This window comes from Mugil cephalus, chromosome 6, assembly GCF_022458985.1.
Source record: "Mugil cephalus isolate CIBA_MC_2020 chromosome 6, CIBA_Mcephalus_1.1, whole genome shotgun sequence".
NCBI lineage: Eukaryota > Metazoa > Chordata > Actinopteri > Mugiliformes > Mugilidae > Mugil > Mugil cephalus.
In genome coordinates, this window is record NC_061775.1 from 7480020 (window position 1) to 7534680 (window position 54661).

Below are 54661 nucleotides of genomic sequence, written 5' to 3' on the forward strand. Positions count from 1 at the left end.
CATATTTTCAAAATGACCAAACAGTGAGTGGTTTTCACTATAAATAATTAATAACAGAGTGGACATGCTATGCTTTACTAAAAAGCAGTACTTTGCTTCTTGTATTTGATTTTCCCTCCAAAAATGTAAGTCAATTCCTGTGTGGCTAGATGAAGAATCGGGGCCATGTTCAGAGGTATTTGCAATGATCTGGTAGTCGACAATGGACGACATACAGTCAGTGCAATGGACACAACATGTTTTAAATGTTTTAAGCAGTAAACATTTATAGAAGGTATGCACGTGACGTCACAGCAAGCGAAGTCTCCATGGTTACGGCTACTGAGTGGCGAAAAGTGTCGGTTGTACATCGCGATTAGCAGCATTAGTTCGAGTCATCGGCTTTAATACTAACTTTAAAATGGTGAAGAGCTGCTGTGCGTTTGACTGTACCAACAGATCTGAAAATCAGTCATGGATATATTTTCTTCTCCTACTGCCAAAGAAAAGAGGAGTAAATGGGTCGCTGCATCACGAAGAAACAACCGGAATCTAGGCACCGAAACTTGGTGTTGTGGTTCTCATTTAGTGTCAGGTATATTAATTGATGTTGTATTTTTTGAAGAAGTCACACCTTAAGTTCTGGAGGGCTGTCGGATAAGTTTGTGGATGTTGTTGTTTGGCGTAGTTATAGTCGACAGCAACTATTTCAGTCTGATCGGACGCTACAGTATTGTATAGCTAACGTGAAGCTCTTAGCGTCAGCATCTTTTATGTAGCTACATTTATCGTAACTGAAATGACCTAAAAATAACTTAAACTAACTGAAACTGAGCCTAATTCACTTTTCCAAATCCTTAGTAGTTCGTAAGGATCACTGATGATTCCAACTGTCCCTAATTTGATCTGGTAATCCACATTTTTCGCTATATTTGCTTCTACTTTTCACCATGTTTTTGCCACTCAGGGGGGCGGGGCCCGGGCGGCAGTGACGTCGTGCGCAAACGCTGTATTGATAACAAAAAATAACATTTGGTGAGGAATATTAGACATGAGGCTATACAACAGTAATGAAACATGTTTAATTCATTTTAATTCATTTCTATTACTCATATTTGTAACTTTATTTGAGCAAACATAATTTGAGACATGTCAGTCTTTGAAACAAAACACTGACAGTGAATGACACTAAATTTTTGAGCTTCATCAGTGGTGATATTGCCTCCTGTTTGCAAAAGTGACACATTGTAGTAATCAGCCATTGTATGAGGTGTCAGTTAAATGAAACAAGTTCCAACTGAGTCATTACATCCTTGCGTTTAAGATGCAGTCTTACCGGGAATGTGTTTAATTTCCAGTTGTGAATATAGTCTGGCGATGTCATCTATAGGTGCTATCTGGATATGAGTCACAGTGTCTCCATCTGTCACTCTGTGTGTGAAGGCTCCATCCTCCCTCATCTGCTATGATTTTGCAACCTTAGCTTTACGTAAGCAAATTATGACACATTCTCAGCTCGAGTATGCAGCAGCTGTGATAGAAAACATAATAACTGTTAAGTTTTCTCAAAAAAAAAAAACAAATATATCATTCTTATGCTCACACTGTAAAATGACAGTCGGCTGGAAAAAGTCTGCTCATAAAATGCTTCGGTTTTTGTTATTTTGTCATTACACCGAAGCAATGTCTCATTTCAGTTGTTCCAGGATGCTCGAATTCGACCCAGCTGAGAGGCCCTTGATACGACACACAAGTAAGGGCTCATTCTCCCGTTTGCTCCTGAAGCCGCAGCTCAGCTCATCTACATGCAGGCTTGAGAGAAAGTGCTCCGAACAATGAAGTACAGGTGACATTACAGACGACAAGCAACAATGATGTTAGTAGATTTGTGTGTGTGTGTCTGTGTGTGTCTAAGCAGGCTTTTGTTTGTGTTTTTGGCTGTGTCTTTGGAGTCTGTTTTGCACTGAAGTGAAACTTATCTGCTTTGAGCCTTTCATCATCATCTTACGTGTTTGTTAATGGACTCTCTGGCACGACCGAGCGAACCACTCCTCATACTCGCACTCTGCAAAATGTGCAGAGAATTTTGGCTCAAACACACACACACACACACACACACACGCACACACAAACAAAATATATATGTGTAAAACTAGTGTAGAGCTTTTGTATGCTTCTGAAATACGAAAAATAAGCATTTTCAGTTGCTATAAATCATCATCAGCTGTCCAATCAAATTACAGAAGGCACGAAGCTTCAGCACAAACGCGATGACAGGTGATATTCATATTTGTTGTCAGGCTCCATCTAAAAAAAACAAACAACAAAAAAACCCACCAAGACTGTTATTTTCCAACTTGCCAGCCTGTGTCTGCATGCTGGCCCTTTAAAGACTCTTGACTGCACAAGAGCCGATGCTCACGCCGGCAGCAGTTACTATGGCAACAAATGAGTGAAGTGTATCTGCTGCCGCCGCCGCGCTGAAGGCTGTCAGAAACAGATAAATGAAATGAAACAGAGGAGGGGAAAGTTTTGATTCTCACTTTCGGAATTGAGCGCCATGTGACAGCCCTCAAACTTTGATTCACTGCGTTCAGAGCTGGAGATGAATCAGTCGGGAAAACAAACACACTCGTGAGTCAAGTATGCGCACACTGATATCACTGCTGGTTCCTGACGCCGCGGGTGCGATTGTGTTTGCAGCTGTTTTTCTGTTGTTGAGAGAATAATTTCTAACAAGCTGATCGATGAGGTTCCTTTGCCCACTTCTCTGGTCGTCAACAACAATGAATTATTCCAGAGTATTAAATCAATTTGTCCGCCATATATGGGAGCTGCTTCCTTGCAGAGGCGGGCGGCACAGGCAGCAGTGGATGGGAATAAATGGTAACTGGAAAAAAATAGGCTGCTGCATAAATATTTAAACAAGCAAAAGGGCAGATGGGTGCTTGGAATTAATTACCTCACTCAGGGTAAATATGAATGTTAGGAGCGACTCCATGAGTGGAGGCACCATGCTGGCGTCTATAAAGTATTAATGACTGGAAACAAAAGCACCTCTCAAAGTGGAATAGATTCACCTGGATGCAGATGCACGCCTTCGGGGGAAGGAGTTGATATTCAGCAGCACTCGTAGTAAAATAAAAACCTTAACATGGGATGTCATAACATAGTTTGTGGACCAACGGGGATCTGTGGATGGCACTGATTTAAGATACATAAAAGAATGAAGGAGCGTCCACATACACCGATCAGTCATAAAATTATGACCACCTTCCTAATACTGTGTAGGTCTCCCTTGTGCCTCCAAAACAGCTGTGACTCATCACAATGGATGTCCTGTGGTGTCTGGTAACACAACGTTGTTAGTGGGTCCTTTGGGTCCTATGGGTTGAGGGGAGGGGCCTCTGTGGATCATCCCACAGATGCTTGATCAGTTTGGGATCTCGGGATTTTGGAGGCCAGTGTGTTTTGTGCTGTTTTTTGTGGTTTTTGTGTGTGTGTCTGTGTCAGGCTGTATCCTGTAGGGTGTCATCGCTATGGGGTGGGGGTGCCTGGTCCGGTCTACGTGGGTGGTACATGTAACATCCACATGAATGCCATGAATGTCCAAAAGCTTCCTAGCAGCATTGTATACTCCATACATACAGTATAGATAAGAAAATACAAATAAAAGACATGTATAATGAAGATATCTGGTGTTTCTAACATACACTTCACTTCATACAAGATACACAGACCTGCAGTCCATTCATGTCAAGGTGTAATCTAAAAATATACATTAGCGCTTCAACTTGACAACTCTTAATAGGTGAAATATCACCAATTTCAAGTTAAAATGGGCCAGAAAATGTCGAGGTGTCCTGTTTCTGTCTGAAATGATTCATACAAAAAACATTTTTAAAACAAAAACAAAAAAACGGAAAAAAAAATGAAGACAGCTAAAGCACAAAGTCCTTGGTAAAGTATGACATAAGACCGAAAATCATTCCACTGAAAACATTTTCTCATTGTTGAACTTTTTGGAAGTCACAGAAAATTGTCCCTTTTAATGCTTTTTTATATAACCAGTGATGGAGGTGGTGGAGTAAGAAGAGCTGTTTGATGTTGGAAATGGGAGTGGGTTGAAGAGCTCTCAGCGAAAAAAAAAAAAAAAGAAAGAAAAAGTAATTTTAAAAATAATAATAATTACAATAATAGATCTTGACGACCGAGAGAACAAATAAAGCGGGAATGACAGCAAGGCGAGAAAACATGGACAGTACATGTGACAATAGCACAAAGAAAGCAATATTTCCCCGTGTGTACATCTCCGCTTGGCGTACATGAAGGCACACACATGCACCACCCACGCATCACACAGTCTTCACTACACTCACACCTTCCACGCTTGTGCCCACGCAGACACACACACACACACAACTTGATCCAGTTCAGTTATAGAAAAGCACTCCACACACACACACACACACACACACACACACACAGTCACTCACGGCTACCTACCTCATGGCCCTGTGGCTCAGCTGGCATCACTCATGCTCTCTGGGCTGTTACAAAACAAAAGGTCTCCATCCCTCCTTCTTCAGACATTACTCACTGCTCGCGCAGAGAGGATGCTGTGTGTTACATGTAGTGGGCTGCTCTATTCAGTATTTCTGGCAAAAGGAAGGACATGCAGGGCCATTTTAGTCTGCTGGACGATACGTAATCCTAACAGGAGAAAGCCACCTACTGAGGACACATGGAGTATTATAGTGACACTGAATACACTGAAGTATTGTGAAACCATCTATTATAAACTATCCATGCTTCGGGTGCGTGTGTCACGGCCATTCATCTTACCTGTTTGCAATTTGAACTACGTAAGCATAGTTGGCATTTTATATAATGTTATCACATAACAGCATTTCTTTGCCTTTCTACAGGTAAAGTCATATTTTCCTGATCTGCAGCCGACTCATATCCAGGTTTCCATGCCGAAAGGTTCATATAAAAGGTCACTTTGAGGACAGGCTTTATCCAGAATGTCACATGTATTCTCGCAGTCATCTACGTCAAAGTTAAAATTGATATGAGCGAGGGGGGGGGCTCTAATTAAGACCTCAGAAGCTGCATTACTTTCCTGTGTGTGTCACGAGTGGAGTGACTGAAATGTGCGCGAGAAAGGGCACACTCCGTAATGAGATGACACTTGTCACGACCCGCTTTTTTTGTGTTTTGTTTTGTTTTTTAGGTTTTTTTGTCACAGAAAATGTTAGTAACACACACACACTCTCACGCCAGTATTTGTCCCACGTTTGTCAGTACTTCCTTTGTAGATTTGTGAACTTATTTTTCTGCTAACAAGCTGTCAGAGAGCCAACGCATTGTCTCTGTCCCTGCTACTTTGCTGCGTTGCTGATATATATATGTGTGTATAAAAGAAATTATACAGTGTGCCAGGATAACATTTATAAATTACTTTGGAAAAATATCCTCTATGACTGTTGGGCTATGATTTTCTGCCTATTGTTCTGTTCTGTTTACTGTGCTGAGAGGAGGAAGAGGAGGAGGAGGCAGACATTATTCAGGTAAAGGTGCTATGATGCTGTATTCAGTGGTGAGTAGGGATTTCGAATTTTCCATTTTTGCGATATAATCCACATATAAGATACTTTCTTGGTAAATCGAGTGCGATTTTTCATTTTGAAACTCTGTGGATGAGCATTTATTGTTTGCAGAGAAGCAGCAGTACGAAAAGGCAGCCATAGTTTGCATGTATTGTAAATATAACCCAGAAGTGATAAAAGTTCCCTGAATGACCACTTGAGGCTGCATCCAAAAGTGAGTCAACCCTCACTGACCTCTATGTTAGAAGAACCACCTTTACAGTTCAAATAAACAAGTTTACAACCTGGTACAGAACTGATTTGGTCTCTAGCTAACTGATGAAAAATATATGTGGGGTGAATTTATAGATAAATCCCCTGTAAATTATATAAAGGTGTAATTTTATGCAAGGGAGTGCTGGGTGGGAGCCCTGAAGCTTTCTGCCTTGGCGTAACCCGTTCAGCCGCCTCTCATGAAGAGTCATGGAGAGTCGGGTCCTATCAAGATGGCTACAGCTGGTGACACCTTCAATGACTCTCTAAAGTGCTCTCCAGGAATCCTTGATGACGCCATAAAGTGTTCATCCATATTTACAAACTATGTTCAACGGCCCGGCCCTGCAGATGAGGGCAGGGGAGGAACAGAAATGCTTGACACGCCTTCTTTTACATCAGTGATGAAGTCTTAATCACGTAAAACACAAGGGTGAGAAATATTTGGGAGCAGTTCATGATGAAAGAGGAAACACAACATCAAGTGCGACTGTTACATAACGTAACCTTTTTTTTTTTTGCTGAATGCTGTCTAGACCAGCTTTTCATGCCAAGCGTTTTCAGGGTAAATACAGCAAATTAAATCTCTTTCCAAATGTGTGTCTCCCCGAGCCTTATTCAGCTCCCTCATTCATTTTTCACGCAGCTGTCGGATACACAGCAAACATATCAACTCAGTTCATTTTCGTTTTTTCACGACTCGTCTGCTCTCCTTCGTTGCTCTTTATTTAAATATTTTATCCTCTTCTCCTTGTCTGTCGAGCCATCTTTTGTCCACGTCACTGACGTAGAAAGGAACTCTTTTGGGTAAAAGTTACCCCACTGCCTCCCGCCTCCCCACCCTCCTACCTGTTCACCCCCAACATAATGAGCCACTCCATCACTGCAGAGTAGGGTGTGCAGGAGCAGGCCTGATGACAGGCTGGTAATGACCATCGGCCCATTGTCTGGATCTTCCTTCTCCGCAGTATATCCCTCACTAATATGATGTGGCTACATCAGACGAATATGATTTAGAAATAACAAGAAACATAATGTGTTTGTGTCTAATCACCCATATGCCTACAGACCGTGCTAGACTTGAAGATGGATTGGATTAAGGAAGCGTACAGCACTTAATAAAACAGCGCTCCATCTGGCTCATATAGTAGTTGAAAAGGGCAGTGTTGACCATTATGTAGTAGTACACAGATACTGATAATAATGGGCTGAAAAAGTGGGAGTGATAAGAAATAAACTGTAAAGAAGCTTGTGCTAGGATATTATTGCTGCAATGTAACACCATCAAGCAAAAGCGGTATATACTGTATATATACTGTCAAATACCTTTGAGGGACTGGTGTTTGTAAGTGGGAACGCAGTGAGGAATCAAGTTCTGCACTTATAGTTACGGTATAGCTATACTAACAACTACAACTACACCCAACAATACAGCATGATACGATACGTCACAGAATAATACAATACAAAATTATATGATGTTATACGAAATATTACGATATAATATGAAACAATACAATGCTATACGTAATGTTGTGATGATATGATATAAAGTAAAGTATAAACTGCGCATGAATAGCATAGAACTATAATATATGTTTTGTAACAGTCTCTATTAATTATTATAGATATTAAATAAGTTTAAAAATATAGCTCCTCCATAGGTTGGATTTTGCTTTATTAACAGATTCTGCTTTACAATGCAGTAAAACACAGTTACAGTAATATAAATAATGTGTGTCAATGTTGTGCATTAAAATAATTAAAGATATGTATATATGTGTATGTGTGATATATGATAGTGTACCATAAGTGTTTATTAAATTAATTAACTGATTATAATACTGACAAATACTAAATAATGTAACTTAGCAGCAGTTTTGGCTTCAGTTTAACTGTGTTGCTCTGTTCTGTTTTTGTACAGTTGTATTTGCATACATTCCTGTCACATTTTTGTGTTCGGCCAACCTGCTGCACACTGACCAAAACTCTTTCTGTTCACATTAGCAATGAATTCTAATCAACTAATTAGAAGTGAACAAACTGCACACCAAGAAACCTCCCAGGAAATAGTTTGGAAATGATTAGTCGTTGCATAGATGAACTGCACCGGTCCTTGTTGCATTATCTGTAATTTTTAACTATTTTAAACACTCGGATATTTTAGAATCTAATTGTTTTTGTTGTCACTGTTATTTTAGTGTCGTTCTGTGTCGTGCAGCAACGTGAAATCGCGCGCGATGCTGTTAGGATGATACTGTGGTGGTGTCAGCAACCATGGACTGAAGAGGGATTTGCAGGCTGACTAACAGAAGGTGCCAGCAGTGCTCAATATGTCATTGTCTCTTGTTTGGCTAATTGCAGCATGGTGCTGGTGTTAGCCCTCTAGCAAGCCAACACACACTCACAGGCACATGCACACACGCGATCATTCATGACCGAACACTCCATCAAACTGCACGGTGTCACATCGATATCAGCGAGCCAGGATGGAGATATTATTTTGTTGACATAAATAACTGTAAAAAGCATTTTGAAAATGTCATATGCTCCTGCACAGCGATTTAAATACATGCAGATTGTCTTCAGAGGATCCTCTTCGGTTCAACCTTCATCTCATTTCAGTACTTTGGTTTGGACTTGTTTTTTTTTTTGAAACACTTTAGTATTTGTTATTAAATAACTTTTTTCCTGTTCCCACTCTTGTTGCAGTGACTCCTCGGTGAGTCATTGAACACCTGACAAAGGACCACCATGTAACAGCCTCTACAGAGCTGTTCATAATCAAGCCTCCTCAATCCTGTGGCAGGCGGACAAGATTTAAAGAGAATGCACGTTTGTCTGAATGTCAGATCCATCTCCAGGGGAAATATGGGAAAGTATTTCTATTTATTCATTAGTCTACCGTGTTTTCTTGTGTTAGCCTTTGAGCTGGAACATTTATTTATTATTCCATAGTGGGCCTTAATAAGCTGCCAGGAACTGGGACTGTGTCCACGCAGGAACAAATTGAATTAACACAGGAGAACCATCATTCCGTTCTGCCCTTGCATCCGCGTGTTGTCATTCTCCCACCTCCGAAACGGTAGGACGCGCGGTCTGATTCATTTTTCTGTTGCCGTTTAATTGTAGGGTAAGTATGTCGGCCTTGTTTGTGTGCGGACACACGAGACACCACTGCTTCCATCCAAACCGAGGACACAAGTTGGGTTCTGAATAAATGAATGAATGAGGGGGTGGGAGGTCATAAAAGCTGGAGGAGGAGGATTTCATCGTGTTTTTTTTGGCTGAAAGAGGGAACAAGGAAAGAGAGGTTTAACTATTTTAACATCCCAACCTATAATATTTCATATTAAACTTGTACGAATTATAAACATGGAATGAAACTCCATTCTTGACCCTCCACAGGGTAAGAAGCTGTGGTGTATGGATGGATGGAATTTAGTTGTTGAGACGGGTCTGAAATCTGACTGTGTTAGGGATTTGGTTTTTCCTTCACAGTACCATACATACGTTTTAGTCTCATCCCAATTTAACTTTTTAAAATAACAGTGTTTCATAAAAACTCAGGTCTGCATTTCCATTCATGTCCAGCATTTGTGTTTATCATAAATTCGGTGATCACGAGTCATTTCATTTGTGCATTTGAGACCTTTGGGAAAAAACTAAACAAGGAAAACCCCTTGTTTTAAATTACCATCTTAAAGTGTCACTCTTATTTGTTTTTTTAATTAATGTGTCAGTATTTCAAATATTTAATCACTATGTGCTAAATCACCATTTATCACCAAAGTAAATACCTAAAGTGTTGACATACTGATGCATAGTATTTCATTATTTCATTTATATTTGTATTACAAAGTGGGTGTCTCTGGTAACATTGAGTTCAACGAAGACTATGAAGAATATTCATCAGTGACCATTTTTTTCTGTGACTAAGACGAGACGGTGATAAGCTAAAAAATAATGTATGATCATAGAAAACATGAGTAAGTTTGTTCCCTAGAATGTTATTTGATATGATAAGATGTTATTTAAATACCAGACATTCAAAGCACATCATCACTTTATATGGGCTGTCTTATGTCCATCCCTCTTGTTGAACTGGATAAGGGGTGTTTCTCTATCTAACACTCTGCGATCATCCAGCCTCAGTAAGTTAGCTCTGAAGTTACTAAGTCTCAAATGAGCACTTTTCAAGTTACATGAAGTTATTGTCTTTTGGTGCCCTCTGCTGACTTTCCCCTCACACATATTTAAACAGTGGATTAGCCTTTAGCAAACTAAAAATTGTCCATAAATGTAGCTCCTGGTGCACAATATTCAAATATAATCTTGTTTAAGTTTTTTGAATTGAATTTTGTCTTCAGGCTGCATATAAAATATCTGCCCAAAAGAATGGTGATAGTTGCAACTGGACTTGACAAAAATGCAATGGCGTTTCCTAAACCATGAGATATAAAAACGAATAAAGCATGACTAAGAAACAGCAATAGTGAGCTGTTAGATGAAGAGCTGCGGGCGACTGTCTGCACACTTTCTACCCTTCAGCGAGATAAAAAAAAAATCGTTTCGCTGTCCAATAGACCCATGCTGAATGCAACATAAAACCATATCACAGTTGCAAATAAGCCAGGACTGAAACCATTTCTTTTTTTTTTTTCCAATGCCTTTTTTGGGAGAAAGATTTTCAGATGTTTCTGAAGATCAAATTTGCCTTTGAAATGTATCAACACTCTCTTAACTGTGCAATTCTGGTGCCTGTGAAGCCGGAGCTCCGTTCAGTCCATTGTTATTTAATAATTTATTCCCACATTCCCTTGATTTTACAGAGAGAATGAGATATGTCATCACACGGTTAGTAAAGTATTTAAAATTCACTTGTGCATCACCAGAAAAGATTACAAGTATCTCACAGGATGATGATTTCCAGGCTGCGAATGACCAGAACAGCCAAAACTCTGGCTGAAAATGAATTCTGGAGGGGTTTCGGTTTTGTGGTGGGAGGCCAGACTTCATCCCACATGACTTTTACTTACCAAGGGCATTCAAGCTTCACACCCACACACACATCAGTCCAGTACAGTGGCTGAGAAGGAGCCGCTGGCTTTCGTGCTGCAGTGCTGAGAGACACGGAGAACGAGGTGTGGTTGCAGCTGAGTAGCTTCTGTTAACATCTTTTGCTTTTCTGATAGAGAGGTTTTAATGCGTATAGCCCGTGCCCATTCACTGACCTCCTCCTAAACAACCCCCCCCATCCACCTACACTCCTTTTTTTTTTCCTCTGTGATTTCCGGAAATGTACATTTTCTCCCCGTTAGCCGCCCCTCCACCAGTTGTTGAAATCGCACATTAGAGGAGAGCGTGTCTTTAGGTTGCCATAGCAACAGGGTGAGTCATTCTGCTGCAGTCAGTTTAGTCACACTCACACTCACTGTATGTTTCCCTCTCTTCTCTCTCTTTTTTTTTTCCATCTCACTGTCCCTCTGCCTTTCCCGCCCTTCATGAGCACACGCGCGCACACAAACAGACACAAACACTTCACGGTTATTTTAAAAAATGATCATGTCAAGTGAAGGAGCCCCGTTCGCTTTAAATGACACAACAAAGAGCGGATAAAATGCCGTCTAAAAATACGGAGAGAGGTGCGCGGGTGCGTTTGTGATGCACGTGAGCGATACAGCTGCCTGATAATAAGGGCGGGCGGAATGTCGCTGCACTCGCTTTGATTACTTATTTATGGATCAGGCTAATCAGTAAACCCACAACTGAGAGGCACACTGTGAAGGAGGCGGGTGGTGTGAGAAGAGATGAGGGAGGCAGAAAGAGGAAGGGGGCACCTAACGCTCATTTTCTTCCAAGAACCCTTGTTAGCTCTGATTAAATGAGCATAATTTGCAGATTTTCCTTCTTATTCTTTTTTGATTGCCATCATGGGAAGTCATTTCCTGTTTGCCATAGTAGGACTTCGCGAGATTACAGCTGTGTCTCTTAGCACCAACACTACACCCCGTACTTTAGAAATGAATCATCAAACGCCTCATTGTCACTTCATTGTCACAGAACTTGAATGAAGACAAGCTGTGCTGAGAAAAAGGAAAAAATAGCTCTTACAGACGCTGCCCGCAGTTGCACCTGTTGTCAGTGATGTAATTTGGGCATGGTCTATTTATTCAGACCAACTTGTTAATTTATGTGCTTTTGATGATACATGGTACTATATTTCCATGTAGTGGGCAACCATAAATCAGCTTCATATAGATTTTGCTATAAAGCTTGTCATTAGTTTGGCCACACATTTGCCTGTTTGAAAGAAAACTCTACCACTGCTGCCAGTATTTTAAGTGTCCCGGATGCGTTACTGGTAGTGAGTCGGAGACATTTGTCTCAGTGAGGGACAGGGGGACATTGGATAACTGTTCTCCATTACAGACAGCCCATCTCGTCCACTCCACCGGCCTATAGAGGGGCAGAGGAGCTCATTCTCCAACAGTCTGATTCAGCTCCGCTCCCACAGTGAAACGCTACAGGGCATCGTTCTTGCAATTTCCAGTCCGGCTGTACAACCACTCACCTTTCTGCAACTAGACATTCATGTTTCACGTTATTCATGTCAATGCACATTATTTTGCCTGTGTACGTCATATATATTTACTTCTCTATTTCGTATATATTTCTTCATATGCTAAATTCTAATCTTTTTAATCTTTATCTTTATTTTAATCTTTCTTTTCAGTTCTCAAGTTTTTTTGTGCAACTGTGACCAAGCAGTTTCCCTTGTGGATGATTAAAGTGTGTGATATTCAGAGTGTTTATGCATTATGTATGGAATAAATAATATATCAGTTATGGCAACAAAAAAACTTTCCTTTGTCCTCTTCTGGCAGGTCCCAGTTACCTGACGACAAGCGGAATTAGAAAGAAAGAAAAAAACAAAAACACAAGTAGTGAAGTAGTTCTTAATTTATTGTTGGCCACTTTCTCATCCCCCTCAGTCCTCAGACGCTGCATGACCTGGACATGTATTGATATTTCGGTGATAAGGATAATTTGAGTCATGACCCTCCAGTCACGTCCTGCCGGTGCTGTTGACACCAGTGTTGATATTTTAAATTGCACGTCTCTAGATGGAGTGAGTCACTCTCATCTTCAATTTACATCTGTGCCGACCCGTGTCTGTCCCCAGGGTGGCTTAAGCAAGGTAGACCGGATCAGCGTGGTCACTGAGGTTGTCTAAATGTTGGCTCTGCGCTCAGGATTGTGTGTGTGTGTGTGTGTCACTAAGAGCAAAATTGAGACATCTACCACTTGCAGGATTAGGGAAAGTTCTGCAAGAAGGAACCTTCAACTTTAAGAGCAGCAATGTCTAAACGGGCAGATTTGGAGAATCTCTATTCATAATATTCTACCCAAAAGTCCTCATAGTACTTCATAAATATAGTCTCAGTTACTGTGAATGCATATCACACTAAGATGATTTCACCGAACTTTGAGGAAGATGACAACAATGAAGTAAAAGGGATTTTGTAAGATGGCTGACCCTGACTTTCTGGTGTGTGGAATAATGTCAGCGTTTACAGTGTGTGGGAGTGCTGCTGTCTTTTTCGGCCACATCGTGAATCGCGGCCGCCGCAACTTAAAGCCCAGAAGCTTCGGCCCTGCGCGCAGTCACAAAGCCGAGCTGCGGAGAGTTGTGCCCCGTCCCCAGAGTAGTGGGAGGAGGGTGGGGGCGCGCGCACACACAATGAAGAGCTGGATGACGCAGCTGAGAGAGGAAAGGGAGGGATGCATGGAGCCGAATCCTGAACGAGGAAAGGAGGGCGAGGAGGAGGACGAGGAGGAGGAGGAGGTGGAGAGAGGGGAGCGTAGGCAGACTGCGTGGGAAGGAGATGCAGCATAATCAGCTTTCTAGGGTTTTCTCTCTGCATTTTCTTTTCTTTTCTTTCCTACGTGTCTTTTGTTTTTCTCTGCGAGCGCTGCCGGCCTTATTAATCTGTCTGCCTGGCTGTCTTGCTCTTATCTTCTTGTTCTTTCTCCTGTCAGTCCCTTATTATTTTTTCTTCATTTTTTTTTTATTTCCACCCCTTTATCAGAGCCCGCTTGTCCTTTATTTAAGAATAAAAAATCACCTCATCACACCACTACAATGCGTGTGTCTGCACTCCATGTCTAGGAGAAGAGACTGATTTTCTTGTCATTGCTATTTAAGTCTAAATGAAAGCCCTTTAGTTTGCACCTTAACAAACAAACGCATTAATGTGGCTCCAGATTTTTTTTTTTTTTTTTTTGCTGGGCAATTCATAAAACCAGCTCGTAGTAGCGGAGCCCGTTTTATCCTTGTGACTGTCTAACGCCGAGCTAAGGTCTGCTCATTCAACATTATTTCACACTTATCAGCTTTTGGCATCGCATTTATTTAGCCACATATAATAAGTGAGAAACAGAAGAGTCGTCTGATCGTGAGCAAAGAGGAACGGGATGAGTCACCGGCTTCTCTCTCACATTCGAACGGCGCCTGGAGCTGCTCTCTTAAAAGGCAATCTGGTGAGAAAGAGAGCGAAAGATAGATAGGGAGGCGGGGGAATGCGTGGGCGAAGGGGAAACAGAGGAGCAGGTGGTGGTGGTGAAGGCCGGGAGAGGAGGGAGGGAGGGAGGGACAGGGTATTCCTCTCAGAAGCATCCCTGAATACTGAACATCTCCCTGACAGTGTGCTTATGTTGGACGCGGGGTGGTTGCAAGGAGAGGGGGGGATATAGCGGCGCACAATATGTGCTCATTCATGTGTGTGAAGGTGGACTTCAAATGTGCAGCGTGTGCAGAGGGGAGACAAAAAAATGGCAGAGACCCTCGCCATTAATATGTTAATATTCGCGGCTCTAGACGCTATGAGCGGCTGTGGATGGAGCAGCCCGGACGGGCTTCGCTGTGTTTACTCGGTGGAAGGAAGCAGCTCCATCAGTCTCCGGCAAAACCCTGACAGCTGGAGCATCTCGCAGCATCTGTACCGCTCTTGTTTTTCAGTGGCTCGTCTGTCTCTCTGCGAGTCCCGCCCGGGGACTGTGCAGCAGATTCCAATAAAACGAAATCCAACAGCATATTTGCAAAGCGGAAATGCACAATGAGGAAGGGGAAGGGGTCTGGTCGGCAGCAGCAGGCTTGCGCACATAAGGTCACTAGTTCAATCCCCAAAGCGGCCTTCGTGTCTGTCAGAAATTTAGAGAGCGCATTCCAGCCTCTAATTCAGTTACAGGCTTTAATTACTTTCATGTTAGAGGTGTAATAGCCATATTGTCTGCACAGCCTGCTTTGCGTGGTTCCTCTTATTAGATGAATCCGTGATGATTTAGGCTCCTTAGTTACCATATTTATATAATGTATAGTGCTATATATGGACACATGGCAGAGAACTGAACAGGGCGTTTTGCTTAAATCTCTGAGTTTCTTAGAGTTATGTGTTCAAATCTGTCGTTTCCTCTGAGTTTCCAGTAGTACACACATCCAATAGAAGATAATAGTTTCATTATATATTGCACTGGAACCCACAAACAGATCAATATTAGTCTCATATTAATTTATATTATCTCTTTACATAAATTTATTCCACTAGAAATGAGACGTGAACTTTATCCACCGCCACTATATGATGTGTTGCACTGTTATGCAACATTAACTTTGCACAGCAAATTCACAATGAAATGTGCAGTGGCAGTTGCCCCACTTGTGCCTGTTCACAATGACAATTATTTTTATATGCGATGACACTGAAGCCGCATGTTTAGGCTGGCGAACTGAGAGAGACTTGGAGATGAATACTGGGTCTGACAACCTCTGAGGATGTTTCTCTGGATTTTCCACACTGCACCAACGGTGACGTATCCGCACACACAGAAGGAAACCCCACTACAGGCTCCCGACGGGCTGACAGCTGAGGTCTCTGGCTCAGTGATTGGCTGGCACGTAATGGAGACGACAGCGGCGGAGGTGAACTCCGGGATGATGCAAAGGAGTGAAACAAACCCGGAGAGGCGAGGCAGTCTGAGAGCGCAGCTCCCCCCCTCTCTTTCAGAAAACGTTATTGTCAGAATCCCCAGAGCTTCACATTCATCCCCAACTCTTTAATGAATGGCTGTCACTTGTTTCAGGCTGCTCTGCTCTTTCCACCCTGCTGTCCGTCAGTATTAAGTGCAAAGTGATGTGGATTAAATAACTGCGCTGGCAGTTATTTGACTGGGGACACAACATTTGTTGTTATGAAAATAGTCTTCCAAGTGAACTAAAGATATGAAATGATATATCTTGAGGCAAAGTCGTAGAGACTGTTGAGAGTTTGTTGAAGGGCTCGGTTTGTTTTTGTAGCAGCCCTTTCTTATTGTATTTCTCTAGTTATTTTCTTCTTTCCTGATCTTTAATAATCATTCCAGTAACTTGGGGAAATCAGTGAATTAGTTACTACCTCGTAGAACAATGTGTATCCTGTTACAATACTGTGATCAAAAGAATATGTTTATTTGCATTCCATTACAGTAATGAGACTCTTACTTTAGTCCTTGTAAAAGCTCTTATTTGGCATCAGAGGCATCTGCCCGTGTAAACCCCTCCCTGCAGTCCATTGCTGCCAGCAACACTCTGCAGTTTGCTTTCCCTTGACAACTTACGAGTTGGAGCCAGAGTCTGCGCAGTTTGGCCTGAGAGTGGAGTCATGTGTAGCAGCGTTAACGAGGACCCACCCACACTTCCGGCAGATTCACACAGACTTTAGTTTGGTTTATACTACACTCTGCCCTGCCTACCTCCACCTGTGACAAATAAATGTTGCATCATACACTGTACTTAATTTGAATTTTTTTTCTTTTCGCTTTACTCATGGTCCTATGGGACCATTTCACAGAGCGGTTGACATGGCAACTTGTTATAGATTCTGAGAAAACTGTATCGTGTTCTGTAATTATTTCCAGTCATATAAATATATTACAATATATCAACGACTATTTGACGGATTGCCATAAAAAAAAATCTGAGCAGAACTTTCGTGTTCACCAATGATGCAGTTCCTCTAATGGCCACTTGAGGGTGGTTCCAAAAGCGAGTCAAACCGTGTAGACCTCCGTGTCAAAACATTCAACTTTACAGTCGAAGTAAACATGATTACAAGCTCCACTAACGTTGCACCTCTTTGCAAGAAGCCTTTGGCTGACATCATGGAGGTCATGGAGTTCACACCTCCTTACATATGGCCATTGGTTTTGGATAAAATATCTCAACAATTTCCTGAAAGACTGTAATAAACTGTGGAAATTCTTTAATGCTATAATAACCACAGTCATTGGGACAAGATGTTCATTGGTATGACTGTATGTGACCATTTGTGAATGTGGACCCTCCAGTTTAACTAACTGAACCAAAGGCAATATATTATAAGATGTGGAAGGAAGACATTTGAGAGGTTTCCTTTGTAGATCACAGGCTGGATTTGGCTTTTCTCTCCGGTTAATTTGGAGGAGGTGATAAGGAGAGGCAAGAAATCAATACGAGTCAAGGCAACAGAGAAAAATGAAATGAGATTCATGAGAGGGAACCCTCTCTGTGATCCATTCCCACGCCTTGATTAGCAAGCACTGCTTTGAAAAAAGCCACGTTATAACCGTTTTTTGCTTCATTCGTTTATTCACAGATTTCAAAACAAACCCTAAAATAGTACTTTTTTATTATTCTTTTTAAAACAATTTGGTCCCTCAAGGCTCGATAGATTTGGATCAACTAAAGCAACGTCGTTAAGAAAGCTCGTCGATCTCCTTTGAGAAATTAAGCAGTTTACTAACAAGCAAGGAATACAGAAATATTTCTACTTTCAGGGAGATAAATCTCACAAAATCTCATCAGTTACAGCATCCTAGCATGACTCTTAAAAGTAGATTCCATAAAATACAAAATTTCTAGTCATACCAACGTTTTGACTGTTGCCTTAAACAAATGACATTAACTATGGACCTGATCGGATTGTACCATAAGTCTGAGAAAAGATTTGCACTAAAATGTTAACTCTCATGCAGACCTACACATGGCTATGCTTCACTGCATTTGACAGGCTACTGGTTAGTACACTAACACCATTTACCACAGTGTCCCGAGTTACACAGCATCTGTCTAAACCTATTAAAGGACATTGATTTAGTCTAGCTCTTGCGACATTGTGCTTGTGTACACGGCAAACTTCAATATTTGTACAGATGTACTGATCTTAATGCAGTCGTGGCCATTTTCTCTGCCTTGGCTGGACTGTTGTCATCTCCAGCTGGATCTGAGCTCTGACACGTTCCGGCTTTAGGTCTGAATGAAGTGTACCCGTCTTTGTCTTTCACCAGACTCACCATAGTCAAGATGCCACTGCCGCCTTAACTGAGAGGGAAATTGCTGATATTTCATCCCCTTCCTGCTGATTAGTGCCGTCGTAAAAAAAAAAAAAAAAGAACATCACAGAATTGTGCCATAATCTTAATGATGGCATAATGGCTGAATGTGTGTGATGGGAAAGAAAAGAGAGAGCGATGGGCTCACCTCCTTTCATCTCGGCCATTGTTCTGCTAATGAGGAACACGGCTCCTGCCTCACTTAGCCACAAGAGGAGTCACGAACGGGAGACAGATCTAATCTGGGCAGGCTGGAAAGGAGCGTCATCATCCTCCCAGACAAAGAGCGGAGGATAATGTTTGTTCCTCTGATATTTCAGTTCACTCCTTTCGATCCACTGCATAGCAACAGCCTCAAAGAGATCAGGAGACCCGAGGAAGGGCTTCCCTTGTTCTCTTATGATTAATATTCAACACCATCTTCTGCTGTGATCCCCCCCCCCCTGCATGTGGGAGAGACGGAGAGCCCTGCACTCCCTCTGAGAAAAAGATATCGTGAGCAAAACTGGGTTACGCTCAACCTGCCGCTGCAGCTGACGACGTGAAAGCAGATTATTTACATACAGCGTTTGTGGCCATCGCGCGCATTCTTCGCCAGCGAGACCTAATCTGGTGACATGGTTGTACGTGAGCGGCAGCCTGTCGTAAACGCCAAGAAGCAAAACAGGAGAAAAATATATTGAATTTAAATACAGATGCGGCCTTTGTTCGGTTTGGTTTTAAAAGCTGGCAGGAAGTGAAGTACTCAACCCTCGAGGGAAGCATCTACTGCGGCGTCGACTATCTCAGCAGAAGAGGAGGACGAGGAGGGAAAACAAGAATGTCATATGTGGACAAGTAAAGCCTGTTATGGGAGCCCCATGCACGATAACACATGCCTTTCTTGTAAATTCAATAAACACTAAACATCTGTGAAGGCAGTCATTGTGTCTAACGGCTTCAATGTGAGTGCCCGTGTCATGGCTGTAAACCTGCCTGATGAGTACGAGCCTGTTCTCCATGCAAGGACAGACACGTCATGTCGGCGAATCCCAGTAATACTCGGAGTCATAGCTCATGTAAATACATCCGTTATATGTGTGGCTGATAAGGAGTCATTATACCAGAGTGCTGGAGCCCGTCTAGTCTGATAGTCGTGTCAGTCGGTGCGGGACATCTGTCCTCTTCAAACCTTCCACACTTTTCATTTTAAGCAATGCAGACGTACAAAAATGTGTTTCTACTCATTAAACAAACCAATGAGGATAAACAAAAAAATTGTTACAGAGCAGGTATGCATTTTTGGTCAAATACAACAAGCATCGTGATCAGCTGCACACTTAATGACGACACAAAGGATCCATTTTCAAAAGACGGAATTGAGGAATTTGGGGTTCTCTGGACCTTTTGGGAAAGTGTGACGCTCCTTGAGAAGGCCCTTCGTTTGAAATTAAAAGTCTGGTTGTCCTAGCATGGACCGACGTCATGATAAATAATGCTTAATTTAGACTAATTTGAACCAATCTCGTAAAATATGGTAAAACGGCTTATTATCCAATGGTGTATGGCCACAGGACCGGCAGGTAACTGCTGTGTCCAGTTCAGTTCAGTAGCTTTCTACATAGCACCTGGTTTCACAGTGGATCAAGGAGGCCATAAGAGCCCTCCGCTTCATTTATTCTAGCACAGACAGGAAAGACAGCATCAGAGATGGAAACAGACTACACAGAATTACTCAGTGAGGAAGCAGTTATTACTAAACTCGTGTCGTTTCTGATATGTTAGCATCCATCATTTTCTATTTTCGTCGTCGGGCGAAATGTAAAACGGTGACACTGAACGGTTTGCACAGACGAGGACGGTGGATCGGCTGTAGCCCCAATTATCTGGGAGCAAGCGCTTACTTGTGGACTGATTTAAAGCACATTTTGCAAGGTTTTCGCTATGGATCTGGATCACAACATTAAAGCTGCACACAGAGGGATGTTTAAACTGAGGCGAGACAAACCAAACACAAGAAAAGCGTGTTATCAGCACGAGTGAGTTTGAGGAGGAGGAGGAGGAGGACTGGAGCCCTGCTACACTGGGCTGTGGTCTGGAGAAGCGTGTGTGGCCGCCACCGTCACACACTCGGTGGCCGTGTCCTTGGTCCTGCGGAGCCCCCTGTACAGCCTCTCGTCCAGGTTAGCAGTCAGTTTGTCCGTGAGCTCTGCCGTGATGGTTTGCGGCCCGTAGCCTAAAGAGTCGGGCAGCTGAGGGGGTGAACGCTCACCTGAGGGTTCGGGAGGCTGACCGGACGTCTGTTTGCTGTCCTCCTGAGAGTCAGGGTGCTCACTAACCCCCGCATCTCTATCTGAAATGGACGGACGAAGAGAAAGAGGGGAGGATACGTGGCCCTCAGCGTCTCTGACGGGAGCACCCTGCTCCTTGTCCTTTCCGTCATCCCTGGTAGTAGTGGGCTCCACCTTTGGAGTGTCAGGAGTGCTGCCGGTCCCGTCGCTGCTCTCCTCGTCAGGCGCGCTGACAATGCGGGGCAGTGTACTGTGGTAGCTCGTGTCCAGGGGGTAGTTCACGCTGTCACCCCTCCGCAGCGGGGTCCGCTGCCTCTCAAAGGAGGACTGGAAGTGCCGGACACCGGGGTCGCTCCACTGCTTGTGGCGCTGCCACTGCTTTCTGAGGTGGATCCGGGAACGGTGCTTTCTCAGCGGCGATTCCTGCTGGTCGAACTGAGGGTCGTGGCGGAGAAACTCGTGGAAGAGGGCGTCCGTCTTCTCGTCGATGCTGTAATCTCGCCGGTGCAAGGTGAGCGCTTGAGGCGGAGGCTGGGTGGCCTCCCGAGGCATGAGCATCTGTCCGTATGGGAACCAGCTCAGAGAACTGGCGCCTGTTTCAACGGAAGCTCCTCCACTGGCGCCCAGCAACTCATCTTCGGGCTCTTCCTCGAAGAGGTGAGACTCAAAGCTCTCGCCGATGGTACCCGTTCGTCCCGCGTTGGTGAAGTGGTGCCTTTTCTCGTGGGCCGTTCTGTCCTTTGGACTGCCGGTGATGCTGCTGCTCCCAAACAGCCGCAGGTCTTCCGGGCCTCGGGATGGAGCCTCTATAGACGCGTAGCCACTGTCCATCTGCAGCAGCTTGCGAGTCCCTGTTTCTCCGTCGCTGCCACCTCGCTCCGAGTCTGTGCTTCCCTGTTTCCGCTTTTTGGTCTCCTTCAACCCCGACTTCTCATCCACATTCATAAAGAAGTCCCTATCATCCTCTCCGCCATCTGCCTCATCCCCTAAATCCTGGGATGGGTAGCTGGGGAGCTCTGTTCTTTCTGTGTCCGTGCGTCCGCCCAGTGAACACACACTGTCGGCATCACTGCACACCGAGTTCCTGTCGTTGTTGCTGCTCTGGTCTGAGGCGGCGTACTGTTCGAGCGTCGCGCGTAGCGTCCAAATGTCTTTGTAAAGTGACTGGGCATCCTGGGGATCAGCTGGGTCCGACGGGTTGGCACTTTCCCTTCTTGCCACGGACAGCGCTTCTTCTTGGGGATCAGGGGACAGGCCAATCACCCCTGGTCCTCCACGGCTGCAGCTGGGCTCCACAATCACCTCCACCTCTACCCTGCAGCGTGAGAACAGGGACGCGGAGACAAGATAAAATGAAAGAGATGAGAAGAAAAGAAAGAGGAGAAGGAAAGTGGCATGCAACACAACTGTCGGAGCATTTGACCGAACAACACCTTCGTCTGAGACATGGCCGTGGTCACAGTGCACAGTATGAATTTTATGGCTTGCAATGGCTGCTGCTGCATGTCCTTAAGAGAACTCAGCTGAGTAGTTAAAACCATGTGAGGTTGGGAAATTCTCAGAAATTCCGCGCTTTCATCTTGGGACAGCGAGTTTCAAAAGCACGTAATGCATGAAACATAACATGACTTGAGTAAATGAGCATGAGGATCATCAAATTATCGTGCCCCTGGCTGCTACCAGGAAATTGATTTTCAACAATAAACATCTAAACATGAACAGGAAACGCTGATTTTGTCTTTATTCTACTGTTCAGCATAGGAAAACAGAAAGCAAACACCAACTGACTATTCTTGTTATTAAGCTTAAACTTAAAACCCGCTATTATGACTCAAAATAACTGAAAGGAATAACACTGCAATGACTGTTGTGACTTTGAGGACATCATGACAGTATCAGACCATGTCGGCGATGGAATGGTTCCTTATGCCAGATATAAACCCCACGTCCTAATCCTCCGCTCCGCTCTGATAGTTATAATTTGCACTGTGCGTCATAATCTAATCAAGGGTCACAGCAAAACAATTAGTCTAAAACAATGAAAAGGGGGACAGTTTCCCAAAGTAATGTTTCATTTTTTAGTGACCACTGAAAATTTCCATACACGCGTCTTGCGTCACTGCTCGGTTGCTACTGAAAACACGATGACTTTGCGAAGCTGTTTCACCTGGCACACGCTCACATTTGCGGGTGGAGAGCTGGGAGCACGGATGTGTGGATCACTGTAAATCACCAGGTTTTCCAGGCGCTGCAAAGAAATGAGTGCAAGGCAGCAAAGCAGTGGACGGGATGAATGGCAAGGGAATTAAAGATACCTGCCGAGTGAGGGGGGTGGTGTTGAAGGAGGCGAGAGGAGGCGTGTGGTGGGCTGGCTCGGGCGGTAGGCGACGTCCTGGGTGCGGGCGATGTACTGGATGAGGTCTATGTGGTGCGCGTCGTTGTCGTCCTGGTCCATGCTCTCGCTGGCGGCTCGCTGGCGCTGGAACTGCCTCCTCTTCGGGGAGCCTGGGAGAACGCAGAGATGGAGCAGTGAGTTACGCGAGTTGTGCACCAGCAGGAGTGAAGCAACGCTTAATTCAGCGGAAAGCTTCCGTCGGCTGTCGAGTTTTCCAAGGGGGATTTTGTGATCTTTGTTTCAGTCCCTTGGTGTGATAAAAAAAAAAAAAAGTGGGCCTGGGGAAGAGCAGGGAGAACTGTTTGTATATAGGCTGAAGGGGGATCAGCAGGGAGGATTCACTCAAGGGACGAAATTTATCTGGAACGACCAAACTTTGCGTCACTGAGCCATCTGTCTGGTACGCATGTATCCTCCTCACAGTTGGTTGCTAGAGCCCTGCGCTTAACCGTTATCCGTTTATCATGAAGAACGAAGAACGAAAACAATAAACGCACAAATAAATTATCCTGATGCATTTAGGCCTTTTTCAAAATACTGTAACACATTTCACACCAGGGTTTGTTTTTCAGGCCAAGGACCCCCAAACTGAGATTAAGTAGGGACCCCCTACCTACTACAGTATATGTGTTCTATATTAAACTCGGCCTAGTGCTTTTTATAAATTTACATTGTTATTGTTATTTTGCTTTCAATAGTTAACTATTCAAATAATGCACAGGTTCAAATATGCAGAAAGAAGAAAGAATAAATAGAAGAAAATAACTGACAGATTAATGTTTTAACTTTACCTGGGGACTGAACAGGCTCTCGGCCAATTGCGGGGAACCTGACAGAGTCAGTGTGTACTATGCAAAATCGTAATTGGCTCAGTAGCGATAGGGGCGGGGCCTACTGTGTACACGAGGCTCAGATTGACAGTCTAGTGTGGCGCTCTGTGTGAAGCGGTGCACTGTTGAGACAGCTCCTGTATCACTGAATGAGTAACGTCTCCTGCCTCCATTTATCCCTTTAGTAAAATATGCTGTATTTACGTTGATGAGTATTTAAAGAAATTGAAATTTGTGGGGGGAAAATTAAAAAAATATATAAAAAATATCTAATCAACCAAAGATTTTACAACCCACCGTGCTGAATTCCGCCCTCCGAGTTAAATGGAACGCACCGTACACCATCAGGGATCCCATACCTCTTGTGTCCAGACTTGACGCTCTCTGGCTGCTGTCCAGCTTCCATTTCTTGATCTTAAAGTAAGGACTGGCCCCCTCCAGACTGGCATGGCGCCGCAGTTTAGTGAGGAACTGCAGCACCGGTCTCGGGCTCCCTGCACCGCCGCCGGCAGGAAAGGCACCGCTCCCCACCGCTGCCCTTTCTCCAACACTGACACTGCTGCCTCTGCCCCGGGGCCCTACTCCTATCACCTCAATCTGAGCAGAGGGAGAGACGTAATCAGAAAGAAACCTGCCAGGAGTAGTAGCCTGTACACAATCCCGTCTGACAGTGATGATCTACACAGGCGTCCATGTTTACCCGTCAGCCATCATTCTTGCTGGTCTTCTCCCTCGGGCTCTGTGACCCTGTAATGTTCGTTTGGATGACTCACTGGTTGACTGGCTGGTGGGCGTAAAGACTAGCCGACTTAAGAAACTGCATCTCTCTGCAGACGATTAATGATTAACTCCACAGCCGTCATGTTGGCCTTTATTCTACACTCATGTCTTGCTCTGCTTTTGAAAACATGAGCTTCTACAGCTATAACCAACAAGTCAAGGGAACCAACAACCCAACAGGTCCAGGTGTATTTTGGGTATAGAATAACCTGGGTGGCTCAAGACATGCACAGATTCTGACAGATAATTTGTATGCATACAATTATTAGGTATTTACAAGGTATTTGTGACCATACAGCGCAGTCACACAGTTGATGATAATATATGCACAAAATTTCTGATATTGTGTAGGCCTCCCTTGTGCCTCCAAAACTGTTGTGACTTATCAGAGAATTGACATGGGCCTTCTGAGGGTGTCCTGTGGTGTCTGGAAACTGAATGTTAGTGGGGGCCTTTGGGTCCTATGGTTTGAGGGGAGGGGCCTCTGTGGATCTTCCCACAGATTAGTGAATTTGGAGGCCAGGGCAATACCTTGTACTGTTTTTTTTTATGTTTTTGTTGTTGTTGTTGTTATTGTTTCTAAACTGTTTGTGTGTGTTTGTCTGTTGGGGATGGCTGCTATGGGATGGGGGTGTCTTGTCTGGTCTGCGTGGGTGGTACATGTCTAAGTAACATCCAAACAAATGCCAGGTCCACATGTTTCCCAGCAGAACATTGTATTGTCACATGATGGTCAATGTTATTCACTTCTCCTGGAAGTGGTTTTAATGTTGCGGCTGACTGGTGTGCGCTCTACGTTTGAATGCGTGTTGAAGGGGAATATCTTACAGAGCTGGAGGTTGGTTCCTTGATGCTGAGGGCCACAGTGTTGTCACAGAAGCTGGTGTCCACCACAGAGTTGAGGGAGTCTCCGGGCAGGGCGCTGCTGGGGTTGACACTCAAGCTGGTCAGCGCCGTCTGTGGCAGGGGACACAGCATCGGCTGGAGGGAAGCACAGACACAGGAGCTGGAACGGCATCGACTGCAAAACTGCCACCGTGTTTAGGTAACACCCGCGAGTGAACGTCAAGTCCACATTCCCTTCCCAGGCTGTCATCCCAGCACTAGCGATTGCTTCGGCTAAATGTGAAATCAATGTTGGGCCAGTAGAAATGAGCCGAAAGAGAGGTCCCTGAACTCCCCGTTTGGGTACATTAGGTTGGTACATTTTCTTGGATTGATCCGAGTGATAGATTTTCTAATTGGCCGCCAAGACTAATGATACATCAGTCTAATAGGAGGTCAAGGCTGTCACCTGGAAGATGGAAAGCGCTGACTTAGCAGCGGGGCGCGTCGTCATGGTGATGGTGTTCTCAGCCGAGTCGCACTCGTGGATGGTGACGATCTTGAGGGCCGGGGGAGGTATGTGGAGGTGCGTGAGCCGCGCGTTCTTCAGGTGGTGAAAGTCGCCCTCGGTCAGAGTGTACCTGAGTCGTAAAACAGTGAGTAAAATAGAAAGCTGTTAAATCCCTGAAGGTTTTAAATCATGAAGCTTATCCTTGCACAACAGACAAATAGCCAGCGGGGGTTATCGGACTTCAAACACATCACGAGCTACAATAGATCTTAGTTTCAGCCCCACAGGATAATTCCTTTTGAAGAATTTGTGTATCACACTCAGGGCTCGAAGAGAAAAGTCGGGCAGCGAAGTAATGAGAAAGGTTGAGAGCTCTTTGTGTTCTCAACATACATAATGCATCCTGAATTAATTCTTAACCCTAAACTAACACAGAAGTGAGTCCGGCGCAATAAATTATTTACGGCCTTTGATCTTAGAAAGCAGTAAGCACGGAGCGCGCAGACGTGATTGAGAGTCGAGAGCTGAATCGTAAAGATTTGCAAATGTGGCCATGTGCGAGTGCGCTGGCTTTCCTGACCTGCGGCCCTTCTCCTGGGCCTTCTTGCTGTGGTCGAAGAGCGCGGCCTCGTTGAAGGAGACGCGGCGGCCCGTGGGGCCCGTGGAGAGGAAGCGCTCTGTCTCTTGGTCGTGAGAGCTGGCCATGGACAGGCAGTCTGACTCATCCACCCTGATGGTGATTTCTGGCCACGAAAAAGACAGAAGAGAAAAATAAGTGAATAACATGACAAAAGAAGAAAAGACAACAAGATAGCAATTTAGACTTTAGATTTTTTATTTAAAGTCATTTAGTGAATTCAGAATTTTCAGATGTGCTAGTAGCTTGGCTCAGTTCATACTTAAATATCTGTGCAACATTCATGTTGGACGAAGGATGAATCTTACTGAATTCCTGATGATGTTTACTCGTGTGCAAGCATTTTTATCCATTCTCTGAATTTTCTCTGTACCGATAAAAAAGGACGGTGCCTTACTTTGTACAGAAACTCGTGCTCCCCAGAGGAGGTACCCCACTGATTTTGGCTAAATGTTCTTTTAGGATCCCTATGAAGTTGATGTCTGTTGTTTGACTTGAAACTCTCAACATTTATTTGAATGACAATCACGAAAGTTAACACTGGCATTTCCCTCAGGTTAAATTTTCCTCTCAAGTTGACTCTTTACATCATTTTTGGTGAAAACTTGTCCTTGTTTCAGGTGATGTTTAATGTAATGTACTCCACTGAATGGCTGAAGCAGATCACCCTGATTCAAGTGTTTGTGTGGACCATGTCATGAACCATTCCCCTTTCCACTATAAAACGCCTCAAAATGCTCAGATAACTTCATCCTTACTCTGCTCGCATCTGCTTTACTATTTACAGTTTAATACAGTAACTGTATGTCCGATGTCGAGCGTCAAAAGTTTTGGAACCTTCGTTGAGGGTCGCTGATGATAATGGGACAAACTGTGGACCGGAAAATTAAATTTAAAAAAAGCCGGCTTTGGCGTCAAACCGATGCTGCCTTCCAATAAATCCACTGGATACAGAGTGCGCCGGTCCAAAAAATGTGTTCCAGGAATGGCACGGCTACTTCATCTAATTGGAGCCAGATCACTATATTCTAAATGGAATAGATGTTGCACGTTTGTGCTGACACGCTGCTTCAAGAGTACTATCCCTCCATCTCCCAGCAGCTGCACTGTCTCCATTACTCTCCCCTCCCTCGCTCAGCTGTCGCGTCTTTATCTGCTGCCCTATCCCCCTCGCTCGCTACGTTTCTTCCGCGTCTTCTTAGCCAGCTCGCCTCTTACCGTGGGTGGGCTGAGACTCCTCCATGTAGGTGGTGTTGGTTTTCTCGGGGTCATCGTTGGCCCTGGGGCACAGAAACAGAAACATTCAGATCGATGCCGTGACACGATTACCCGCGAAGTCTGCCTTCCCGTCCGAAAGAGCCCGCCGATGCGGGCATCCGCACGGGCTACCTTTATGGTATGCTTATGCTCGGTGATCCTGCTTGACCCTTCTGCCCGGAGAAAACGATGCAGGTCAACAGTCTAAACGCGAGCATCGAAACAACTGTACGGTATTAGGACTGACTGTTTGTCCAAACGCTGCCTGCCTCGCTGCGCAATCAATGAGCGCCTAAATCATTGCCAGTAACTTGATAACCTTCAGGGCCAAGGGACTTCTTGAACTGATGGGGCTTTATTGGATTGTATAGTTCCACTCATCTCTAAGGGTAGGGAGATTATGCACAATGAAGGTCATACTGGTTAGGGGATGGAGCGTGTTGTGCTCTTCTCCGAAAACATCTCTGTTTTAACATCTTTAGTAGCTGCTGACAGTGTTTCCCAGATCCCATGAACAGGATTTATCACATGAATACCACAAGTATCTATCTATCTATCTATCTATCTATCTATCTATCTATCTATGAGGCGGAAAAAAGAAACCGAAAGCTCTTCCTAGTCGTTTCTCTCCCTTGGATTTCTTTGTGCTCATCTATGACTTGCATTCGTGCGCTTGTGTGTGTGTGTGTGTGTGTGCGCGACTTGAGGGATTTCTCCATCCACCCAGATATGTGCTTCTCCTCGTCTTTTCATTTCCTCTGCTGCTCCTGCTACCGCGCACGCGAGCTTGTGTGTGTGTGCGCGCGCGCGCGTGTGTGTGTATTCTCTGCGCGCACGTAGCTCTGGGTTGAGACGCAAGATTAATCACCGCCGATGGCTGCTATGAAATCTCATTACACTCATCATTTGTACCGGTCTCCCCGACTCTACTTTTGCGCTCCCAGCCCCAGCCTCTTCACGCCTCAGCCTCGGCGCTCCCTTGTTTATCTGCCCCTCGCGTGCTTGAGTGTACGCGGTGATGCACGCTGCCGTGGAGAGGGACAAAGAGTCCCGAGGGTCAGCCATCTTACCGCTGAATAAACACAGATGAATCACAAACAAATGAGCACGAATACTGAATGTTCACCAAGGTGTTTTCATAACAGCTCCACATGGGAGGCGGGGGGCGGGGGTTCCTGACACTCAAACAGCAGACATGTGTAATGACTGAGTGCGCCGCGTTGCCTGCTTTAACATGCACACGTGTCTCTGAAGGGTAACATTAGTGTCCTACCACCTGCTGCCGTACAGCTTCCTTTGACTGCGTGATGCTTTAAGTCGTCCGCTCGCCTGGTAATGGAATTGCCCCGGAGAACTTCTACGTCTAGATGCTAGCTTCACTTGCGATTTCAATAAGCGTCATCACTCAAATTAGCAGCTGCATGTGAGTGATAGAAGTCATGCACCTGGGACTACAGTTTTTGTAGAATTTTCTAGGAACTTTTTAGGAAACCAGGCGTCATTAATAAGTGTTATAATGGTAATCAATGCAACGCCGACTTCTGTTACTTCAAAAATGGCCAGACTTGAATAGGCACCACGTCAAAGAAAACTGAACAACAAAGCCTTTATAAGGTTATCGTGTAATACAACGCCCTAATTAAATTGAGCAGCTGCTGCAGTTATAATGTCCACCCTTATTTATTGATGTTTTTGGGCTCTGTGCTGTCACGCTATTTAGGAGTCACTGTGGGTTAGTGGGTGTCCCCCCTCCCCCAAACAAAATTGAGGTGGTGATTTTTCGTGTCGCACCTGTCACACCATTGGCCTCTTCGGCGGCGGCAAGCGATGAGGAAGACAGAGATGAAGATCAGCGATCCCACCAGGAAGATGGAGAGGATCACCAGGAGCAGGCCATAGTCGTCCTGCTGCTCCTCAGCCTCGAATGGGATCTCCTAAAGCAAAAAAAAAAAAAGAAAAAGAGATTTTAAATTATCTGGACAGACAAATAAATTGATGATTGATCAGGAAAGTCCTGTGACCATTATTTAAAATATCCTTTTTGCAATTTTTCACCTGGTATTTTTGCAGCCCCATTCAGACCCACATCTCACAGTGGCACTAGCACGAAAAAAAAAAAAAAAAAAAAAAACTCATGTTCCCACTTCAGTTAATGGGATTCACAGACATTTGGTTTACAATGTGAAACGCCTCACACCCCAGCAACAGCAGCTGTTTTACCCGCCCTGTAGCACCACGCAGCTCACGAGATTGATTCAGGCCCACTGGTAGGTTCGGCCTGCATAAAATCAATCTATAAATACAACTGTGCAATTAATCAATAAATGCCAGGGCTATTAACCTGTCCACGGTGTACCTCAGCTGTGGAGAGGCTCTCCCGGGGTGGACTGCAGTTGAGTGAATTAACCGCACACAAGGAACACTGGTGGATGCTGCGGTTCGCATCTTCGGACAGCGACGCCGAGCCCGTTTCACCCGCGTAAACGCACCTCAACGTCTCTATTAACTGACTGACTTCATTCAGTCCACGTGAGCAGAGGGGACTGTTGAGAAAAAATTGTCTCGCTCAAGTCAAACCCTGCTTGTTTGTTCAGTCCTGCTAGCAAACATTTGTTCCTGCAGTAGATGTATTTTTGGGCCGCGTCAGCCACAGAACACGAATAGAGGCTGTTTCAATAAAATGACAAGACGGCGTGCAGAAGTGAGGATCCGCAGACGGTCACAGCGGCTGGGGGGGGTGTACAAAAAGCAGAACAGACTTCTGATATCAAAACGATGATCTTATGGGTGGGGTCTTGTGCTAGGACGAGAGCGAGCTGCGAGTGTTGATGAGCGCTAGACTCTGACGTCACGCTGTAATTTCTCTCTGCAAGGGGAAATTAAAGCTCAGATTAGATCGGAGATTTAATTATTTCAGGTCCAGGTCAGGATGTTCTCTATTAGCCAGTCAATCGGCCAGAGGACTGCACGAGGGGCAGCGTACGGCTCTGGCGGCGAGCTGCGCGCAGTTCAGAAACACAGGAAGTTGGAGAATAGGCCGGCGGTGGAGGGCAGGCTTACTGTGGAGTTTTCTGGTAGGAGGTTCCAGACGGTAGACTCATTGCTCATGGTCCAGGCCAACTAGAGGGTCCCCCTGAGAGACAACACACACACACAAACACACAGACAAAAATACACAAAGGAAATGACTGTTACTGGAGCTGTTCATCAAATCACAGCTTCCAAATGTCCTGCTTCTTATCTGGGTTGATAACATTAGACGTGCTGCACATGTATTGCTTAAATGTTTCTGAAGACAGCCTTAAAAGGCTGCGAGAGGAGACGGGAAACGTGCACGTTGTGTGACCGCATGCGTCCATCGAACCTCATACAAGATGCAAAGCGTTAGCAGCTCGGCTGTTAATCGTCACCCATAATTCTATATCAGCCCCAAGTCTCTCTGTCTGCCTCCCACTCACACACACACACACAAACACACACACACACAGAGGACAGAGAGAAACAGCAGCTCTCACTAAACGCCGGCTACTACAGTTCCACTACTGCTGCTGCTGCTATGCGTTTGCTGTAACAGATCATAGCCATTAATACTGCTACTGCTGCACCAAACGCCCACACACTCACACTGGATAGATCTACTCACCCAGCAAGGGAGAAGCAACATGCCAGCAGCCTTCAGCACTCCTTGCTCGCTTGCCAGTCACTGCAGCACTCAACTTTCAGCACCACAACCTGTAAGCTATTGCCCGAGCTCTTTGCTGCCTAATTCCCTACAGCCCGAGCATGAAAAACTGTTACGGGAAAAAAAGCACATCAGGCTGCGGCCAGCACGCCTTCCCTGACAGTTGCCGTACCACATCCTGCTTCTTCTAGCAGCCCAGTGATCTTACCCTGATGGAGGGCAGTGCGCAGCAGCAGCTCTGGATGTGTGTGCGTGCGCGCGTCGGGCTGTAACTTAGGAGTCTCCTCCTCAGCTCCCTTGCTGCATCCTCAGCCGCCTCAGCCCACCCAGCCGACTGAGCCCGAGCAGCAGCAGCAGCGGCGGCAGCGGCAGTGGCAGCGTTTCTCCCCTCAGGGCTGGCCCACTGGCCTCGGAGCAACAGGATGGCAGTGCTGCATGGCTGACAACAAACATACAGAAAGGGCTGGTTAATTATTCAGTAGTTTGTTTCTCTATACTGTTCCCCTACAAAACCCTAAACCGAGTCACTGCGTTCAGTAGATGGAACAAAAAGAAAAAAAGATAAAAGGAAACTCCATAGTAACCAGATGGAACTGACAGATAGTCTGCAGCCACAATGTGCAGTCTTTGCAGAGCTGTTAAGACATACAGATATGTAAGAATGAATTACCTATTTATAGGAGATAAAGGAAAAAAATGTGTATCCTAATGTTTGATTGCTTTCTGCTTACTTCTGTAATGTTGCAGACCCTGAAGATTGCTCTATTGATTAGTTGCCAGAGCAGATGGTGAGACATGGGTGTCCCAGCAATGCCGTGTCCCCTCATGCCTAACGAAATTTCCGTGTACGAGCTGCATCTCTGGTGTCACAGCATCGCCCCATACATTAGTGATTTACCTCCATGCAGCTTTGTAGCAAAGCAAACACGTAGAAGATGCTGAAAACTGTAATAAATTGTTTATTGCGAAATTTAGTTTCAGTAAAGACGACATGCCGTTTCCTATGGCTCGGGTACGTCAGGATTTTCCCCCTCTCCGGAACAGAGTAATGGGAATCGGCTCTGACACTGGCAGCTGTTTCCTTATAGAGGTCTGAGCAGATTTAATCTAGTCCAAAAAATCTAAAAGCCCATTTTGTGATAAAACAACAGATTTAAGCCGATCGCAAACTTAGAAACGGGCAACGCGAAGCTGGAACGTTCAATATTAATCTCGAAATTTCACAGGGAGCTCATGATTTCCATCAGTCCCGACCAAGGCGGCTCACGATTTGAACGCGGCTGCACGCAAACAAACCCGGGAAAGAGCGGCACGCGGCGACGGAAGCACTCACCTCCTCGATCAGCCCGGTCCATTCAGGAGCGGAGGGGCGAAGACAAAAACGCAAAACTCTCCCGCGGACACTTTAATGTGGACTTTTAAAGCTAAAAGTATTTATGAATGAAACCCCGCCGTTTAAGACACGCCCACCACCCCGGTCAGAGGCGCACCACGTGACGCAAGGAGTGAGGTAAACGATTGAAGGGTTTCTCAAAAATGATCAGTCAGACCTCACATCTGCGTCAAGACCTGGGGAGGTTTGACTGTCTCAGCCATGTGAACCACAGCAGTACAACCACACATTATTTACATTTAGCAGCTACGAGGTTCCTCTTACTTGTTTTATGAACTTATTTAGCAGGTTATTTTTTACAGAAGCAGCCGCTTGCTTGCACGTGTTGGAAAAAGAATAAAGCAAAACAGACAAACAGCTCTGTCCGTTGGCTAGTCTTTCACTTTTAGTGTGTGTATGGCGCCATACGAGTGAAATGCATCAAGAACTTGGCCCTTAAACTAGACCAGTGGGCCCCTGTCTGTCTGATCTGCTGTAGCCTTGTGTTGTCCTGCTGCGGGGTTTTGGCGCCATCTTCTGGCGATGTGTGCTCGGTAGTTTATTTATGAGATTAGGTTCAGCTTTATTGTCATTACACATGTACAGGTACAGAGAAACGAAACGCAGTTTAGTATCTAACCAGAAGTGCAATAAGCAGTATGTGCATATAACATAAATAGTGTGGTATCTAAGCGGTATGGTAAAGGTTCTTTTTAAAGCATATGGGCAATATTTACAGATGGAAACCTATGTACAGGTGAGACCATTTACACAGGTGACTGAGCAAGAGACATACAGATATACATATATATACACAATGACTGATTGAGGTACTATGAACATATTATACAGATGGATTTGTGCATTAAATGTAAGTAGACTATAAATAAGACCTATAATGTCATTTACACTAGAGGAAATGAGCTATTGATAATAGATTAGATAAAATAGCTACAGATAAAGCCAGCATTAAACAGTGTATAAATAATAAGCAGTAGCTTATTACATAATACATAACATAGTACTGTGCAAACAGATTGTTTCAAGTGCAGTGGTGATGGTGTAACAGTCTTTAGTCAGTGAGGAGTTGAGGGGTGTGTAGAGGATGTGTAGAGGGGAGCTGGGGGGAAGCATTGGGGCAGAGTAAGGTCACAGCTCTGGGGAAGAAAAGGCTATTTCTCAGTCTGCTGGTCCTTGTCCGGAGGCAGGATGGAAAACAGATGTTGTACCAACATTATTACAGTAAATATGGGAAATAAGAAAGTTATTGGATTAGTAGCTTGCCGAGCTATTCATCTATAAATACACCTCTATAATACATATATATATTATATAAATATAATTAAGAATGACAAACACGTTTTCAAGCAGCTAACAGAAACGCTGTTTATCACTTCTTAAAACTAAAGTTTTAGTAGAAATTCACAACATATTGACAAGACAAAATAACTCTTCCATATCAAAGCTAATTTTCTTAGCGCATCTCTTAACGCACACTGTTGTGTTTTGGTCATTTTCCTCCCATAAAACTACGTTACCCAGCTTCTTTTGCGCCGCCGCAAAGCCTTGTGGGTAGGCTCCCAACGTCCTTGTCCTACCAAACCCGCACACCGAGTGGTTCGACGCAAGGGCTCGGGGATCTCTGTCATTTACTGGTGCTTGAATAAAATCCGATTTTCAGACATGATGGCAGCAAGGTTTCTCCGCCGCGCTCTCCCCGTGCTGAGGCAGAGTCGCTCCTACGCCGAGGCAGCCTCCGGAGCCCCGCAGATGTCCTTCACTTTTGCCTCCCCGACACAGGTACTTGGCCAACGTTATTGGCGAGGCTTCTCAGGCCCGGCTAGCCAGCTACCTTGCACGCTAACGTTATTTTTCGTTGAAACGCACCGGCACAGTTTGCGGAAAATCTCCGAAAGTGACAAGCAGATTGGTATTGATGCAGTTTTAAGCCTCCATTGCTAAACAGACAATAGCAGGCAATGCACGCAGGCTGGTTAGTAGTAGCACTGTAACGTTTAGCTTGGCCAGCTAAGCTAGCTGTCATTCAGTGTCTTTGACCGGCTGTCTGCTAAACTATCATTTGTAGTGTACCTCTTTTCAAGTTTATAAATATCCAAGTCTGTCTTTGACCCCCACATGTTAAATTATGTTGCATTAGCATGAGCGTAAATGCCTTAAACCATACGCAGACCTAGCATGTCAAATGCTAATCTGTAACCTTGAAGTTGATTAGAGTCTAGTTGTATAGTGCTTTACACCTACTCCGCTTTCTGCTGCAGAATGAATCTAGTCAACAGTGTAGTAAAGAAAAAAATGTTAGAGTAGTATAATGCTTTAGAAAACTTAAGGACAAATGCGCACCACCAGTGGTTGTGTCATGTTAGAGTATTTTGTGCTAATGTTCCAAAGCATATTTTGCATTTTCATACCTGTGTCTTAGTTCCGTCATTGTTTATGTTGATCTTTGTTTTTCCTGAAGTGAATGTCTTGTCTGTGTGTCTTCCATACCAGGTATTTTTCAAGGAGGCCAGTGTAAAGCAGGTGGATGTGCCCACGCTCACTGGTGCATTCGGTATCCTTCCTGCCCACGTACCCACCCTGCAGGTGCTCAGGCCCGGTGTTGTCACAGTCTTCAACGACGACGGCTCCTCTGTCAAATACTTTGGTAAGATTTTCCTCAGCAAAAAATGAGGCCAACCGTGAAGAGCCAAACAAATGATTACAGCTCGTCCTTGTTATGATTTCACTGTTTAAATGCTAGATGCCCGTTTAATGCATGGTTTCCTGGACCAAATATTTTGGTGTCCACTTTCAGCTGTTCATAGAAATGAAACAAATTCATAACAGAAAAATACACAATAGAAAAGAAACCTGGAAGTGGGCAGTGTTTATTTATTTTTTTAAAGTGAGGAAGACAGTTTGTCAGCATGTGATGTTAACACTGTATATATGTATCTGTGCAGTGAGCAGTGGGTCAGTAACAGTCAACGCTGATGCTTCAGTGCAGCTGCTAGCTGAGGAGGCTGTTCCCTTGGACCAGCTGGACGCTGCAGTGAGTACAAAGCCTCACCTCACTCACATACACACTAAAGCTTAACTGCACAAACGTTGGACAGTATAACCTAATATACAGTTAACTGTAGTTAACCGTTTCATACCCAGAGTGTAGCTTTGATAATTAGTGAACCTACTTCACTTATGGTGAAATGATATTGACATCCACGAGGTGACACAGGAAAGTGGTTTTGTTGCAGTTGCTCCCATAAAGTGACAGTTGAAAGGAGATGGAGTCAAATACAAATAGAATAAAATAACTATATATAAAATAAATAAAAAAATGTAAGGGGAAAAAAACAGAACAACAATATAAACAAAGTATACAATTTGCAGAGGATGGTTACATTTCATTATAGCAGAGTCCAAAATATAAAGAGAGATTACAGAGGCCGACACTCAGCAGGATGAGTTATTAGGTTTGATGGCTACAGGCAGGATGACATCCTGTGCCGGTCTCTGATGCATTTTGGCTTAATAAGTCTATTGCTGAAGATACTCCTCACACTGGCCAGTATGTTGTGGAGTACCATATGCTAGCTATGACCGATATGACCTAAACAATGTATCCCAATAAATTTTGCCATTCTGGCGTTAATGATAAAAATCACAATAAAAATATGATACTTCCAATCCATGTTTTTGATTCAATGTGTCGCTACTTTCTGTATTGAGAGCTTTAAGATGATACTGGCCAATTAAGTCAAATAAGCTTCTTACATAGGTTTAAATATTCATATCTAAAGGTGTTTAAACTGCTTTGTCTGTGATGTCAATAGCACAACCATTGTTGTAGCCTGAAGCATTTTTTTTTCTCAGTCATAAAATGCTAAAATCTGGGACAGGGTTTGTCCCCAGACATGGGGGACGTCTGGTCACTGTAATCTACCGGAGGATGTGCTTTCTTTTGATGCATTTGCTGACTCTCTTGTACTCTGGTGGTTGTACTTCAGGTAGTGGAATAAATTTGTTGCGTTGCTATTCTTTGCCATTACCTTTTTGACTTTTTCTTTTTTTTTTGCAAACCTTGCATATCGGACAAGTTTGTTCCACATCCACCTTATGACATCCGAACCAGCTCCATATAATTAATGAGGAGCCTCGTTTAGCCATAGGTGAGCTAGTGCTGTGAGCGGCTGCGAGGACGTGTTGTAAACCCACGTCATCAACTCGCATTTATCACATTTATCACAAGATGGCAAATTCTCATCGTGGGGGATTGTTTTTGTACGATATTTTATCACCCATTTCTACTGTATACTGTTTAAATCTGGTTTGTTGTAGGACCTTCAGAGACTTGTCCATGAATCCCTTCCAATGTTGTGTTGGGTGGTACAGTTTGATTCATTGTGAAACATGTCCACCTCATCCGTCTAAGGTTTCCTGCACTTAGCAGCTCATTCTTCAGGGTCAAATCTGACTTAAAACCCTCGTGTCACCATGATGCCACCACCGCCATGCTTCACCATAAGGCGTGATATAATCCGCATGACGACCAGTGCCGTGCCCTGAGAACGCTCCACATGTTACAATTCGTTTAGTCCCAATGTGCAGTTTAAGAAGCAGCACTTTATATACAAAAGTATGTGGGCAAACAATAGAAGTTGCAATCTTTGTTTCTTTTTTTTTGGACACCTGTCAGGGTAAAGTGATTAAACTGTGATGGAATGCATTAACATAATCCAGTCCCTACCCTGGGCCATTGAATGAGTACATTGTAGTCAGCATTACACACAGACACAAATAGAAGAAGAAACTCCATCCTCCTGAAAAAGGTGTGTGTTGATGAAATGTTTGTATAAGTTTACTCAGTATGGTGGATTTATATTGTTTAAAGCCTGGGGAGAGACGGTGACTAGGAGGTTGCTCAGTTTCATGTCTTGTTTTTTCTAATAGGAGAAACTTCTGTGTCAGCCAATAAGTGTGGCCTAAAATAGAACAGGATAGATATAAATAGAGTCGCTTCCATCAGTGGTTACTGTTATTGTGCCGTGAAACAAAAAGTTCTGAAAAACAAAACGGTAACGCAATCCAGAGTGAATCCTGCTGACAGAGTTCCTACGTGCATTGAGCGTTAAAAGTTGCACTGAGGACAGGATTTAATGCAGGTCCGTTGATCGATTGTGTGACATTGTGCATGTGTTCCTCTAATTGCATTCACTGCCCCGGTGTTTACTTTAATGACTAGTCATATAATAGTTGCATTGATCCCCCTCATTAGTACATGTTTTTAATGAGAGATCGATATTTGTGGCGTTTAATGAGTATGACCGCAGCACTGGGGACTTAATTTCCAGAGTTATTTCACTAGTAGTCTGTCAAAGATTTATTAAAATCAATAAGTCACGTTCACGGCTTTTCATGTCCCGTCTGATACGTCCTTCTCTAATGTGGACCTCTCAAGCAGTTTATTTAAGACATGACTTTGATTTGGAGCTGCTGGTGTTTGCTATCCATTGCTTTATTTTAAGTCTGAAACAGTTTTGTAGTCTTAAACGTTGCTTTCTGAGTTCTGCAGCAATTATCTCTGAACCCGATGTGTCCCTGAATATTATAATCTCAGGCGGCTCTGTTGAGCATCTTTGTGGAGGTGGGTAAGAAAACCTGCGTGTTCCTCCCTTTGATATCATTATGATGATGGTGTGGGTGTGTGTCAAGTTTGCAGCAGAGCTGATGTCATAGTTTATCAGTTGAAATAGTTGGAAAGGAGGAGCTTCCTCTCAGAGCACACATGAAGTACATTTAGTCACCATGTGTACAGGGAGCAGAGCTGGTAAATTCTTACTCTTGGTCCAGCACATTCCACGGATGCTTGATTGTATTGAGATCTGGGGAATTTGGAGGTCAAGTCACACCGTGAACTAGTCGTTTTCCTCAAACCGCTCCTGAACCAGTTTTGCTTTGGCGCGACCTCGTTTTCAGTTCAGCGCAGTTTCCTTCCTTTGACTATTTTTGGTAGGTGCTGACCACTCCAGACGGGGAGATTCAGTCTGGAGTCCCTCCTCTTCTGTCCCATTGTCCATTTTTTCTGCTTCTTCTAACTCATCGACTTTAAGAACTACGTATCAGCTCGCTGCCTAGTTTACACAACCTGCACCTACACTTGACCTGCCGGTGGTCATAATGTTATGGCTGATCAGTGTATGAACTCCTCCACTCTTCAACAACCAGTAGGGGCAGCACATGGTTGACAAACGGTGCCTTCAGAATGTCGTTTCTTTGCGGATCTTTTCCATTTAATGAGATCTGTGTGATGCACATCTAGACCCAATACGTCCTCATTGTTCAGCCTGGTCACGCTCTCTGACAGCAGAGATCATCCTTCAAACCCACACGCTTATTATTATTATTTTTTTATTTTTTTTTCTGATTGTGATCTGCGGGGGCGCCTCCCAGCTGATGATAATCCTCCTGATCAGCGCGGGAGCTGGACGTTAACGTCGAGTCCTTGTTTGAATGTCAGTCTTGTTAATGCCGGGCAGGGCCCGTTACGCTCTCGCCGCCGAGGTGTCGCCCGTTGACCTTGGGCAGCGTCACTGTCGGGTCGACTTCGTGGCAGTAAATGAGTTATTTCTCCCTCGCCGTCTTCCACTCTGTAGTAACAATGCACATGGGCCCACACTGTTAATAAGGAGGGAAAGGTCAGTCACTGTTGAGTTATAGCAGATGTGTCAAATCCCCACTGAGAGACCTTTAACTTCCAGCTATGTTTGGCATTTCTCGTTTCTAATCGCGACTGTGACAAATGGAGCTTTCAGAGCAAAGAGGCAGTGGGGATTTTCTCTCCTCTTCTGTCTCCTCGCTTTTGACTCACTCTCGCCCAGCTGTGCCGCTCCGACTTTTACATCCCAATTATCCCTGGTTTGTGTTTTTTGGGTGGTTGATTAGTTTCGCCTTGTGCACTTGATTTTTTTATTTTTTATTTTTTTCCTCTGAATAACGGGCTTTGTTTGGGAGTTATTTGACAGATGACAAGAGACCGGGGTAATAATATCTGCTGTATTTGTGCTTGCTCCTCATATCTACATGTTCTGTTTATTTTTAGGCAGCCAAAGCTAACCTGGAGAAGGCCCAGTCCGAGCTGGCCGGGACATCTGACGAGGCTGCGAGAGCGGCCGTTCAGATCAGCATAGAGGCCAACGAGGCCATCATCAAGGCTCTGGAGTAAACCAGTGGTACGACAGCATGATCTGATTACAGCGATGTGCTCTTGATATATTTCATCTAACAGGACAATAATGCAGGACTATTTACAACTGTTAATGATACCGATTATGGTGGAAATTAGTGCTCACTTAACGCTCTATGCTTATTTTTCCTTCTAGGTAATCTTTTCTGTTTCTTCGATGGAAATCGATGGTCCATCTGTGTTTCCAGCTCCGTCACGTCAGTGTCCAGAAGATTCCATGCTTTCTTTGTACAGTGGATGAAATGAAAAAATAAATTTATTTGGAGTTACCTGGCGGTGGAGTTGGCGTTGCTTTCTTTAAACCTGCTCATGTCCTGTGCTGATTAGTGCGTGTGATGTGGTACATTGACTCAGTAGATAATAATATCAACTTGAGAATCTACGACGCACCAGTGTGTCAAAGTTGCACGCTATTATTAAATACTTGCCCGAATGAGTCACAAAAAGACGCCCATGTCGCGGCGATGCCACTTGGGGGCAGCAGAGATCAGCCGTACTTTGCACGGGGAGGTTTTCACATAATCAGATTTTTCTTCGGCTTCCCGGCAAACCGCAATTTCAGGGAAGGAACCGTCGTTACATTTGTCACACAGCCACGGCTGGATCTGATTATCCTCAGTGTAACTGCTCAAGAGATCCTCTGTCTGAATCAGGTCACTCTTTGTCGGTTTTTGTTTTCACAGAAAGCTTAGTCACTTTTACTGTAGCAGAACCACACGTGGGCTGGAATTATAAGGAATCCGGTGTCGCTACTTTTGAATGTGTTGGCAGACCTTGCAAGTTACGGCTGGTGACGTCAGACTGCTGTGACAGAGCCAGGAAAAGTCCTGCGCTGCTCATCCTGTGGAAAAGCCGGCCTTTCTCGTGTTTCATAATCGCAGGCCCCGGGCCCAGGCTCGCGCTAGTAGACGCTGCCCTCGCTCACGTGCCGACCTGAGGCTTTCAGAGCGCAAACCGCAACCGGTTTAATTTGAATGTCAAGGCTCTCGAGGGCCTTTAACAAGTGCAGGTACGCTGGAAGTAGCGGTGTTTACTCAGAAACGCTCTCATCACTGCTGACGGTGGAGCGGCTACGTGTTTTTAGAGCAGCCTGCATCTTTTAAACTGCAACATTTCCAGCACGAGGAGAGGCACCGTGCTTTACCGCTTTACCGCTTTCAAAAGTGTTGACATCTTTTTTTTTTTTGAGTGATCAAACACTTTTTCCTCAATTTTTTTTAAAAAAAAAAAAAAGAAAAAGAGTTGACAACACCCATCACACATCCTGCTCTCTGTTCTCCTTTCTAATCTGTTCTTCTCTTTCATCAAAACGTCCTTGTAGCGGCTGCACACACTTACTCATCAGTTAGCCACAGGGCCTGGAGACGCGAGTGAGTAACACTTCAGACAAATGAGATGAAACGGCCATGTCAAAACCACCACTTCTTTAATCCAGATTTACGATGGGGGGGCGGGGGGGTGTTGAAACCGAGTTTTCCCTCCATCCTCTTTTCACGGGCCACGGTTTTAACGGCGCTCTCGATGAAAAGCGAAGCAGAAAATGACCGTGTGCTTTCCACATGAGCGCTTCGTGTGTGTGCAGCCGCGCGTATAAAACACTGCTGGATGTTCCCTTTTTTTTTTTCTTTTTTTTTTTGTAGAAAAGCAAAATCCTGCAATTGAGGAAGCGGCCCTTTTGGTCCAGTTGCATCCACTTTTAGTTTTGGTTTGGCGCAGACTACGCATTTAGTGAAAAGAAATGAGTCACTGCGTTTAATGGAGATGTGTCAGTGGCCGACCTGGGAAGCGCTGCGCGTTGACAAAGGGTGATGAGTGCAAACCGGTGAGAGCCCTTACACAAGAGCCGTTTGCTGGTGTTTTGGGGATGGTGAGGTCTGTGATAATAAGTCATCGTCTATCTCCCATGGATGGGAGAGGACTGTAATTAAAAGATTGCGCCGTCTGCACCAGGAGGAGAATAACACGATACACGCCATGACGATCCATGGAGTCATCTTTGTGCTCTAACACAAAGCAGCTTGCAGCTTTGCAAGAGCTCCCTGGGCTTTATTTACTGAGTCAACTGTTGAAGGAATAAAAGAGACCAGCCCATGTGATTCATTTTGAGATTATGTCAGTGCTGAGATGATAGTAAATAGTGGTGTGTCGGGGCGACATGAACAAAGCGCCTTGTAGTCCCTTACAGGAACCGCACGTCCCCCGCACGAAGCAGTTGTTTTCATTCTTCTTCAGGCAAGTCACTCTGAGGTCGCTTCAATCATCAGCTATGGTCAGTGACTGCCTGTGAGGCGTGTGAGGGCACGCTGTGTGAGCGCAGAGACTAAACCTGGGACTGTATGTGCACGCCTACGGCGACGAGTATGTGGCATGCGACTGGGACTGGCAGTTGAGTCACGTCAGAGCCTAAGGAGCGACCGGGTTGGTGGGTGAGTGGGTGAATGAGACTCAGTTAGGATGCCTCCCAGCCAAGACTGAACATGACACCTGTACCTTCGTCATAACTGACACAGCAGCAACTGGTAAACAAATCAGAACTTCATACGAGCTGAATCGTACGGAGTGAGTCACACCGTCATTACTAATGAAATAGAGTGTGACCTCAGCTTTAAAAGGACCTGTGACCGTGAATAACCGCCGCTGATGTTCGCGAATGTTTAGCTCGAACGCGTTCTCATAAGTGTGGTGGCGTAACACCCATCCATAACCTGCTGCTGCTTATCCTTCCAGGTCCCAGCAGCCGTTGGTCGTACACAGCTCTCAACACTCAGAAAAACTCGCACCTAAGGGCAATTTAGAATCACCAGTCATCCTGCGCGTCTGTCAACAAAGCATCTGGAGTTGGGAAACACCTGGAGAAAACCCAACAATCCTCAGGGACGACATGCAAACTCAACCGTTAGCATGGTTAGCTTCTTGATAAGTTATTTCAACAAGTCATCGCTACATTTAATGACCACTTTTGTAATTATTCATGAATCAGTCAATGGGTTAATTACCGCAGTGTGGTTCTAGTGAATATGGAGGCCATTTTTTTTTTTTTTTTAATTTGTTTCTAAGCCGTTTGTGTGTGTGTGTGTGTGTGTGTGTGTGTGTGTGTGTGTGTGTGTGTGTGTGTGTGTGTGTGTGTGTCTGTGTCAGGCTGCTGCCATCAAGGAGTGTTATTGTGTCTGGTCACAAGTTCACCGCACCTCAGATCAGAGCCTGATTAATGCCACACAGAGTTCTAGTAGCATCTCCACATCAACTGTTCAGAGGAGACCGCGCGAATCAGGCCTTTATGGCCAAATAGCTGCTAAGAAACCACTACTAAGGAAAAACAACATGCAGAAGAGATTTGTTTGGGCCAAGAAACACAAGCACGAGACATCAGACCCGTAGAAATCCAGCCGACGTGTCTTTGTGCGACACAGAAAAGGTGAACGGATGTTCTCCACCGTGAAGCATGGAGGAGGAGGTGTGATGTGTGGGGGTGCTTTTTTAAGGGTGACAACCGTTGGGGATTTATTCAAAACTGAAGGCCCACTGAAGCAGCGTGGCCACCACAGCATCCTGCAGAGACACGCCATCCCATCCGGTTTGCGTTTAGCTGGGCCGTCATCTAGTGTCTCCCCGAGAAGGCCAAGAGCGTGCAAAGCAAAGGGCGGCTATTCTGAAGAATCTAATATAAATAACATAAAACAAGTCTATGTTATTTGACACTTCTTTTTGGTTTACTACATAATTTCATATGTGTTCATTCATGGCTTTGATGCCTTTCGCGAGAATCTACTATGTAAATTGTCATGTAAATAAGGAAAAATAATTAAATGAGAGGGCGCGTCCATCAGTGTTTCACTGATACTGTAGGTGATCATCAACATTATACAACCTGGACCGGGACGTCGCATGCTCTGGACTTTTGGTCAGCATTTGTTTCTGCTTAAAAGGGAATCCCCAGATAGTAAAAAAAAGATTAAATATTCAAGCGTGCACTGTCATAAATTCAACGTGGGATAGTTAGGCTTTTGTCTGAGCATGTGTCACTGCAGTAGTAAAGTGGGCAATAAAATGAATCATAAAGCCAACGGAAAGAAACGAGGTGCGAGGTTTTTCTTTAAGTACTGGTACAGGCTCCGACATATGACGTGTGCAGTGCCATGAGGCGGCGTGATATTTTCCTGCATGCCTTCAGAGTGTCTTGGCTTACTCACCGGCTGTATGGACCGGGATATGGAGTGACTTTAACCTCATCAGACTTCAAATGCAGACAAGAGTCTCTCAGCGGACACTCCAGCCCAGACCCTCTTCATCTCTTTTATATCAGTGCTCTTATTAGCCTCATGAAATCGCGGGACACACTTCACATGCGCCCCCATTGACATTTCACTCCTTGTGGTAATGATAATTCATGCGTATGACAGCGCTGGGAAACCTGTTAATTTATCAAGCACGATTATGAAAAAATGAAAACAGTGTAATAGGTGAATAATAAGGGACTTATGTATAAAACGGAGGCGTGACGGATGACACATTATTATGAGAATTATCTGGTGCTGTGACTCGGCAAAGAGCAACAAATGCCCGTACATGCCGTAACTTTTACAGAAGACATCAGATAACCCGCTGGCTTGCTAGTTTACAGGAACTGAAGTTGTTTGTTGATTTGATGAATCAGCAGGAAGTACAGCTGGCATCGTGCCCAAACCCTGTTTGACCGCGTTGAACCTGTTCATTTCTGCCCGTGTGCTTAATCAACGCCACACACGCACACACATACTTGTCATGTTACATGAATTAATATCTGAATTCGCAATTCTGGTCGTCCGCATAGGATTTATTTGCCAGCGGCGCAATGCAGGATATTGAGAGTGCCTGATGTGTGAAGGCAAATGAGAGACCTAAGAGGGAACTGAGAGGAAATTAAAGGTCTGGAAAATTTAAACGCTTTGAGAGATGAGCCAGCTATGACTGGAAGGATGGCAATTTTCCACACACCAAAGTGCCCCAAAATTACACACATCATCCAGCGTGCATAATCATCTGCCTTGGAACTTTTAATATCCTGCGGATGTCACAGATACATAAACCGATTCGCGGGCTGTTTTCTCGAAGACTGAAAGCTTCCACCTGTGAGATATGGTCAAGCGTGGCTAAGTGTGTATCAAGGGGGCGTGCTGAGGCTTTTGCAGCGGTGCGAGAGAAAGAGAGGCATCCAGAGAGTGGATCTGATTGAAGTGCTGACCTTTTGTGTAAAGAGGGGGCCTGCAGACTCTCAGTCAGCTGTCAGATACTGCATCCAGCCTGGTAGTGGGAGTAGGGCCCTGACACCAGCCTCCCACCACCATGCCCTGTTTGTGTCATCCATCCCTCCATTCTTGCAGCCCTCCATTTCACATAAACACCCACCCACCCGCCTAACGCACACGCACACGCAGAGCCACCGCTGCAAACACTCACCCAGACGCAAACATCCACGCAAACACACAAACATATTTCAGCCTGTGCCAGAGCTAGGTAACATTTCTACAAATAGCAGTGTGGGCATTTGGGAGGAAAAATTGCGAAGGCGCGAACACAGGCTGCTGTGGAGGTGAGATAATCAGCTTTGTGGTAACAGCAAATGGCCCCCTGAGTGGCAAGGCAGGTAATCATTGTGCCGAGTGCTTTTCCACCCTTTCTGCGTGTGTGTGTGTGTGTCTGCACATTTTTACGTGGAAATGAGCAGCCAACTCGAAAGGCGTGCAGCCATAAAAGTAGCCAGCTGTAAAGATGTTACGCGCGCGCATATGGATGCGGTGGCTGCAAAATGCGAATGAATAGGATGAGCATGCACGTTTGCGCCCATGACACACAAAGCCAATGCCCGGGACATACCTGCACAACGCTAAAGACACACAAAGAAGTCTCTGTTGTACTCAGAGCCATTTCCTCCCATTTCCTAGAAGCAGCCGAGGTGGGGCACATTTACATGGGAGGGGGAGAAAAATGTGCTGCAGATTTGCTTAAATTGAGCTTGGAGTTACATCCCCAGTCTGTTTCCTTTTAAGAAGCGCTTTGATGATGCCTGCTGAATGACCGAACATAAACATCCACTCAGTGTTGTTTCTAACTCAAGTCAGTGCGCTAATTGGAAGATTTGAGTGGTTCTATGTACCTCTTTAAGGGCGTATGCGGAGTCGCAGAGAAACTAAGCTATCCGATAGCTGACAACAAAAGGCAGTGCATGTGCAATTAAATCTTCCCCTTAAGAAGGATTTGAATGAGGAAGACGAGCAAAGCCTGCGCATCTGCGTGAGTGTGACCGAGGGCAGAAACGTCAAAGATCGGTCTTTCCTTGGAGCTCCTGACAATGTGGATCGCGTCTGTTTGACATTCCAGCTGGAGGTGTCACATGCTACACGGGGGTGTGTCGCCAGGGTGGAACCCATCCTGTGTGTGCAGTTATGTACAGTACAACTCGAGTAGGCGTGTGTAACTGTGACAGGGTGCAAACAAGGCTCCAGAGGCAAAGATGGTGCGAGGGGGAGATTACAAAAATAGTGTCGTGGTGCAATGTCAGGTAAGGTCAAGGCATATGCAACACTTCCATGAAGGTGACCTTTCGTGCCCCGGCTGACAGCGCGCGCTGATGTATGAGGCCAGAATCATCCACAACACAGAAAGTATGTCTGTGGAGGTTTTCAGTCATACGCGTCTTCTCAAAACTCTACAAGTCCAGTTACCTTTTTAAGCACCTTGTGGATTAGCAGGACCGCAAAACACAGGATGCGTCTAACCACTCTTTGTTGCAGTTCTTGTAACCGAGGCAGTCACTTAACTAAAAAAAAAAAAAAAAACGAAAGAAAGAAATGAATGCATGAATTAATGCATGAATAAATGATTAAGATTGTTACCAAAATGATCTATGAGTGGATAAAAAGTTAAAAATGGGCAGAGAGTAATATTTGCATTAACGATGGAGGATAAAAAGTGTTAAAACTGCTAGCTTACTGTACATAAAGAGCAAACAAAAGAATTAAGAGTTAAATTGCTAGCTAACAATGTATTAACAGAGATTAGGTCATATTACGGGTATAACAGGTTAATGAGCTCAAAGTGTAAATAAAAAAGTTAATGTTCTTAGTTAAACTTGTTAATTAATATTAATGATAAAAGAGTCAAATTGTTTGTGTAACTGGACAAACCTAGTGTTCTTAGCTAACATGGATGGATTAAACGTTTTGGTTTAATGGATAAATTATTAATATTGTTAAAATGGATGAAGAGTTGAAATTTAGATAAAACTGATAAGTAGTAAAATTCCCTGCTGATAAACTACTGAAATGGATAAACGGTTAAATAACTAAACCGTGTACATGTTTGACATAGACGGTGCTGTCGGTGAAGTTGTGTGAGGTGTGTTAGCTCGTCCGACTGAAAGGTTTAAGTAACGTAGCTTTACATGATCTGTCAACCTAATCATCGCGCAGTGACTGATTGCCACGGCAGACATGCGCTGCACTTGCCACCTGAGTAACAGCTCATGTTATAGTCATGATCCACCCGTCGGGCTCTGCGAGCTGACAGCTGAGGACCACAGCCAACAATGGGGCCAGCTGAATGCCGCTAATCCTGGCCCAGGCACTCGAGCCTTTCCTAACAAGGGACCAAATGCTGCACTGTCCTTTTCCGGGGTTAGTCATCTACTGAATGATTGCAATTTTCCTGTCCGGGAGACCACATACTCTTTCCCCTCTGCTCTGTTCACATCACTTAGTACCATGTGATATGCCCATCAGACCCAGGGTGTGTTTTTTCTTTCGCCTCCGGGGGGATCTTTCATGCGCATTTTCCTATAGACTTTTTCCATCAAAGTTTTGCTGCTCGGCCTCCTTTTTCCAAAACACCTACTGGATGTGCCTGGGCACGTGAGGACGCATTTACACTCGAGCACATATGAACACTCAGTTCTCATAAAAGCACAGCCACTTCTTTCCTGTCCTATTAATTGCATGGTTAGCCCAGATGAGGGCCCTGTTATGCGTCTCTGTGCATGTTTGTGTGTGTGTGTGTGTGTGTGTGTGTCTGTACGTGTGACTGTGTGCATGCGTGTGCACGCACATGTGCTCAGCCGCAACGTGCCAAAAGAGGAATTGAGATAGAGTGTAAATAACACTAGAGGAGCACCTCTGGGTTGCCTTTCCTTCCTCTTAAACGTGTTGAAACTTTTGTGTCATTGTATCTGTTCTGCCACCTGTGCTCTTTTGAAATTTTCCAACTGACACAGAATTTCTTGAAATCTCACTGATGATGCGACATTTCCTGAAGAGACATATGAGGAAAAAGTGATTGGGTCCGTTGCAGTGGTGACTGAAGGGCAGCTGTCTTCATTCGGGCATAGAGAGTTGTGACACTGTGAACTGTTTTTTTTGTAATTAGTTAGAACTGCTTGTCTCGTCTGGTTGCACACGGTCAGCATAGACACAGTATGAATGTATGTAAGAATGTGTTTTCTCCTATCAGAGTAAACAACAAAGCCCTTAACTGGGAGATCAAAACATATTCGAAACCATGTCGTTCACGCATCACCTCAATGTTATACAGTGTTATTATTTGTATCATTTTCATCAAGCAGCTCAGTACGTTTTACAGAAATCAGATCAGAGAAGTTAAATGTGGCATACAATGCCAGATCACTTGTGTAAATGCGCTACCCTTTTTTAGCCTTCGCCAGTACAGCTGATCCCTCCGCTCTGAGTGACACTTGTTTATGTTCTCAAACTGACTGACAACTCATCATGGCGTCACAGTCACAAGGCTCTGTAGGAAAATATGCCAACAAGCTAGTTTCCACCTGGACACTCAAAGCAGCGAGGCTCTCAACATGCATGGACCAGCTCTGGCCTGGATTCCAGGGCTAAGTCATCACACTGATGGCTTTTAACAGCACCTGATGATTTAGTACGGTGTGTTTGAAATAACCTTTAAAGCCTGCGTGGCTTATGTTAATAAAATTAATCAAGAGTCTAATGTGTCATAAAGCTCCGTCTGGCCAACCAGTGATTTATTCTATCTTTTAACCTGCACGTTGCTTTCGAATAAGGAAATGCCTGTGCAGATTCCGTGTGACCCTCAGCTGGATTCCTCCACCATCTATAACTTTAATAGAACTTTAATTCCTCTATATGCACCCTTCCAACTGGGATTTTCCAGTGTCACAGAATCTAGGACGGCAGCAGTGCCACTGAGAATCAGATATGAGCCAATATTTCTTTACATGCAGAGTCATTAAAACTGCAGAAATCCAAAACGCATCTTTGCTGCATTTTACCGTCAGCCCACGCACACTAACCCTGCCGTGTTTTAACATGCTGCCCATCCAGCGAATAGCTCTTATTGCATGACCGCGTTTCGCAGTTCAGCCTAGGTCAGACATGCTCTGAATGCTGCTACTGACTGATTCCACACGTGGAGGCTTGGGAGGTGCGGTTGTTCCATGACTCCAAATAGAAAGCAAAGCATTTTTTTGAACTGCTCTGAAAAGGTCAGGTAGATGGATTCCAGTACAGAAGAGCTTCAACGTACTTATGACAATGAACTAACGTATGGTCAAAACGTTAATCGTTGATTCAAAAGCCTAATTCTTTTTTTTGTTGATCGCTCAAGGAGTTGATATGACGCATTTGTCAGTGTACTGATGAATGGCTGAACTCAAATCTGTGGGTTAAATTTAAGGCCACAAGCAGCTGGTTAGCTCAGCTTGGCACTAAGAATAGAAAGACGAGGAAATAGCTACCCTGGCTCTGCTGAAGGTAACAAAATGTTGCCTACACCAGAACATCAAAAACTAATAATTAATGAGTCACATCTTATCTTTGAAAAAGCAACAACAGATGTGTTGAAGTAGCCTGTTCTTTTACATTTACAGTTTGTCGGCTGAACTATCTTTTCTTGGTCAGGCACAGTCACTTAGGTAGGTAGTTTTTGTTAACCACCCTGGCGTCACCCTGAAGAAGACCTCCATTTCGAAATGTCTGTCATGCCTGCAATTTTTTCATTAAAATGAGCCCAACTTTCAACCACCAGAGCCACCAGTGTGCGACTTCACTTTCTTTTGCTGTTTTTTTTGGGGGGGATTTTGTTAAAAGAGTAGATTTTGTTAACCTTGGACAACCCCACACGTGCCCTGGCCTCACTCTTTTGCTGGAGTTGAGCTAAGCTAAGCTACAGAACAGATAGTACCCACAAGGACGGAAGGTAAGGAAAACAAACAAAAACACATCACACAAACACAGAACACATGTATATCTCTACTGGGCTTTTGTCAAAATCTCAGTAAGGTAGAGGAAGAGATTAACAGCAAGAGGAAGAACTTTGTCTTCCCCTACGTGGCTGAAGTATCAGAGAGACTCAAGAGTATTTTGTCAAAACATCTCATCCCCCGTTCACTTCAAAGTTGGCATCACACTGAGACATAACAGTGTAGTTTTTGCTGTTTATTGCTGCGAGGAATGTACAGACTTGTTTGTTGGGGAAACAAAACAACCCATCCACAAACGCATGGCTAAACACAGGAGAGCCAGCTCATCATGAAGCGATTCAGCAGCCGCCTACACCTGGAGGACAAAGGACACAGACAGATACGAAAGAGGAGTACAAGAAGACATCTTTGTCTTCTTGGAAAATCCTCTGAACAGGGGAGGTGGACTGAGATATAACCTGCCATCAATCTACAAACGTAACATCTGCCCACAAGACCTCCTCCCCACATCTTGAGACTGGAGCCTATGACTGATAATGGCCTCATTCTTTCAACAAAAAGCAAAAACAAAACACACATACACTATTATAAGTGATTGCCTTATAAAGGAAAAAGCACCATGTTTGCTCATTAGATTTAAATATTCTGTTAACTAACCAATTAATAAATAAGTAATTAGAATTAACAAACTACATTATTTAATATGAGTGTGATTCTGTCATTAAATTGATGAGGTTAATTATTGGTACGATCATGTTGATGCATAAGAACAAGAGTGCAGTTCAGTTTCTTAGATTTGGTAACCTGCAATTGGCTTAAGCTAAGCTAAGCTAAGCTAAGCTAACTGGCTTTTAACAATTTATGATCATATTTGCTGTAAAGCGGTAATAAGTCGTATCAATCTTCTCATTTAACAACAACTAAAATGAGAAGAAGAAAATTCCATGTTAGTTTCTATCAATGTCCACTTCCCTTAATAATACTGTAGTTTACAGCCACTAGTAAACAGCACTATTTTATGTCATAATAAACCTAAATGATCCTCCGGTGTTCAAAAACATGACTAGCATGCCTGGCAACATGCCACACACCATGTTGATGCACTACCATGACTAGCAGGGTAGTTAATGTTTAGTACACTTCCAACAATTCAGGGGTCAAGAACCTTACTGATTACTGTTAACATCAATGTGTCAGGGAGCCGGAGCAAAGTCAGGCACTAAATGTGCTTTGTTCACTCTGTGGCGAAGAGTCAGAACACTTGAGGAAATGTAAATGGCCATAAAAAGACTGTAACCATACAGATATGATCATTATCATATCAGGACTGAGACTGTTTTGATCCTTTCATCCAACAGTGTTCAACTTGAAGTGTAAAACCTGCTAGATATTTCTCACCCACAAAGATCAAAGGCCCAAATTATCCTGATATGGCCTGACAAAACATTCACTTTACGATAACACATTATGTACCAGTGAATTCCTGCCTACGCCCCCATTTGTAGTCTCAAATTACCCTTTAAGCTGCCTCTGAACTTGGCACATCACAGCCAGCCCACTATGAAATGTGTCTGATTATATAAATTCTTCGTCGCCCTTCTTCCTTTTGTGTGACAAACACTAGTGGAAGCTCGATAAACACATCCTTAACAAGCAGTCAACACCAGACACGTCAGCTGGTGTAGTATAAATAGACACCACCGACTAATTAACTGTGAATTCACATTTGGCTGACTTGCTGTATCGGGTAACTTCAAAGAGAAAGAATAGAAAATGACTAAACATAGATGAGGCCAAAGCGTGGTGAAGCGAGTGAGGTGAGCTTCGTTGTCATTTCATTTATAATTTAGGCATACTGGGGAAGTTTAAGTCCAGGATGATGATGAGAGACAGGACCGCAATGATAAACAGCACCGAGTTATGTGTGAGCTGATAACTTTGCTCTGTTGTTATGATGATTTCTGATTCTGTTATTTCAGTTATTTCTGTACAGCTATTTTGCCTCTGCCTCTGGTTCCTGAGACGCTACACTGTCACACAAACGATTCGTGCGGAATGAATAAGACAAATAAAGGAGGGATGATGATTTAGCGTCTCTTTGTTAATGCTATCCTCCTTGGACAAATTGTCACGGTGCTATTAAAACCAATATCTCTTCTAGCATAATATTTGGACACTTAGCTTAATACATGCAAGTTTTATACATAGTTTTAAAAAAACAACAGTGTTCTAACAGCACCGTCCACAGCTGCCCTGCTAGCACTGGAGCACTGTGAGGTTGGCAAAGCTAACATGTTGATATTGAGTTACTAATAATTACAGTGTGTTTACCATATCCTCCTTTTATCCTTTTAGCATGCTAGCAGCTGATCGGAGGGGAATGCCATTAGTTAGCTGGCGCTAGATGTGGGGTCATCAAAGTTGTAATGGCGCCAAAGGCGGCATGAGTTCAGTAGAACGAATTCACTCAAACTCAAACTACTGCAACTTCATAGCTATATTTGAAAACCGTTCAAGGGATCATCAGAGTCGGTAAGATTCATCCTCTTGGAACCATGCATGTCAGTAAATTTCATGGCAGCAGTTGTCAGAAAATTGTAGATGTTTCAAAGTAGTGGAGGGACATCACATAACAGCCGACATCCTGTTAGCGCTGCCAGACTCCCTTAAGTATAAGTATAAGTATAGTATGGCTGCATATAGAGCGGAACTCCAGGGATGTATGTTTGAAATGTGTGTGGCATTGCTCTGTACACAATGTACTCAGTGGCTTCCATGAATTCTGACGTGCTTCTAAATACAGTATAAAACTATAGTTGGATATACTGGTCCATTCATTTGACTCTTAACCTTCCTGTTGCCTTCAAATTTACTTACACCTTTTATCCGCAAGATCAATTTGACCCCAGCAATTTAAAGCTCAGATCACACTGAAATTGAAAAGAGATGCATTCAGCCGACTTTATGTCATTTCTAAGTATATATTTTTGTTACATATAACATTTGGTATGAAAAACTATTTCTGTTACCGGTGTCTGTGTCATTGTCAGGAGCCCTGTAGCTTCACCTTTTGACTTATACACTCCTGCCAAGATGAGCTACCTAATGTAAGCTTGCAAATGGGTCACATCCAAGTCTATCCAAATGTCCCCATATACTCACCCCCCTCTAAATTTGTTATCACATGTATGGGATTTCTGATTGATGGTTTTATAAAGAGCTGCTTTGGTGTCTTGGACATGGCTGACAGTGTATCTGTTGGGGCCTGGAACCGTTTTGATGACATGGGCAGGACTTTAATGTGTTTCTAGGATGTCTCATTATCAGAGTCCTCCCTGTCCTCTGTCTCAGACACATACTCACACTGAGGGAGGGCAGAAGGACAGAGCATCAGAATAATACATCACTTTAATTTCATGTTAACCCAGTTGTCCACATTAAGTTAGGAAAAGGTCACTGGTACATGTCTAAGTAACGTCCACTCAAATGCCAGGTCCAAAGGTTTCCCAGCCGAACACTGAATTGTCACAAGATGGTCAGTGTTATTTACTTCACCAGTGAGTATTAATGTTATACCTGATTGGTGTATGTATGTATGTATTGGTGCTGTCCCACAACCAGTCTGAGACATTGTGTTTTAAACAGAATCAAATGAGTGGTGTTCAGAGGAGTTGACTGGCCCGTGAGATCTTTGGTCATAGTGAACATTCAGTCAGTGATACTATGATGTCATTTCATTTCAGTCAATTGTACCAGAATAAATTGAAGTGACTAACATCTTCATTGTCTACATCGAAATATTGTTCATCACGTCATAGATAGACTGTGGAATATATGGAATTTTAGACATAAGTGTTAACCTACCCGGTTGAATCAAGCAAAACATGAATAAAGCAAATAAAGGAGTGATAATGGTTTAGTGTCCCTTTGTTAACGTGGCCCTCCCTAGACAAATTGTTGGTGTGCTGTTAATAGCATTATCAAACATAATGTTTTGAGTTTTACTTACCCTAAGCCTTTTATATGTGGTAAATGTGCATGACACAGTCAGTTGTAATAAATGACTCAAGATTACATCGCTGGACTCAACTTTTGTTCCGGTTCCTCATCTCATGATGTCTGAATGAAACTGTCAACAGTCACGGATTGTGACAGTTTAAAGGATCACTTCCTGGCGTTGTATATTCAGTATGGAGGGTAATGACAGTTTCAGAGTCATGTTGAAGAGCAGCAGGGTAGCCGCTGTGTGGGAGGTCAAACAAATGCTGCCGTGGTTCTATGTGGGGGTTAAACTGAAGAATGGCCTTTGATCATTAGTTCTATAGATACAAAGGGTCAGTGCAACCTTCCTTGTGTGACTCACTTTTGCTTCACAGCCGTCCGCCCGTA

The 54661-nt window shown here is 44.1% G+C and overlaps 2 protein-coding genes across 4 annotated transcripts; one reads left to right on the plus strand and one right to left on the minus strand.

Annotated features, from left to right (window-relative positions):
- Positions 1-17376: 17376 nt before the first annotated feature.
- cbarpb (CACN subunit beta associated regulatory protein b) lies at positions 17377-32908 on the minus strand. Of its 3 annotated transcripts, XM_047587649.1 has the most exons (11): positions 32772-32908; positions 31647-31877; positions 30817-30889; positions 29548-29690; positions 27718-27779; positions 26443-26605; positions 25821-25992; positions 25355-25507; positions 24106-24343; positions 22837-23026; positions 17377-21836 (listed from the first exon to the last, which is right to left on the minus strand). In XM_047587649.1, the coding sequence occupies exons 3-11, from the start codon at positions 30862-30864 to the stop codon at positions 20309-20311; spliced, it is 2697 nt and encodes an 898-aa protein (XP_047443605.1). In that variant the 5' UTR covers positions 30865-30889; positions 31647-31877; positions 32772-32908; the 3' UTR covers positions 17377-20308. The 3 variants fall into 3 exon arrangements, with proteins under 3 accessions (XP_047443605.1, XP_047443607.1, XP_047443606.1); XM_047587651.1 differs by lacking the exon at positions 31647-31877 and having other exon boundaries at positions 32772-32856; XM_047587650.1 differs by lacking the exons at positions 31647-31877; positions 32772-32908 and adding an exon at positions 31400-31622.
- A 1467-nt stretch (positions 32909-34375) lies between these two features.
- On the plus strand, positions 34376-40327 carry atp5f1d (ATP synthase F1 subunit delta). Its single transcript, XM_047588378.1, has 5 exons — positions 34376-34610; positions 35322-35475; positions 35774-35862; positions 39910-40039; positions 40190-40327. Exons 1-4 carry the CDS (start codon positions 34494-34496, stop codon positions 40030-40032), a joined length of 483 nt encoding a protein of 160 aa, XP_047444334.1. The 5' UTR covers positions 34376-34493; the 3' UTR covers positions 40033-40039; positions 40190-40327.
- The last annotated feature ends 14334 nt before the right edge of the window (positions 40328-54661 follow it).

Excerpts from the sequence above, each read along its gene's own strand:
- atp5f1d (XM_047588378.1), top strand. The coding sequence starts at position 34,494 with ATGATGGCAGCAAGGTTTCTCCGCCGCGCTCTCCCCGTGCTGAGGCAG. Across the intron at positions 34,611-35,321 it reads CTTTTGCCTCCCCGACACAG|GTATTTTTCAAGGAGGCCAG; the intron begins GTACTTGGCCAA and ends CTTCCATACCAG. Across the intron at positions 35,476-35,773 it reads CTCCTCTGTCAAATACTTTG|TGAGCAGTGGGTCAGTAACA; the intron begins GTAAGATTTTCC and ends GTATCTGTGCAG.
- cbarpb (XM_047587649.1), bottom strand. The coding sequence starts at position 30,864 with ATGAGCAATGAGTCTACCGTCTGGAACCTCCTACCAGAAAACTCCACA. Across the intron at positions 29,691-30,816 it reads TCCTACCAGAAAACTCCACA|GAGATCCCATTCGAGGCTGA; the intron begins GTAAGCCTGCCC and ends TTTTTGCTTTAG. Across the intron at positions 27,780-29,547 it reads AGAGGCCAATGGTGTGACAG|GGCCAACGATGACCCCGAGA; the intron begins GTGCGACACGAA and ends TCTGTGCCCCAG.